The sequence below is a fragment of the Megascapheus bottae genome, chromosome Y (assembly GCF_031878675.1).
Source record: "Megascapheus bottae isolate mThoBot1 chromosome Y, mThoBot2.hap1, whole genome shotgun sequence".
In the NCBI taxonomy this organism is placed as follows: Eukaryota; Metazoa; Chordata; class Mammalia; order Rodentia; family Geomyidae; genus Megascapheus; species Megascapheus bottae.
The window spans coordinates 9,651,600-9,723,688 of record NC_143548.1 but is presented as its reverse complement, the minus strand read 5'-3'; the positions used below and the strand labels follow the sequence as shown (position 1 = coordinate 9,723,688).

The 72,089-nt window shown below is 36.9% G+C and overlaps 1 pseudogene; it reads left to right on the top strand.

Annotated features, from left to right (window-relative positions):
- The first annotated feature begins 22,564 nt into the window (after positions 1–22,564).
- Positions 22,565–63,764, top strand: LOC150040315 (anion exchange transporter-like; annotated as a pseudogene).
- The last annotated feature ends 8,325 nt before the right edge of the window (positions 63,765–72,089 follow it).

Below are 72,089 nucleotides of genomic sequence, written 5' to 3'. Positions count from 1 at the left end.
CAGTGAGTTCCATTCTCTGGAGGTAACCCCTAGGGAATATTTCTGATGTCTATACTGGGTCTCCTTCCCCAGAAACACAAGGACTTTAGAACATCTGATAATAAGGGGACAAACAAGAATAGCACTTGCTCTTATATAGATCTGATATTAGTTACTAAAAAACCTGGAGAGCAGATTCATATTTGGTCTCATTTGCTTAAGTTTTCATTTAAAACACTAAGCTGTACAGAAGTTCATTTTTGCTTAGAAAGTCACAGTTAACTAATTCTCACGTGATGTCCTCACTTTAGACTTGGCTCATTTCTCTGATAAACCATTAAAGCTGCCTCCATAATAGTATCCATATGAGGGCCTCTGGCCCTTCAGGTTGTTACTATTGTGACAAAGGAAAATGGATGATGATGTATTTATAGAACTATTGCAGCACCACTGCTTCTGCTCCCCCTGCTGGCTAATGATCTCTATTTCCTTATTTGTGCCCCTTCTCATCTGAAATAATATGTCTCTGGAATTTAGCTACTTTAAGTTATTTTTACTTTGCCCTTTCCCATAATACTCATGTCCATTAGAACAAGTAATTTATTTGTAATGCAGGTGTTGATGTTACTTGTGGATATTGAGATCATTATACAGGACCAAGTCCTTTGATATTTGAATGAATCTTTAAAAAAAACTTCTCTAATAAATCTCCTGCTGGCCAGTAATATTCTCTTCTGTTAATTTTTATCACATCTATTGTGTTTTATTGTGATCTGATGGTTATAAGAAGCAAGATAGTTTAGTGCAATAAGGCAAGAAGCAAGCATAAAGGGGATCCAAGTAGGGAAAGAGGAAATAAAACTATCCCTCTTTGCAGATGACATGATCTGTATTTACAGAATCCTATAGACTCTACTCCCAAGCTCCTTGAGCTGATTCAAAACTTTGGAAGGGTAGCAGGCTATAAAATTAACCCTCAAAAATCAACTGCCTTCCTCTACGCCAACAGTGAGAGGAACGAGGCAATAATCAGGAAAGCAACTCCTTTCACAATAGCCTCAAAGAAAATAAAGTACCTAGGAAATAGCTTAACTAAGAATGTAATGGACCTTTTTGATGAAAACTTTAAAACCCTAAAAAAGGAAATTAAAGCAGAACTAAGGAAATGGAAAAACCTCCCATGCTCCTGGATTAGAAGAATCAACATTGTGAAAATGACAATCTTGCCAAGGGCTATCTACAAACTCAACACAATACCCATCAGCATCCCAATGGCATTCTTTAAAGAAATAGAAGAGGCAATCCAAAATTTCATATGGAATAATAAAGGCCCCATGTAGCAAAAACACTTCTTAGCAGAAAGAACTGCGCTGGAGGAATTTCAATTCCAACCTTTAGTCTATATTACAGAGCTATAATTCTTAAAACAGCTTGGTACTGGCACAGAAACAGGCCTGAAGACCAATGGAATAGAACTGAGGAACCAGGTATTAAACCACAGACTTATGGCCACCTAATCTTTGACAAGGGAGCCAAAAAAGTAGAATGGAAGAAAGACAGCCTCTTCAACAAGTTGTGCTGGCAGAACTGGTTAAGCACCTGCAGAAAACTAAAGTTGGATCCTTCTTTGTCACCCTGCACTAGAATTAACTCCAAATGGATCAAAGACCTGGAGGTAAAGCTGACACACTGAAAACTTTACAGGAAGGAATAGGAGATACACTAGGCCTCCTTGGCACAGGTCGAAACTTTCTTAATAAGGACCAAGAATCACAACAAATCAGAGAAAGGCTGGATAAGTGGGACTGCCTTAACCTGCAGAGCTTTTGTATGGCTAGTAAATGAATTAGGAAGCCTACAGAGTGGGAGAAGATCATCACCAACCATACAATGCACAAAGGCCTCATATCTAAAATATATCAACAACTCAAAAAATTGAATCACTCCAAAATTAACCTCCAAAGTAACAACCATCACATTAAAAATGGGCTAAAGATTTAAAGAGTCTTCTCTGAAGAAGAAACAAAAATGGCCTACAGACACATGAATAAATGCTCCACATCTCTGGTCATAAAAGAAATGCAAATCAAAACAACTCTAAGATTCCACCTCACTCCAGTTAGAATGGCCAGGATCAAGAAATCTACTAAAAACAGATGCTGGAGGGTATGTGGCCAGGAGGTATGTTGGTGGGAGTGCAAACTCGTCCAACCACTATGGAAAGCAGTATGGCAGTGCCTCAAAAGGCTAAACATAGAGCTCCCCTATGACCCAGCAATTCCACTACTTGGCATTTACCCAACCATCCAGAAACAAGGGCATACTAAATCCACTAGCACAACAGTGTTCATTGCAGCACTATTCACCATATCAAAGATATGGAACCAACCTAGATGTCCCTCAGTTGATGAGTGGATCAACAAGTTGTGGTATTTGTACACAATGGAATTCTATGCTGCTGTCAGAAAGAATGACATCGCCCATTTGTTAGGAAATGGAAAGACTTAGAAAAAATCATATTAAGTGAAGTAAGCCAGACTCAAAGGAACTTATGCTCAATGGTTTCCCTCATTTGTCATAATCAGTAGAAACCTTGGGCTCTACTAGCAGAGATCTGCAATAGAGCAAAATCTTGATACATGATGTAGTATGAAGCTAATTGAAAGGACCTCCAGGATATTGAAACAAAAGCCATATAATGAATGATTGTTGTCCTTAACGTACTATGTTATATCTCATCTCCTTTGCTGTCCCTTGGGTATCTCATATTGTTACAGTATCTCACTTTGTTATCTGATATATTGAATTTATTTGTATTTGGATATTTGAAATTTGATAGGGAAGGGGGGGAAAACCAAGAAGGATGGGGGAGTACGGGGAAGGGTAATGGAGACCAAGACATTTGAAAGTGTATCAATGTATGTGAATTAATGCACCTTCTACTGGCAAATATCATGTAATCCTTTTATTAATTATAATAAAAATATAAAAAAATAAAAAGATTCATAGAGAGGAGATTAGTAGTTTGTATGTCTTAATCAGTTTGCTGACATTTAGTAAAGCATTTTACATTTTGTATCTTGTTGCTTCTTTTGTGAGATTCAAACCCGTACGACAGATCTTAGTACTAAAAAAGTAGTACTAAGCAGGCATAGATAAGGGTGCTCACATCTGTAATCTAAGCTTCCTAGGAGTCTGAGGTCAAATGACCATGGTTTGAAGCCATTCAGGCAGGACAGGTATATCTTATAGGCTTTAATATCCAAATAACTAGAACAAAGCTAGAAATGGATGATGGCATTTTCTAGTAATTGAGTATTGAGCCAAAATTTATTAAGTTTCTAATACCTGTTAATCTTTTCTAAGCCTCTGATATCTCTTCCTTTGTGGTATGAAGTTTATCAGAGTGAGACACTTTAAAATTTTCTTTCTGCCCAGGTTTTTCTAAATAAAATACCTTAGGTAAAACTCGAGGATAGTTGTGCAGGGAAACATAACTGAGTGGGTGTGATTTATTTTTGTTTGTTTATGGCAGTATTTGAGTTTGAACTCAGGGCTTTGTGCTTGCCAAGCAGGCATTCCAATGCTTGATCCACAGACACACAGCCCTTTTTCTGGTTATTTTCAAAATAGGATTTCACTTTTTGCTTAGGTCAGTTCAGATCTCACTCATCCTATTTGACTTCTTCAGTAGCTGGAAATGGAGGCATATGTCACCATGCCATATTTTCTGCTGAGATGGGGTCTCATGAATTTATTTCCCTCCTTGCCCAGGGACTGGTCATCAACCATAATCCTCCATATCTCTAAAAGTTACAAGTGGGAGCCACCAGTGAAGTGTGTGTCTGGTATTTAGGTTTTCTTAACTAAATACTATGAGCTATCCAGTCTGAAACTTACCAGATTTAAGTTAAGTTATGAAATAGCCAATTATTTAGAATAGACTAATTGTATTAAAAATGGTTTATTCAAAATTACTGCAATCATAGCTTTAATATTGAGTTCAAATATCAACAAACGTGTCTAGTGAACATCTCATAACTACAAATTCACCTGAAATAGCCAATATAGCCCAAATATTAATAGTGAGAAGAATCCTAGTTTTTCTCTTCTACTCATTCCTTTTCAAAATATAACCTCCTGTATTTGAGAATTTATAGTAACAGATTTATGGTAACATTTTGGAGCAAGGTGCTTTTTCAGTCACCAGTATTGACTGAATGACTGTTTTCTTCCAGATACCATTCTAAGAGAGCATCCAAAATAAACAAATCAAATAAAAATCCATTATATAAACATGATATGTTTAATATATATGTATGTGGAAATATTTATTGACTTCAAAAAAGCCTTATCCCTAAAGAAATTATAGGAAGTAAAAAGAGTATGGTGGATAGGTGATTTTCATTCTTGTCTAGGAAGACATTTTGTGTCATTACAATAAATGATCCATTTAAAGAACTAGTGCTATAGTAGCAAAATGTGCTAGACATCTCTTTTATTAAGTGGCTCTGTCAGATTTTTTATATAGTAGCTTATTTATTCATGATGATATGAATATCACTTTCCTCATCTGGAATCTAGGAAGTAAATAATGAACCTTATTCTGTTGCATGAGGATATACTCAAACAGCTGGATATGCATTAGAACAAGAAGTGTAATATATACTTAGAATGCTTAGAACTGCATTAACTGAAACTGTGTGTGTGTGTGTGTGTGTGTTTGTGTGTGAGAGAGAGAGAGAGAGAGACAGAGACAGAGAGAGAGACAGAGAGAGAGACAGAGAGACAGAGAGACAGAGATGAGAGAGAGACAGAGAGAGACAGAGACAGAGACAGAGAGACAGAGACAGAGACAGAGACAAGAGAGAGACAGAGACAGAGACAGAGAGAGAATCCTAGCATGGCTCTCTCTATCTCCATGTGCTCTCCATGTTCGATGAGCTTGTTTAGCACATGATGTCTCTCTGTAGGCCCACATGGTAGACATTTTTAGAATGATACTCTTCACTAGCCTGCCTCTCCATTGTGTTCTTCACGCTGGTTGTAATGAGGCCCCAACCCCATGTCTGGAGCATCTTGTAAGACATGCTCTGTTTGATGAGCTATAGTTTAATACAAACAGACAATTAGGACCCTGGGGGTATTTCTCATTCCCTTCATTCCAGGGTGGTCATTTTTATTACTGCAAACACATGTTTGCAAAATGTGTATTCTAGCAAATCTGCTATGGCTCAAGGGCTTTGCATATGTCCTTGCTTTCTTAGGCAGATATAGGCATGGTACACTTTTAGTACCATGAAAATGTAAAGAATGGGTATCAATGTTTGTGAAGTTATGCACCTTCTATCTGGTAAATATAATGTAACTCTTCTATTAATCACAATAAAAATAAATAAAAAAGAATAATCTTCTAAGTACTTTAAACTGTTTGGGTTTGTGCTTTTTCTTGAAAAAAATCATCTCAATGCTCTGAATTATCTTCAGATGATGATAAACCATCAGAATGCTATGCTTTTGACAAGACTGCCTTGACAGTCCTTTGATGCTCATTTCAAATGAGTAAGACTTTGGATTTTTATCCTAGATTCTGAGTTATAGGCAAATATTAGAATTGACCCTATCTGTTGCTTGTAGGAATGACATAAAAAATTATCCATAATGGAGAGTAGTGGAAGAGAAAATTCTCTTCAGTACACATAACTATATTATCTTAGTCCCTAATTTCCTTTCCAAGTAGTATGAAATAAATATGATCCTGTGGGAGGGTGGCAAATAGAACTACCTGATCCCTATTTTAATTGTCAGTGTATCTGACTACATAGTCCTACACCCTTTCACAGGGAGACTCCACCATCAATACAGTAATTTACCTTGTTTGAAGTTGTTATAAAGTTAATGAATATGCTTAATGCATGAAATTTAGGCAAGTACCTTCCTAATCACAAATCAGATTGACTGACTCTTTTAATTAGGGAACCTACTAAATAGAATTTAAGAAGATACATGTGGTTATACTGTATGTGTAAGTTCCTTACGCCCCAAATTTATATAATATTTGATCCAATGATTTTGGTATGGTTAAATTATTTAAGATATTAAGTAGAAAGGACAAAGAACACTGATAGGTTGGGTTACTAGAAGAGTAAAAGTCTTATAATAAGACTAAACTCTAAAATGAAACTAGTTTTTCTTATCTGAAATGAAATTTCTTGAGAAATACCCTGGACAAATAAATGTGAAATTATATAAACTATCCTATGTGTGTTCCAAAGTGGAAAGAGGAAAAAATCACGTGGAAGGTAAGAATTTAGATTTTTTTGCCAGTCCTGGGGCTTGAACTCAGGGCCTGGGCATTGTCCTTGAGCTTTCTCAAGACTAGTGCTCTACCACTTGAGGCACAGACCCACTTTTGGCTTTTCCTGTATATGTGTTACCGAGGAATAGAACACAGGGCTTTGTGCATTCTAGGCAAGCAACACTGGCCATGCTCCCAGTCCCTTGATTTATTTAAAAACCTGAAAAAGTCATATAAATTATGTATCATCCTAAGAATATAGAAGATGAAGATGAACACATTTTATTCAGAGCCATTAATATTGCACATACAGTCACAGATATTTAAAGCTTGAATAATAGTTCATAAAATATATCATTAATTTCCTAGGACTTCTATGACAAATGCCATAGGTTGAGTGGCTCAAACAAGAAAAGAGTATCTCTACAAGCTCAGAAATGGGAAGTGTACAATTATGGTATTGGGAACTTGTCTTTCTTCTGAGATGACTGGAAGGTTTCAATCTTGCTGTCTCTATCATGTTCTCATATAACATTCTTTTTCTTTGCTAATGCATATCTGTGCTCTCATGTAATAATCTCTTTTTATATATCTTACTGGATAAGGCTCACCTATGTCATCTCATTTTTCACCTTTCCTCTTTAAAGGTAAGCTAAAGCAGTAATTCAACCTAGGAATTTAATGTATAAATTTGGAAAGAAACACAATTCAGCTTATAACAGTATCCCTCCTACCTACTTAATCACAAACTGCCTTTTCCACATTAAGATCTTTCCATGATAATAAGTTTGCTTTACAATAATGCGTTCAATAGTTGTAAACCATGCAACCAAGCAAGTTGAAACACTTCTATTTTACTTTTCTCTTTAAGTACTAATGAACAAACAATATCATTTAACAACTCTACACACACACACACACACACACACACACACACACACACACACACACACACACACACATATATATGTTGCCAGTCCTGGGAACTGAACTCAGGGCCTGGGCACTGTCCTTGAGCTTTCTCAAGGCAGGCGCTCTACCCTTGAGCCATTACCACTTCCAGCTCTTTCTGTGTATGTGGTACTAAGAAATCAAACCCAGGGCTTTGTGAATGCTAGACAAGCACTCTACCACTAGGCCACACTCCTGGTCTAACAAAGAGACTTTTTAAAAAGATGCTTCAATGAGTATTTTTGTAATGTTTTTCCCTGAGCCTAGTTATTTTCATAGTTAAATCTTCAAGAAATGGAAATATTAAGATAAATAAGCTACTATTTCAACAGGTTTTAATTTGATTTTTCTAATGACCAAAAGATTGTAATAATTACATGCATATGGATAGCATGCAACAGTTCTCATTTCTTGTCTGAATTTTCATCCACATTTTCATCTAATCATTCATCATTGGGTTTTATTTATTTTAATTTAAATTTCTTTAGTTACTAGTATGTTCCATTCTTTGTTCATAAGGTTATTGTCCTTCCTGATCCTTTGTTAATTGTCTTTCACTTATTCTAATATCTCCATTTTCTATGATTTCCATTTTCATTTAATTCTTTTCTGTAATTTATTTTATTTTATTTAAATTTGATTGAAATAATGTATACTGTATAATCTATTTTTATAATGAAGCTATTATATATTTGAGGCTTTCACTTGTCTTGTATTTTCCATATATGTAAATATATATATAAGCATATTCATTATAAGCATATTCTTGCCATTCTTCAAGTACTGTGTTTATATATTTTCTTTTTTTTTGATTCTTTATTTTTTTTTATTTTTTTATTTTTTTTATTGTAATTAGTAAAAGGGGTACATGATATTTGACAGATAGAAGGTGCATTAATTCACATACATTGATACCCTTTCACATGTCTTGGTACCCATTTCCCTCCCCCCCCACACCCCCCACCCATCTTGGTTTTCCCCCCTTCCCTATCAAATTTCAAATATCCAAATACAAATCAATTCAATATATCAGATAACAAAGTGAGATACTATACTAATATGAGATAACCAAGGGACAGCAAAGGAGATGAGAGACAACATAGTACATTAAGGACAACAATCATTCAATATATGGATTTTGTTTCACTATCCTGGAGGTCCTTTCAATTAGCTTCACATTATATGTCCTTATGTATCAAGATTTTGCTCTATTGCAAATCTCTGCTAGTAGAGCCCAAGGTTTCTACTGATTATGACAAATGAGGGAAACCATTGAGCCTAAGTTCCTTTGAGTCTGGCTTACTTCACTTAATATGATTTTTTTTCTAAGTCTTTCCATTTCCTAACAAATGAGGCAATGTCATTCTTTCTGACAGCAGCATAGAATTCCATTGTGTACAAATACCACAACTTGTTGATCCACTCATCAACTGAGGGACATCTAGGTTGGTTCCATATCTTTGCTATGGTGAATAGTGCTGCAATGAACATTGTTGTGCTAGTGGGTTTAGTATGTCCTTGTTTCTGGATGGTTGGGTAAATGCCAAGTAGTGGAATTGCTGGGTCATAGAGGAGTTCTCTGTTTAGCCTTTTGAGGCACTGCCACACTGCTTTCCATAGTGGTTGAACGAGTTTGCACTCCCACCAACAGTGTAGTAGTGATCCCTCCTGGCCACATCCCCTCCAGCATCTGTTGTCATTCGTTTTCCTGATCCTGGCCATTCTAGCTGGAGTGAGGTGGAATCTTAGAGTTGTTTTGATTTGCATTTCTTTTATGACCAGAGATGTTGAGCATTTCTTCATGTGTCTAGAGGCCATTTTGGTTTCTTCTTCAGAGAAGACTCTCTTTAAGTCTTTGGCCCATTTTTTAATGGGATGGTTGTTACTTTGGAGGTTAGTTTTGGCGTGATTCAATTTTTTGAGTTGTTGATATATTTTAGATATGAGGCCTTTGTCCGTTGTTTGGTTGGTGAAGATCTTCTCCCACTCTGTAGGCTTCCTGATTAGTTTAGTAGCTATGTCCTTTGCCATGCAAAAGCTCTGCAGTTTAATGCAGTCCCACTTATCCAGCCTTTCTCTGATTTGTTGTGATTCTTGGTCCTTATTAAGAAAGTTTCGACCTGTGCCAAGGAGGCCTAGTGTATCTCCTATTCCTTCCCGTAGAGTTTTCAGTGTGTCAGCTTTTACCTCCAGGTCTTTGATCCATTTGGAGTTAATTCTAGTGCAGGGTGACAAAGAAGGATCCAACTTTAGTTTTCTGCAGGTGCTTAACCAGTTCTGCCAGCACAACTTGTTGAAGAGGCTGTCTTTCTTCCATTCTATTTTTTTGGCTCCCTTGTCAAAGATTAGGTGGCCATAGGTCTGTGGTTTAATATCTGGTTCCTCAGTTCTATTCCATTGGTCTTCAGGCCTGTTCCTGTGCCAGTACAAAGCTGTTTTGAGAATTATAGCTCTGTAATAGAGTATAAAGTTTGGAATTGAAATTCCTCCAGCGCAGTTCTTTCTGCTAAGAATTGTTTTTGCTATGGGGTCTTTTATTATTCCATATGAAATTTTGGATTGCCTCTTCTATTTCTTTAAATAATGACATTGGGATGTTGATGGGTATTGCATTGAATTTGTAGATAGCTTTGGCAAGATTGTCATTTTCACAATGTTGATTCTTCCAATCCAGGAGCATGGGAGGTTTTTCCATTTCCTTAGTTCTGCTTTAATTTCCTTTTTTAGGGTTTTAAAGTTTTCGTCAAAAAGGTCCTTTACATTCTTAGTTAAGCTAATTCCTAGGTACTTTATTTTCTTTGAGGCTATTGTGAAAGGAGTTTCTTTCCTGATTATTGCCTGGTTCCTCTCACTGTTGGCATAAAGGAAGGCAGTTGATTTTTGAGGGTTGATTTTATAGCCTGCTACTCTTCCAAAGCTTTGGATCAGCTCAAGGAGCTTGGGAGTAGAGTCTATAGGATTCTGTAAATACAGATCATGTCATCTGCAAAGAGGGATAGTTTTATTTCCTCTTTCCCTACTTGGATCCCCTTTATGCTTGCTTCTTGCCTTATTGCACTTGCTAGGAATTCTAGTACTATGTTAAAGAGGAGTGGAGAGAGTGGGCATCCTTGTCTTGTTCCTGATTTTAGAGGGAATGGCTTTAGATTTTCACCATTAAGTGTAATAGTAGCAGTAGGTTTCTCATACACAGCCTTTATTACGTTGAGGAATGTTCCATGGATTCCTAGTTTCTCCAGAGCTTTTAACATAAAGGGGTGTTGGATCTTGTCAAATGCCTTTTCCGCGTCTACTGAGACAATCATGTGATTTTTGTCCTTGCTCCTGTTGATGTGTTGAATTATATTAATTGATTTGCGTATGTTGAACCAGGTTTGCCTCCCTGTGATGAATCCAGTTTGATCATAGTGTATAATTTTTTTGATGAGTTGTTGTAGACGGTTGGCCAGTATTTTGTTGAGAAGTTTTGCATCGATGTTCATCAAAGATATAGGTCTATAGTTCTCTTTCTTTGATGAATCTCTGTCTGGTTTGGGGATGAGGGTTATACTGGCTTCATAGTATGAGTTTGGTAAGGAACCTTCATTTTCAATTTCGTTGAAGAGCTTGAGGAGTATTGGTGTGAGCTCTGCTTTGAAGACCTTATAGAATTCAGCTGTGAATCCATCTGGCCCTGGGCTTTTCTTAGGTGGAAGTTCTCTAATTGCCATTTCTATTTCAGAGCTTGAAATAGGCCTGTTGAGTTGGCTTAGTTCCTCTTGGTTCAGTGTGGGTGTGTTAATATTGGCTAGACATTCATCCATTTCATCTAGATTCTCAAATTTGTTGGCATAAAGGTTTGAGAAGTATTCCCTCATGATATTCTGGATCTTGGTAATTTCTGTCGTGATATTACCATTTTCATCTGCGATTTTGTTTATTTCGATATGCTCTCTTCTTTTTTTGGTAAGATTTGCTAAGGGCTTGTCGATTTTGTTAATTCTTTCAAAGAACCAACTCCTTGTTTTGTTGATTCTTTCTATAGTTTTTTTGGATTCCAAATCATTTAATTCTGCTTTGATTTTAATTATTTGCTTTCTTCTACTGGGTTTAGGGTTGGTTTGTTGCTCTTTTTCCAGGAGCTTAAGGTGGGACATTAACTTGTTGGTTTGCAATTTTTCCAACTTGTTGTAGGCACTCAGCGCTATAAATTTTCCTCTGAGTACTGCCTTTGCTGTGTCCCAAAGAAGTTGGTATTTTGTGCTCCTTACTGTTAAATTTCATAAACTGTTGGATTTCTGTTCTGATCTCTTCGATGACCCATTGGTGATTCAACAATGTGTTGTTCAGTCTCCATGAGTTACAGGGTTTTCGTTGGTGGAGATGTGTGTTCAGTTCCAGTTTGATGCCTTTGTGGTCTGAGAGTGTGCATGGAATAATTTCTGTGTTTCTGAATCTGTCCAGGGTTGTTTTATGGCCTAAGATGTGATCTATTTTGGAAAATGTTCCATGTGCTGCTGAGAAAAACGTGTATTGTGTTGTTGCTGGGTGGAATATTCTGCAGATGTCTGTTAGACCTAGTTGGTCTATATAGTTGTTCACTTCTAAGGTTTCTCTGTTGAATTTTTGCCTTGTTGATCTGTCCATAGGTGAACATGGTGTGTTAAAGTCACCGACAATCACTGTATTTCGATCTATGTATGGTTTCAGTGTAAGTAAAGTTTGCTTGATGAAGTTTGGAGCTCCGGGATTGGGTGTGTAAATATTTAGGCTCGTTTTGTCTTCCTGGAGGAAAGATCCCTTTAGTAGTATGTAGTAACCTTCTTTGTCTTTTCTTACTAATTTTGGTTTGAAGTCTATTTTATCTGATATGAGGATGGCAACTCCAGCCTGTTTATGGGGGCTGCTAGCTTGATAGAGTTTATTCCAACCTCTCACTTTCAAAAGATGCTTGTTTTTTTGGGTAAGATGTGTCTCTTGAAGACAGCAGAACGATGGCTCTTGCTTTTTGATCCAACTAGACAGCCTATGCCGTTTAATTGGAGAGTTGAGTCCATTGATATTGAGAGTTAGGATTGAGAGATATTTATTAGGTCCTACCATTTTTAAAAGCTTTTATTTGGGCCTGTGTCTTGACAGTTCTTGTGGTCCTTAGATGGTGTGCTGTTTAGGTGCCATTTCTTTCCCTATATTGCCTTTATTTTGGTTTTCTATGTATAGAACATCTTTCAGAATTCTCTGTAGTGTTGGTTTTGTTGCGACATATTGTGTAGCTTTTCCCTGGAAAGGAATGTTTTTATTGTTCCCTCAGTTATGAATGAGAGCGTGGCTGGGTACAGGATTCTTGGTTGGTAGTTATTTGACTTAAGGGCATGACATATATGCTTCCAGTCACTTCTTGCTTGCATGGTCTCTGCTGAGAAATCTGGGGTTATTCGGATTGGTTTTCCTTTATAGGTTACTGAACCCTTTTCCCTGGCTGCCTTTAGGATCCTTTGTTTGGTTTCTACTGATCCAGTTCGGATTACAATGTGGCGGTGAGATGTTCTTTTCTGGTCAGGTCTGTTTGGGGTTCTAAAAGCTTCTTGTATCTGGATGGGTCTGCCCTTCTGGATATTTGGGAAATTCTCTGAGATGATTCCCTGAAGTATATTTCCAGTACCATTGACCTCTTTCTCCAGACCCTCCTCAATACCAATTAGCCTTAAATTAGGCTTCCTAATTGTATCTTGGACCTCCTGAAGCGCTCTCTCATTTTTCCTAGATTTGGATTGACTCATTTTCTGTTCTTTCTCTATAATAACTAAATTATCTTCAGCCCCAGAAATTCTCTCCTCTGCATTGTCTAACCTGCTATCAAAGCTATCTACTTTATTTTTCATCTCCCTTGCTACTAATTGCTCATTTTTGATGCCTTGCCTCTCTTCTTTTAGATCATGTATGGATTTCTTTAGCTCCTTGATTTCCATTTGATTGGTTAGCTCAGTAGCTTTATTTTATTTGAACATTTGCTGGAGTTCGGTCACCTTTTTATTTGTGGATTCTGTGAATTCATCCATCTTTCTTTGAACAGCCTTTATTATGGCTTCCTTTATGGCTCCTTCTTTTTCACTTATCACCTTGTTTATGGTTTCCTCTTGTTCAGATATGGCTTCCTCCCTTATCTCTTTCTTTATATTTTCAAATTTTTCATTAATGATGTTTATCAATTGCATTTGTACAGCACTTGGAAGACTCTCCTCTAGGCTTGCCAGTGACTGTTCCATTGGCTGTTTACATTGGGTGGGGGAGGTGGGAGATGTTGTTTCTTGATTTGACATTTTTCTTGAGTTTCTGTTCTGCCCATTTGAAAATGGGAGCAAGATTAATACTAAACACGATTATAGTTTTTCAGATATAACCAACCTTGACCTCTGTAGCTGGCAGACTCTAGATGTTCACAAGTTTTGATTGGTGTTATCACTCTTTCTTTTCGTGCAGTTATGGACTAGTCTAATTATTCACTGATAAGCGATTTATATCCAAAACAATAAGCCTCTCAATCCAATCTCTATTGTCGTTAAGTCCCTCTGAGCCTAGAGGATAATTAAACACCTAGATATACAATGTTGCTCAACAGCCATCAAGTGTAGATCCATGCAATATAAGGTTTGAAAGAGGAGCAGAGGTCCAGACATAGAAAAATAGAATGAGAGAGGTCAGGGGGTAAGTAGGTAGAGTATTTGAGTACAAAGTTTGGAAAGTATTAGAATAAAACTTATGTGTTGCTGCGCGACTAGCTCTTAGCCCAACCAGTGGCTTCACAGTGGACCATGGGATGGATCTGTGAGCTTCCGTCTGAGCGCGGTTTGTGGACGTTTTCCTGTGCTGCTTCCAGGGGCAGCCCCAAGCCTAGGGTCTGGGGATTGAGAGTTTCAGGAGCTCTCAGCAGGACCAGCAGGAGGCCCCTCTGTTCCCAGGGACGGGGACGGGGCCCAGCTGGGGACGTGGGCTCCAAGGGCTGAGCCACGCCTTTTTGGTTCTCAGAAGGGGAGCTTGGCTGCTGGTTGGCCCTTCAGATCTCTGCTGTGTTTCCACTGCTTTGTCAGAGTCTGTGACTGTGGGGGGGGGCCCTCGGTGGTGTCTTGCTCAGGATTCCCAGCTGGAGGATGCCCCGCTCGAGAATTGAGGGGGGGCAGATGCTGGCTCCTATTTATCCGCACCCCCTACCCACTGTTGTAAGGCAGGGTCTCAAAGCCCTCCACTCCCAGATCCAGTGGCCTGGGTGAGGAGCCTGGTGGGCGGGTGGGAGGTGGGACAGCTCCGCCTCCCCTGTTGGGGTACTGAGTCTTAGGGCCCGCCCGCTTCGGTTGTCTCCAGTCAGAGGCCTGGGGGTTGAGCCCGTTGGGTGGGTGGGAGTTGGGACAGCCCCGCCTCCCTTGGTGGGGTGCTGGGTCTTATGGGTAGCCCGCCTGCCAATCTCCAGTCAATGGCCTGAGGGAGGGGGCTGGTGAGGGGAGGGACAGCATTCTAAATTCCTTGCCCCCCTGCTCCCGCCAGTCTTTCTCGGGTGGGTTGTTGGGGTCTGAGTTAAGTTCTATTGCTTGGCACCCGCTCCGCTTTCCCGATGTGTTTGGGGATGCGCTGAATTACTCACACCTCTGCATCCGTCTGCAGGTGCTCCACGGTGGTGGGGAGTCTTTCACTCCCCTTGGGTCTCCGCCGCCGCCTGTGTTCTGCGTCTGGGTTCTGCTGCTTGCTGTTCTGGTTCTGCATCTGGGTTCAGCTGCTTCCGCCGTTCGCTGGCCCGGTTCTGTGCTGGTTTCTGCCGCCGTTGGGCTCCCAGCCTGGTGCCCTCCACTGCCGCCGCTTTTTGTGGATTAGAGCCGGTGCCCACCCCCGCTTTCCCTGGGTGGAGCCGGCGCCTGCTCAAGCCGCTTTTCGTGGCTTGGTCTGGCGCGGCTTTTCGTGGCTTTGGGCGAGAGGTGGGGGAGGGGTCCTCGCGTTCCGAATTCTTTGAGAAAGTTGGATGTGAGCTTTTTCTGGATTTCTTTTCCAGTTTGAGTCCTTCTCCGTTGCTTTTTGAGTTTGTTGTTGTGCATTTCTTTAGGTAGTTGGCTCGTGGGACACCCTGGTTCTCTCTTTTTGTCAGAGAAAGCTAGGCAGCGTCCCTATTGTCTCGGCGCTATCTTCCTTCTATATATTTTCATAGAATTTATTCTTACACATTTAATATTAGATAAGGATTTTCTAACTACCAGGTTGATTTTCCTTACAAAATTCATGTTCCTTTTCTTTATGCCATTCAACAAATCAGTTTGTGAATACAGTGCATCTTGATCAATCTCAACCTCTTCATAGGAAATTCATAAAATTGCTCATGGGCTATATCTATGTTTTATAAATATAATCTTTAAGTAAAGCTTTCCCTCAGACTCTTTGCTCTACTTCCTTCCCACCTACAGTTTGGCCAATTTCTCTTGTTTGGAAAGGACTCCTCTAATCACTCAGCTACAAGCTAGAACACATCAAGTATCCTTCCATAGCCATAGTGTAGTGCTTCACCAATTTATTGCTTTAATTAGCGATCCCTACTTTCACCACAAGGTCTGTGACTTTGAAGGCTGCATCTAATTTGTTTCCCATCATAGATCTAGTACTGCAGAATATTTGGCATAAACATGTGTTGATAAACAAATAAACCAATGCTGAGTGACTGAGAACAGGGTAATATTTTACAGCAAGCCAAAATCTGACATCAATTAGATACCAGCTGTTAACTCCATTATGAGGGAGGGGCTTATGGATGTGTTTAGGTCTAGTTTCTGAGGAGTAGTGGGGTCAAACATTGGGATTCTATATAGACTGCTCTCCTTCATGATGCCATCGGTGAGATGTAGAATCTCTGCCTCTTTCAGTGCCAGGAAGGAGCCAGAGCCAGGAAGGAGCCAGAGAAATCATTCTCTTTAGTAGTGTCTCTATCTAGAAAGCAATAAACTGTGAGTTTAATGACAGTCAAGTTCAAATCAATTCTGTACCTGCAGTTGAGTATACAGCTTTGGTATCTTTCAGCATTGATCATTCTTTGCTCTCCTTTCTGTCAATATCAGACAGAAATACACTTAAAAAAAAGAATGTCATTGAGTTTATTGTGGCCAGATTTCCATTCTGATTGTTATGAGTAACCCTAGATTTTGCTTCCCCCAACCCCACCATTTGCTCTGTAGATTTATGCCTATGTCTTTGAGAACATCAAGTCGGTCCGCCTGGAAGCTCTGCTCTTATCCTTGGTGAGCATCATTGTTCTGGTGGTTGTCAAAGAGCTGAATGAGCAGTTTAAAAGGAAATTAAAGTTGTCCTCCCCATCGACTAATTTTGGTAAGTATGAGATCAACATTTTAACTTTCTGCTATTCAGTCTTTGCCAGTTGTTGAGTTGAACTGCAGATTCTTACCAGATTGTCTCCATGAACCCACAACCCCTCCTGAGACTCATTAAAGAAGGGCTAATTTGTGTGGCTATACATTAATGTAAGAACAGGAAACATTGTGAGTTAACAATTTAAAAAGGGAGGCAACGTATGTTTTCAATTGATATGGAATTTTTCATGTGCTTTTGATTTTTGTTGTTGTTAGTATAAAATGACAAAGCCTACAATCTTGTAAGGAGACATTTCAAAAGGTAAAACTCATGAGATCTCTAGCATGAGAAAGAAATAATGTGTGACAGTACAACCCATTGATATGACACTTAGACAATGTACATAGAATATTATCAGTTAAAAATGATCAGTATGGATACTGATTTGATTTTACTTTAGTGAAAGGGTGCTCCTGGTTTTCATTAAAAGGATTGGCTCTTTAAAATAGTTTTTTGCATGTTTGTGCATGGAGGAGCTATACACTATATTGTACTCCTTAGGCTTATGGCATCATTTATATGTATATGTTGTATATGTATATGTATACATATGTATTAAAAGCTTTAATAACATGGGAACTTAACTAAACAAAGTACTACATTGCAAAATAAGAAGTTAATACAATCATAATCTATTAATACACCACTTTATTGGCTTTACTTATTTTCTTAATGCTTTTTGGATTACGCACACATGTTACAAAAGGTATCTGAATTATTTTGTCTGTTAAAATATCCCTTCATGGGCTGGGAGTATAGCCTAGTGGTAGAGTGCTTGCCTAGCATGCACAAAGACCTGGGTTCGATTCCTTGATATCACATACATAGAAAAGACAGAACAGGTGCTGTGGCTCAAGTGGTAGAGCTCTAGCCTTGAGGAAAGCCCAAGGACAGTGCTCAGGCCCTGAGTTCAAGGGCCAGGACTGGCAAAAAATATCCCTTCATACTGCTGCATTTTGTGCCTTACTCAGGCTTGCACACTGAAAACTGCCTCTAAAGGACATGATTCTTTTTCTACAGGTCTAAGGAGGAAGGCTTAGCAAGGCTGTGTAATGCTATACTGTTGATACTTCACTAAGATAAACATGATATGTGTGACTTACTTACATCTACGTGTGTATACTTCAAATAAACTATAAAATTGCAGAGTACACTTTTCAGCAACACTTATAAAGTGTACCACTTTATCTGAAAGTTCTATAGTCACTAAAAATGCCTGTTGTTTCTTGGGAAGCCATATTATGTTAGTTTCATAACCTAATATTGCAAATACCTTAGAGCTGATGGCCCTGGAGCTAGTAAGAAGCATTCTTAAACGGGCACTAAGAACCATCTTTAAAATAAAAGACAAAAGCAAAGGCAAAAGTCCCAATGCAAGTATAGATCACAATGTTAAACAAAGCAAGGTCTGTTTTTCTACCTTGATTTAATATACCATGTATCTAAATGGTGATCTTGACAGCTGGGTTAGAATAGAGAATTATTCTGCTTCATTGATTTGCTGGGATATTGAAACCTACGGAGACCCAGCTCATAAGCTAGTTTGTCTTCCCACTCCAGCTCTGCTTCCCTCACAAGTAGATTCATGGCTCAACATATGGATACCCTGTCTCCTGGGTCCAAATGTGAAATATCCCAGTGCCATGACAACCATCATATACCTATTCTTGGGATGCACTGGAAGTTGCTCAACAAGCATACTGAGAGATTTAAGTAGGAAGAGATAATGCTGGATAGATATATGGATTTGGATCAGAAAGACAGTAGAGATTTGACTTGGGCCTTTCTCCTGACCCTTTAAAACTTACATCCTATGGGACAGGTTGCAGTTGTGGATGGGCTAGATCCACTGCAGCACTGGCTCCCTGAGCTATCTGATCTAACTCAGGTTCAAAGGCAGAGCTGACCTTAAACACATGTGTGATATTGACATAATGTTGAAGATGGTCAATGACTCAATGGATAAAGGAAATTTAGTTATGCTAAAGAAATACAGCAAGGAAATAAGACAGTATCTGAAGGATTAATTCAGTCACTTGTAGAAAAATCACTGTTCTATCATAATATTTATATAATTTTTACAGTATAATCTGGATGGTTTTTGTTATTTTTCTCTCTCATTCTTCTACAAAATGACCTTTTTAAGGTCATGTAATCTTTTAGAAATGTCTGAAAATTTAGAAATGTGCAGATAGGAGAGAGCCAAAATGCCATTGTTGGCTATTGTTGGTTAGATATTCTTTATGTTGCTACTGTAGTTTCCTTTGCGGGTTTGCATATGGTTTTTTTTTCTTTAAGTAGATAATTAGTTTATCTGCTTGAACAAGATAAGCTTTGGTAAATCAATATTCTGACTATATTCAAATTATCATAATGCAAAAATAGGAAATGGGTTAAAAACAATTAAGGGTGATATGGATGATAAAACACAGGCTGTACTGCCTTTGATTTATGTTTTTTTGTTGTTGTTCTTGTTGTTTTTGCCAGTTCTGGGCTTGAACTCAAGGCCTGAGCACTGTCCTTGGACTTTCTCAAGGCTAGAGCTCTACCACTTGAGCCTCAGCATCATTTCCGGTTTTTTTTTTTTATGTATGTGGTACCAAGGAATGGGATTCAGGTCTTCGTGCATGCTAGGCAAGCACGCTACCACTAGGCCAAACACCCGGCTCTGATTTATGTTTTAAAGATGACTAAAGTTATGGACAGAGAATCTGTGACCTTACTTATAAACCTCACTAATGGCTAAGATTTCAGACACTACACAAGAAGGGGAATCAATATTCAGGAAGTAATGTGTCCACTACCTGATGAATGTAACTGTAACCCCTCTACATCACTGCGGCAATGAGATACAATAAAAACAGATTTCAGAGACTTCACAGAGGTCATTAAACATTATAAAGACAGGTGGGGAGAAGAGAGGGTGGTAAGAAAGAATAGAAGAGTTGAACATGACTTCACAGAGGTCATTAAAAACTATAAAGAGAAGTAGAGGATAAGAGAGGGTAGTAAGAAAGAATAGAAGAGTTGAACATGACCAAAATAACGCAATGAAACCCTTTACTTTTTCCAATAATATATGCTCGCTTAAAACATTGTATCCAAACTTAAAGGAATAGTCAAAGTTCAAAGTTCAAAAATCTTCAAATAGACTAAATCATTGATGGCAAATATAAATTAGAAATAAGGATCCATTATCTCAACTTCTTGAGGTACTGTTATCATAGAGGGAATATGTGTTGCTTTATAAAGTATCTCTTTGGGTCATGAGACACAAGAAATTAGGTTGGGCTGTGGGATCTGAACATACACATAAAGACACATACACATAATACACAATTATATAATCTGGTTTACTGAATTTTGTTTCCCTCCAAAATAGGTCACAGTTATGTTGATATGAGGTAGAACCGTAGAAATGAATTATTACTAGGCTGCCATCCAATTTTGAGACCATAAAATTTATGCTTTCATGTTTTATAAATATATTTTTAATTTTACATAGTAATGGCACATATGTGTCTGATATACTATAACATGTAAATGCTGTGTGATCTGTAGTAATCAGATCAGCTAAATAATGAATATATCTGTCACATCAGATATTTAGAATTTCTTTGTATGGGAAACAGTGCAAATCCTTTCTACTTTTGAAGTGTAATATTTAATCTGTGCAAACCATGATTATCTCTGCTACAGAACACCAGAAATTATTCTTCCTATCCATGTGTACCTTTGTATGTGTTACCATCCCTACAACTCTTCTTTTACTTTTCAAGGCTTTTTTTTACTTACTGGAGACAGAGCTTTTGTGTTGCATGTACCCCCATGCTTGGCTTGCTTTTTGTAATTTTTTATGTGTGTCATGGGGCTTGAAATCTGGCCTAGGTGCTGTCCTTGAGTTCTTCAGCTCAAGGCTACCACCCTACCCCTTTAGCCCCAAGCCCACTTCCCAATTTCTAGTGATTAATTGGAGAGAAGAGTCTCACATTTGTCAGTGCCTGGGCTGACTTTGAACTGTTATCCTCAGATCTTAGTCTCCTGAGCAGCGAGGAGACACCATGCCTAATTAATAAAATACACATAATGTCTACATTCCTCCTGAAATCATAATGTAGACAGTGTTTATTTTGCAGTGGTTTTAGGGTGCTTGAAAGATTAGTAATAAGTTTCTTTTACTTTTTTTCCTTAAATGGAACAACACAGATTATTGCCTGTTATTGTACCAATATGGTCATATTCCCAAAAGGTAATTCAGTCTTTCTTTTCCTATTTTATTTATTTGTTTGTGTTATGATGGGGAAGAAACTTGGGGTTGGTGGTTGAGTATGAATTTTGTTTTTGTGCCTATATGCGAAAATTCTAAGGAATTTCTTTTATAAATGATAGAATCAAATGCCTGGTACATCAGACATTGATACATACATAGTTGAGAGAATTATCATTGTTAGGACCCCTATTTTTTTAAAAAAAATTTAACTTCATTTAGTTTCCGATGACACTAAAAGAGAGGAACAGAAGAATATTTCTCATAAATTAAAAAAATAAAAATCCCCTCCATTTTGATGGAGCTACAGATTATGACCTGAATCAACTGGAACCTTCTAAAGTCTGCTCTTGCTTCTCTGCCTTTCAAAGCCAACTTATCATTTTCTTTTCAGGCCAGTTCCTGTTGATATTAGATACATTCAATTTTCATGAAACAAAAGTTGTTTGGACTTAGAAATTGTAGCAGTTTAATGTCTTAGGACCTATAATCACACAAATCAATAGATCATGGGGTATACACATAAATAAAGGGGTAAAAAGTCATGTCATTCTTCCAATATGTTTTAATTTCCTTTATTTGGAGGGACCTTTCTGGAAACATCCTTTTAAAGCATCATACAAATGAGCAAACTTTTGAAAAGAGATGAAGCGGAGATCGAGTCTCAGCTGCTCCATTTTCTTTATGACTTTAACCAATAATGTTTGCTTCTTCTGTAAAGAGGTTATAGGGGTGTTTTGTTTGAGGGTTTTGAGGAGAATGAAATGAAATAGCAAATACAAAAAGGCCAGCATTCCATTTACATAAAATTATTAAATCAATATGAACTCACTTCCCTTTTTCTTTGACTTTGCCAGAGAGAATTTTGTTTTGATTTGTTTCTTTTGGAAAATCTCCCAAAGAATCACAGGAATTTATAAATGAGGATACTCTGACTTAAGTGATTTTCAAAGGCTTATAAGACAATGGCTGGGTATTATTTGAAAAAAATATTTTAGTCACTTCTTTGAAATGGATCTAAATGTTGTCATATATTTTATAGCACTGAGTAGCTGAAATCTTCCTACATAATTTTTTCTTAACAAGCATAAGCCTTAGTTAAGTGAACTGTGAAAGAGTTGAGTTAAAAATGTAGTTAAGATAATGAAGTCAGTCAATGGCATATTTAGGGATTAGTTCAAGAATTGTAGCCCACATTAAACAAGGGTGCTTGCAGCTCTTTGGAATGCAAGAAAGAAAATACATTCTCCAATGGCAGCCAATAAATATTTAGAAGGATTCAAATGAAAGAACGTTTCCACATTTCCTTTTGTTTCTGATACCAGGCAACAATGTGTGTGTGTGTGTGTGTGTGTGTGTGTGTGTGTGTGTGTGTGTGTACGTGGAGTCAGAACTTCTGTGATGTAAACTGAATTCCCAGTGCACAATTATCAGTTAGATACAGGAGGCCTGTCCCTATGGTAGTGTTTCTTACAATTTTACTTTCCTGCTAAATATTTCCAGCTAAATAAAAGGAAAGGGTTTCTGAGGACAAGACTGCTTGATTTTCTCATGGAGGTTTTACTTAAGTGTCAACCTCAGAGCCATTACCATGGCTGAATGCATTGCAAGTTGTTTCAGACGCTCCACGAAGGCTAAGGACTTCAGCATGCTTCTCTTTCCACAGAATTCCTCCACCTCGAACTCTCCCAATGGGCGTCCTCTCCGGCATAGTCACTGAAGCTTTCAAAGTGGCACTTGTAGGCTATGTGGCCTCTCTGGCTCTTGCTCAAGTATCTGCCAAGAAATTCAAATATTCCGTTGATGACAACCAGGTAGGGTATGCCTCTGTTGTAGCACTCTCTGAGTGCAGTTAGATCTCACATAGGCCTTCTTTGGCAATCTAAGTGATTTTGTATTTGATTAGGCTGGGGTTTGAACAAGGAGAAGCGCTTGCTAGGTTAGCCTTCTACTATTTGAGTAACATTCCAATCCCTTTTACCCTTAGTTATATTTCGATTCATATCGCATGCCTTTTCCTGGGCTACAATCCTTCAATTTATGCCGCCTTTTTAGTTAGAGTGTCAACCATGCACCAACATGCCAAGCTGTGACTTGAAATGAGACTCTTTCTCAGGCTGGCTTAGGACTGCCATCTTCTGATCTTTGCCTCTTCCATCATGGGGAATACAGGTATGAGCTAGCACAACAGGCTAACCTCTTCAGCTCTAGATTTTCCATACCTTCCTCGGGTTTATTATTCATATTTATTTTGTTTATAGTCTTCATTGATGGAGCAGAACCACATGCCCTCTGTATATAATGATGATTTATTTTGGGATTTATGATGACAAGGAGAAATGGATGGATTCTGATTGGCTGTAGATGTCATCTGAGAAAGGGAGTCTTGACAGAATCAAGATTAATTCTGAGGTTTTGGCTAATGAGGAAGAATTAGGGAAGAACTGACTGGATTGGTACATGTCTAGAACTCAAGTTAGGAGGGTGATAAATCTATTAGACATCAAATCCAGATGTGAAGTTAAAAAAAAGTTGAATATAATGATCCAAGTTGTAGGTATAAATTTGGGAGATGTCAACATGTTTTTAAGTAGCTAAGATACGCATAAAAGACAAAAAAGAAACGTTTTGATGATTATAATTGAGTGAGTGATCAGAGAAGTAGTGGGAAACCAGAGAAATTTGAGGTCATAGAAATTAAGGAAAAGCCAGATGCCATGGCTCATGCTGTAATCCTAGCTACTCATGAGGATGAGATCTGAGGATTTGAGGTTCAAAGCCAGCCCAGATAACACAAAGTCAAGAAACTCTTATCTCCAGTTAATCACTGGGAAATGGGAAGTAGGACTGTGGCTCAAGGATATAGTGGTAGCCTTGAGCTGAAGAGCTCAGGGACAGCCCCCAGGCCAGAGTTCAAGCTTCATCTCCCCTCTCAAAAAAAAAAATAAGAAAAAGAATTCTTATAATGGAAGAAATGTGCCAGGCACATCTGTTACTCCAGGACGATTAAGAGTTGAAGGTCAGCTTGGGAAGTTGTTTAATCGGTAGAACACTGGTTTATCATACAAAAGATCCTGAATTCCATTCCCAGTACTGGAAAAGAAATAAAAAAGGAAAAAATGAGCACCCAGTTTAGAGGGAGTTATGTGTGTGTGGAAGGGGTAATATTAACCAAGATGCATTCATTGTATATATTAACATATTAAATTGTTCATGCATTTTCTTAATACAAATTCTTAAAGGTTGAAAATAAAGACAGAAGAAAAGTTGATATCAGAGAGCTAAGTAAATATCATTTCTTTATAGGGTTATTACAAGGGTTGAGTTGCCTTAGTGCTTTAGGATAATCTCTGGCTCATTGTAAATACTCAATAGATGTGGGATATTTTTCATTAAAAATGTTAAATCATTACTGGTGGGAGAACAGAAATTAAACGACAGCCTTACAGTTTATCATTGTTTTGTGTAAGTAGAAAAGCTATAGTTGATTTGTAAATGTTGGTGACTTAGAAATGACCCATCTTGCTGTTATCAATCTTGTAGGAACTTTTGGCTCATGGTCTGAGCAACATGATCTCTTCATTCTGCTTCTGCATATCCAGAGCTCCTGCCGTGGGGAGGATGGCTGGTACAGCACAGGATCCACGACTCAGGTGACACATGTTCCCTGTGTGAGAAGTGGAAGTGTGAGCTCACAAAATCAGGAAAACATGTCCACCACTTCCGGTAGTGCTGAGCTGCTTCTAGAAAGTCATTCTGTCTCTCTTTGTCTCTTTCCTTCATTCCTTTCTCCTTTTTCTGCTGCATTCCCTCTCTCCTTTCTTTGCTTCTTCCCTCTCTCTCCCTCCTGCCCTCTTTTGCTTCTCTTTCTCTCTCTCCTTCCCTTCATCTCCATCTTCATCTCCATCTCCATCTTCCCTTTTCTGAATTGTTCTGCTGGAGTCTGACTCCATGAACAAACTAACATGGTCTGGACAAATGGCAGCTTCATTGTTCAGCAACCTTTGAAACGAATGCGCCCTCTAGTGATCATTCATATTTTTCCCATTTATCTAAATCATCAAGGTGAGATTTTTCTAGTTCATTTACTTTCTTTACATAAAATTAATTCTATTACACAGGAAACAAATCCCTGGGAAGAAAATTTCCATGTTTCACGATGAATCCATGTATAAATGTGGAATAATATGCCTGTGAATATTTTTGGTTAAAAAATTGTTATATAATTTGAGGAAATAAAAATAATTTATTAGGAACCTGCCATACAGTAGTATGTGGCAAGACCATTTTCTAGTCTCATTTAGCTTTTTCAGCTTGCTTAGGGCTCTTGATAAATGTGTTACTTGACATATGATTTAGTCTCAAATCCCGGAGATGTTTCTACCCTCAATGGATTCCATCTCTGAGTTTCCTTAGGCATTTACCACATTTTTTTAATTACTTGTTTACCAACAAGGAAACCCCCTGATTAATCTTTGTAACTTTCAATATCAAATGTCTAAAAGAAATCTTGGAGAAAGTTTGTAATTATTTTAAAATAATTTGAATTGTTCATAAATTTATTTAGTTAAGAGGGCAGGGAGAAAAGGATGCTCTTTTTTCTCTATCCTGTAGGCCACATATTTGAATGATTATTGCAGCAAAATTCCCCTAAGAATATTTTAATTAATAGAGATTTTTACACATTTGTCTTTTTGGACTCTGTTCCTCTGAGTAAATCAAATTTCCAGCTGGTAAGCATTTTTTTCATAGTTTTTAAATATCTGCCTTTAACTCAGATGTGGTGCTCTCATACTTGTAATCTCAGCGCTTGAAAGACATAGGAAGGAAGACTGAGAGTGTTTGAAGTCTATCTAAAAACAACATAAACAACAAAATATTCCTTTTATATTTCTTATAGTATAGAATTTATGGCACTAAATATTCCTAATGATCATTTGCTTGAAATACCTTTTTGACTTTTACTTCATAGAGATTTTTTTTCTGCATAGTATTCTATTTATCACATTTCCAACGAAATGAAAGAAATCTAGTGAAACACAAGTTTGGGAATATAAAACTTAGGTAGTAGGATATTGTCAAGAGAGAACTATGTTGACTACGATGGTCATTAATCTACCAATTCCTATGAAAATGCTCAAGAAGAACCGATTTAATGAATAGTTTCAAATAAACAGTGCTTTCCCATAGTTAGTTGTCTAGACTCTTCACATTCCAGTATTATGTTCATGTGGACGTCACAGACAGCTGACATGGTTTGAAGAAAACTCTAGTCAAATCAAAATGGAAAGCTGTGTTCTAAATAGACTTCCTTGTAAACACAATATATGTTTCCTTTAAAATGTATTTATTGTTATTGTAATGGTGATGTGCAGAGGGGCAGGCATTCCATAAATCAGATAAAGAGAATGTTTCTTTTGGAACAAGGTCACCCTCCCCTGTTCTCACCCAGCTTCTCCCCATCCACAAGTTGTACCGTTTATTTTTAATGTAGTGTCCAGAAGTATCATTGCTGTATTTGTTCACCTTTTATTGTACCATTTCTAGGCCTGTCTTTGCCTTCCCAAAACAAGACAAAGGGAAATGAAAAGGAAAAACATCAACAAAAGCATTTTTTTTAAATGTGAAGTCATTTTTATAAAACTGTTTCCACAATGATTTTGTGTTTCTTAGGAAGTGGGATTAAACATTGAAGAGTGATCTAGAAAATACATACACAAAAAGGCCAATGACAACCATTACAACATGTTAGCTACAGTACACTTATCAATGCATTCATCAATGTCTGTCTTTGCAGCATTCCCATAGAAATACTGTAACATAAATTTCTTTTTTTTCTTTTTTTTTTGCCAGTCCAAGGGCTTGAGCTCAGGTTTGGAGCATTGTCCTTGAGCTTTTTCTTGGCTAATATTCTACCATTTGAACCACAGAACCACTTCCAACTTTTTCTTCAGACGTGGTACTAAGGAATTGAACCCTGGGCTTCAGGCATGCTAGGCAAACACTCTACCACTAGACCACTCCACTCCTGGCTCTATAATATAGAATTTCTCTGGAGTTATGTTTCACGGGGTTAGGTGGTGTTTATTGCTCAGTGATAGTGCATTTGGTTAGCATGGGTTTGATCTCTAGCACTATAAGCCAAACCAAACTGAAACAACAACAACAGAATATTTTTATTTACTTACTTTGTTTTTCATAGTCTTGGGACTTGAACTCAGGTCCTGAGCACTGTCCTTGGGTACATTTTGCTAAAGGTAGCACTCTTCCACTTGAGCCACAGCACCACTTCTGGCTTTTTCTATGTATGTGGTTCCAGGGACTCAAACCCAGGGCTTCGTGAATGCCATGCAAGCCCTCTGCCACTAGGCATGCTCCAGGCTCTAGAATACATGTTGAACATAAAACTATGATCATTCTAATTCTTGCTTAAAACTTCGCACAGGGCTCAGAATTCAGATCTCAACATTGCCACAGGAATGAACACTGTCCAATGTGCTCATTCCTGTGGTCATCTGACTCATGTCTTCCTTTTAAAGCCAGTAGAGCCCCAATTCATATTACCTATCGTGTTTAGCCCTGCAAAGGAACATGGGGGTCAATGCACAATTATGGAAAGAATAAGTGAGAAAATAGTCAGTTATTTCCACAGCAGAGCACACATTTTTGCTGTCATTTAAAGGGACAAATGAAGCTAGGTGTTTGTTTTTTTTTTCTCCCAGTCCTGGGGTTGAGCTCAGGGCCTGAGCATTGTTCTTGGGCTTTCTCAAGGCCAGAGATCTCCCACTTGAGTCTCAGTACCACTTCCAGTTTTTTTCTACGTATGTGGTACCCAGGAATTGAACTTGGGTCTTTGTGCATGCCAGGCAAGCACTCTACCACTAGGCCAGACTCCTGGCTCCCACCCAGGGGTTTTTTAATTGTCATTTAGCTCAGCAGATTTAGAGTTGGAAAAATGTCATTTTTCCCTGAAACTATTTTTAAATGTTAATATATGCACATAACATAAAATTTGCCATGTAGTGATTTTAAGTGTAGAATTCCATGGCATTAAATATAATATAATTGTGCTTAAATGTATTTAATAGTATCTATTAGTAGTGCAGGAGAGTTTTATTTTGACATGTCCACATAGCCCTAGAATGCACCTTGGCCAAATTCAGCTCTTCTGTTACCCTATCCTCTCCTTCTTCTTCCCCATCATCTAAACCAACCTTCATATTGGTTCTATTTTCACATGTGCACAGTTTAGAACCAGGCTTAGGATCAAATACATTAGAGCACCACTTGAATTAGAGACATGACATGACTACCCACATCATTTGTTTAAAAACTAGTCACTTGTTTTAAAAGTAGAAGAAACTAAGGATATTAACATGAATACTGTCATTTAATTTATCCAAAGAAATTAAAAACACTACAATTTCAACATGGAATCTAACTTCAAAATGATTTTGAATGTTCTTTTTATAATTTTCCCCTTTGTATTTCTTGGGTATAGCTCTTACATCTGTGACTTACTTTCACAGGGCTGATCCATAATTCAAGGGCTCAAGAGGCACATAAAGTGATATCACATAGTAAATTTAGGCCCATTTTTTACACGAGTCAGTGCAATGGCTTTCCAAGCTTTCAGAAATTGAAACATTTGAGGAGCAGTATGGGAAGCTATTGATTGATTCATAGCAAGGGCTGTGATCAAAGACCCAGCCAGGCATATGTCTGTCTGCCACATGCAGAAAGCCATCTGACTACTGTCTCCTTCTGATTTGACAGGCCACGCCTGTATATTGAAAGGCCTTCAGGAGGACAAGCTAGATTTGGTCCAAAGAGCACAACTGAACACTTGCCTTCTCTCTCTCCTTCCCTCCTCTTCCCCTCCCTCCCAGTGTGGGGAATGTGAACTGTGAGAGGGAGCTTCTCACCCTCCCATACCCCATGCTCCTCTTCCCTTCCAACAGAGAAGACTCCCCAGTGCTCCAAGGGGACTTCCTGAGGCACCCCAGCCTTGAGGGATGCCAGGCAACATCTGCCACAGAGGCAGGAAGCCACAACTGAGAACAGCAGTTGGCATGCAGTTCTGCCACTCTGAGCTTGCTTGCCTGTGGGCTCTGATTTGCCAAACTGGATTTCTTTATTCTTTCAAAATTGCCTTGTTGCTTGTATCTTCCCTTCTTAATCGAATCCTAGTTACCTAAGCCTTTTCTTGTTTTTTTTTCTTTTCTGTCCCTTCTCCTTTATTAGTGCAGGACCGTCCATAAACTTGTGTGTGTGTGTGTGTGTGTGTGTGTGTGTGTGTGTGTGTGTAACTTACACTGTGTCCCTTGACAACTAGATAAAAAAGTAGTAACTGGAATCTCACATTTCCTCCTAACAATATGTGCATGTGTGTATACACCTATATATGTGTATACTTTTGAGGAACATTAATGTCTTTACAGTCATCTTTATCAAATGATGTGCTACATGCTCTACACATGCATATGCATACACAATCTGACACTGTATACAAGAAGAAAATATAGATGATTTCATTAACTGTTTGTATTTGGGTGCATACTGGTCCTGCCACTTGAACTCAGGACCTTCAGCTTTCATTGGAGGGTGGAGTTCTATCACGGAGTCACAGCTACAGTTCTGGCGCTTTGCTTGGTCATTGAAGATAAGAGTCTCACAGACTTCCTGCCAAAAGCTGGCTTGGAACCATGATGCTCAAATCTTAGTTTCCTGACTAGGTAGAATTGCAGGCATGAGCTTCCAGTGCCTGGCTTTCACTAACTTTTATGAGAAATTATTCTTCAATGTGACTATTTACAATTCCAAAACCAAAGTTTATCTTTGGACATTTATGTGGCATGACATGGAAAGAGATGAAGATTCAGATCCCAAAGCAGTGGTTGTTGTATAGATAATTGAGGCTGTGGACAGTGAGCCTTACTGATGATGATGGAATTCTAGTTGAAACTGATTAGGAAGATATGACTTAGTAGTTTTCTTTGTTTACTGAGATTTAAAAGGACCATGCTAAATATTATTTAGAATAAAGCTTAAAACCTTATTTTGCTATTTTTAAATAGAAAAACTTAGTTCAGTTATTATTTCAGGAATTGTTTTAGTGTACAATAATGTATGCAGAATACTTAAAATATATTTGGTTTTACTTAAGAGCATAGAATTGGGAAATCTCTAGCTTGTGAGAAACAAAAAAGCCAATGATTTGATTTGCTTTGCCCAGCTTTGGACTACAGTATACTCAGATTATCCTCATTACCAGTGCAACAAATCACAGCCACCACTTAAAAGTCAGAGTCAACTTTTCTTTTTTTTGCCAGTTCTGGGCCTTGAACTTAGGGCCTGAGCAATGTCCTTGGGCTTTCTCAAGGCTAGAGCTCTACCACTTATGGCACAGCACCATTTCTGGCTTCTTTTTTTCTATGTATGTAGTACCAAGGAATTGAACCGGGGTCTTTGTGCATGCTAGTATTCAGTGTGTGTTTTGATGTAATTAAGACTTCAGAACACTGAAAAATATTTAAAAGTCTCTTTTTTGTTTTCATATCTTAGAGTTCATTTTGATTCACATCATTTTATATGGTTATATGTATAAAGCTATTGAGCTAATGTGATCCTCTTCTAGGACTATCTTAGATATACAGTAATTACTACTATACCTTTTTAAAGGAGGAAATTGGAGACTAGAGATAGAGAAAGAGACAGAGTCAAAGACAGAGAAAGAAACAGAGATTGACCAGGTTTAACAAAACAAGCTCTGAAGCCCATTTTCTGCTGGCCAATAAACTCCCTTTTGCTAAACACCCAGCATTCCATCATCAGCTCTCTTTGGCAGTAGATAAAACAAATCCAAATCAATAAAATTATTCCAGATGAAGTTTTCATTTTAAAATCCATATGATGGCTCGCATATTCATGTTGGAGTCAATAAAGTGATCAATTTAAGGAAACTGAAAAAAAACTTTGCATTTCAGAGATCCCAGTATGCATTTCATATCGCCTTCATGACTTTTAACTCCCTAGCTTTGTGACTTTAGATAAGTCAGAATTCCTCTGTGGGCCTCCGATCCTTTCAAAAATCTGATTCCCATTTAAGTCCATCACTGGCCCTAAGATTCCTTTCTGGTTTTTGTTTCCCTGTACAGTGTAAGTATGAGTAAAAATTAGCATAAGGATTTATACCCATGCCTTTTGCTTTGAAATAAACCTTAATAGAGAGTATCATTTTCTTTCTGTTATTAATGTGGATTTCCCAAGCCCCTTACTGAGCTGTCTGAGGGTGTCCTGTGATTTGACCACTCAGAAAACCACATATGCTGTGTATTTAGTCATCCACAAAACACTATAAAATAAAGGAGGTGCTGGGCACAGGTGCTCACGCCTGTAACCCTGGCTACTCAGGAATCTGAGATCTGATGCTCATAACTCATGGAAGACAGTCCATCTTCAACGAACCACCAGAGAAATCAGAAATGGTGCTATGGCTCAAGTGGTAGTGGGTTAGCGTTCAGCTGAAGAGCTCAGGGACAACAACTAGGTCCAGAGTTCAAGCCCCACACTCGACCAAAGGAAAAGAAAAAAAGAAAAGAAAAAGATAAAAAGAAGGGAGTCTGGCAAAAAGAAAGCTAAAGAACATTCCATTGGCATTTTATTTGCTCAGTTCACAAGCACAGTCATGGCTATGGTATGTGACAAATATTGCCATTATCTTACTTCTCTAATCACTTATTTAATCTGATTGTATTAGTGTGTCAGCTGTCACCTATGGCTTCTCTCAGCTTCCCATCAAAATATAGATAATGACAGTCTACATAGTTTCACCAATGATGTGCCACCATTTAGTGTCTGCTCATCAAAGTGAACTAAGAATCACTCCCTGCCCTTCCCCCATCACCATCGCTTTGAAATAACCAAAAGTTCAAAGCCTTCTTTTTATGTCTGTATTTTGCCAGTGGCTTGTCTAATCTCTTGCATTTTTGTACTTATAGTCATCTATGCAATTGGACCTTTGCTACACTGGCTGCCCATGGTACAGTAATGCTTTTTCACCATCTACTTTTTCACTTTATTTTTTGTTAGAGTCCTTGTGTATAATCTGTCTTGGGAGGATTAATACAATAATGTGATATTATCGTCCATAAATGATGGCTGACTGGGGGTGTGAGTTGCAGAGAAATAACATTTGATAGGGGGAATGAGAGGCTGATTAATTCTTCAGCTCACAGATGAACACAACCCTGTGGAATCAGTGTTATTGTGTGAGCAAATAGAGGGTAGAGGTGAAAAATGAGGATAATGAGGCTTAGATTGTAGGTGACTAAGGAGAATTTCTCTACCATTACATGAAGTCTTGGTACAATTCCTAACCCTTCATAAAGAAACATGAAGTTGGGCATAAGTGGCTCACACCTGTAATCACAGCTGCTCAGGAGGCTGAAATCTAAGGATCTTAGTTGGAAGCCAGCTGGGGCAAGAAGGTCTGTAAGACTCCACTAATCTACTGATAAAACTGGAAGTGGCACCATGCCTAGCTATGTGTATTTTAGCAAATAATAATCCTCAAAGTTAAGGGGACCCTCAGTCTTATAAAATTTACCCCTGTAATTCCTACATTGTCATTTGACTTCATTTTTTTACAGAATTGTTTTACAGAATAAGTTTTGTCCTGTAATTACCTATAACGGTACTGTCTCCATAAAGTGACATTTACTTCCAAATAAATGATATACTTAGTCTTCTTATTGGTGATTGCTTTTCAGTATTTAAGAGCAAAAAGAAAAAAATTGTTTTAAATTCAGATGAAAGCTTTTACTTACTTTGTTATTATTATATTTTATAGTGTGTTCTTGCAAGCATTAATGTTTTGGGACTAAAAGGAATGTTAATACAGTTCTGGGATTTGAAAAAATATTGGAATGTGGATAAAATAGATGGGGTAAGTAAGAAATTTGGCCTGACATTTTTCTGACATATCAACAAGTACATTTCAATATTTCTTTAAAATAGAAATTTGACCTATTTTTTTCTGTTTGGCCTATGCCCATGTTGAACATTTTAATTTGTTAAAAAAAGATTCCATTGGGCCAGGAGTTTGGCCTAGTGGTAGAGAGTTTGCCTAGCATGCATGAAGACCTGGGTTGGATTCCTTAGTACTACATACAGAGCAAAAAGCTGGAAGTGGTGCTGGGGCTCAAGTGGTAGAGCTCTAGCCTTGAGAAAGTCCAAGGACAGTGCTCAGGCCCTGAGCTCAAGCCCAGGACTGGCAAAAAAAAAGATTCCATTGAGACTAGTGAACTATGAGTTACTATTTTCCAAAATCTTAATACGATTATTAAAATGCAAATTGTTTTAATGAGAAGCAGAATTTTGTCAAATGCTGATGGACAAGCAGTTTAGAAACTTCTCACTGAATTTCCAACTAGTTTGAGTGAAATGGGGATGCCTGATTTATGATATGAATTGATTCTGGAAGCATAGTTGTCAAGAAAGTCCACAGTGACAGAAATATCTTGATTTCTAGCATTCTGAATACCAAGGCTTCAGCATTCATTGCGATGAAGGGATGTTGCATGAATGGAAGCTGAGTATTACATGGTGGGCCATATTTACCTGACACACAGGAAGTCTTGGGAATTATCTTTCAATTGGGTTACACTGAGGGAAGGGTTAGGTGCCCTAATAGGATAGTGTTGGTTCAGATTAAATTTTACTGAACAGCACAATATGCTTTTGACTAACCCAAATGTTTAGTGCACTTATATAAACTTGTCTAAATAGAGTATCCACAATTCTCTCTATTTTGTATGTGTGATATATTTCATGTACATGTCTGACTGGCTCAATTAAGGAATCCATTGCATTGAAACATAATGATCTATGTATTTTCTGTTTTATTTCCTATGTATTTTGAAACTTTGGAGGGTTACATTTGCTCTTGGTTAATTTCATCACACTCCTTCTAACTATTGTATTCATGTGCTTCAGCTAGAGTCTAATGCAGAGTGAGGAATTAGAGATTAATAAAAAATAACCTCTCCTTTCTAGAAACATTAACTTATATATGCATACATGATAAAATCCAAGAATACACTTAGTGCTAGGAAAAGCAAGTAGGAGCATAAATATGTACAGGTCAATATGAAAGAGTCACCAACAGACCTAACACCTGAAGGAATACTATTTGGTAAGTAGGTCAAGAGACTATAATTAGCTAGGCTGATGTAACTGTAATCCCCCTATATATCACCCTGAAAGTAAAATACAGTTATTCAAAATTAAAAAATAAGAATGCCAACTATCCCACTTAGTTAAAATACTGTGCTTCTGCATGCAAACTTGAGATACTTTGGACTTTAAAACAATAGAAAATATAATTAGCTAGGCTGATGTTGGAACATGGCTTTTATTAAGGTAGCATGTATGAGGTAGCTCACAGAAAGAACTGGAAGAGAAGATTCAAACTTACCCTTAACCTTGTACAAAAGTACTTCTAAGGAAGGTATTGATCGTGAAGGAGGAAGCGTGTCTCTCTACCAAAAAAGGAGAGATGTTTGGTAAGGCTTATTTGAGGAAGTAGCTTCTAAATTGAAGGACAAAGATACCACTCATGAATAGAAGAGAGCCATGTATGCAAAAATGTAGAGATAGTATAAGGGTGGTTGGCTATAAAACAATCAAGGCACAGATATTGTGAGGATGGTAATAGTGACAGATGGAATTGGGAAAGTGAAGTATAGGTTGAATTGAAAAAGACTACTTAATCTTTGCAAGATTAAATGTCATTCTGAGACAGCAACATGCTACTGAAATGAAAAATAAGAATGCACTCTGTATTAGAAAAGTTAGGAAGATGACTGAAAGGCATAGATCAGAACCTTTATACCATATAGAAATCACAGCATTGCTTCAGTCAGTGATCAAAGCTAAGACCATGACATTCAAGAGGCAACAACAGATTTGATAAGTAGGAAAGATTTTTACTTAGGCACCATTACTATTTTATAATATGAAGAGGAGAAGTAGAATGAGGTTTGAGTTTCTAATTAGGATCATCATGGGAAGATGAGTTCAGTTATTAAATTAGAGAAAATAGAGAATTTTATTGTTTAAATGGCTTTTGATTGCTATTGGGCAATCAAAAACTATAAAGTCTTATTACTGAGGTATTCATCCCAAATCTTTATTTTTTGTACATTATCACAAAGTAGTTTTCCAAGAAACTACGCATGTTTCATATTCTTGAGCTCTTTCATTTTTTGAAAACGTTGGCTTTTTATACTAAATGCAAACTTTTTTGCTATCTCTCAAATGTTTTCCCTTAGGGCCTTTTAGACTTGGCATTGTCTTTCAGACATTAAAAATTTTCAAATATATCTTTGAATATGCTTCAAAGACTATATATTCTGCTGTATATTGAGTCTAACTTTATGTTCATATTTTTTTCCTGCCAGTTATGGGACTTGAACTCGTGACCTAGGTACTATCCCTAAGTTTATTTACTCAAGGCTAGCACTCTACCACAGCTCCACTTCTGGTTTTCTGGTAGCTACTTGGCAAGAAGAGTCTGATGGTACATCTCTAGTTTGTTATTATCCCACCCACTTTCTTAACTTCTAGATATTGTCTTTATCTCAGTTGATTTAATTTACACTAAATTTCTTTCACAAATTCTTCCAGCTTGATTTTTTTCTTTGCCAGTCCTAGGGCTTGAACTCAGAACCAAGGCACTGTCCTTGAGCTACCTCAAGGCTAGCTCTCTACCACTTGAGGCACAGCACCACTTTTGGCCTTTTCTGTGTATGTGGTACAGGGGAATTGAGTTAGGGTTTCAGGCATGCTAGGTAAGCACTGTTCACTAGAGTATGCTCCTATTCCTTCCAGCTTGTTTTTTAAACACTTGTAGTTATTCATGTTTCTGAGACTATTTTTCCCAAGCTGTCTATTACATATCCAAATATTTTCTCTTTAATTTCTCCATGAGGATATCTCTTGATAATACTTTTAGCATTACAATGCCTTGGGTGTTTTGTTTTATTTATTTATTTGTTCATTTATTTTTAAAATTTTTATTCTATTGTCAGGGTGATGTATAGAGGGGTTACAGTTATGTTCATAAGGTAGAGAGTACATTACTTCTTGAACAATTGTTGCTTTTTCCTTGTTTTTCTCCCTCCCTACCCCCTCTGCATTGGTTTTTGTTTTTATTTTTATTTTTAAAGGAAAAAGCTATTTAAAGATAATGTGAAGGTGGAAGCATAGAGGAAATGAATTAGAGTGAGTCCCGATTTAGGAATGTTATTGGATGATGTGTTCTTAGTTGAGTAAAGCCTCGGGAATCACAGGTTCTCTGCCGACAAGACACCTATCTCCTTCATCTTGCTTTAGCTTGCTTCATCTCTAAGTCTTCACTGGATAGGCTGCATTTAATACTAATGGAATTTCAGGTACTACACTCAGAGACATGCGTGTGTTTGGTATAATGTCCAAGAGCATCTTAATTAAATAAACTTGACAACTGTTAACCATCACAGTTGGAGTGGATAGATATGTTTATCTGCTAAGGAATTCAACAGTGAAAATCCAAAGATACTTAGAATATGATTTGGACATAATATTTGTAGAATATACATCTGTATATATGCAACTCTAGACTATAATAAATATAATATATATTTTATTATCTAGATTACTACCTACAGTAGTATGCAAACAAAATTACCAAAGAAATGTGTGTGTAGGTGTATATGAATAATATAATTTTGAAGGCTGGATTTTAAAAATTATGTAAGTAGGGACTGGGAGTTTTGCCTAGTGGTAGAGTGCTTTCCCAGTATGCACACAGCCTTGGGTTCAATTCCTTGGTGCCACATACATAGAGAAAGCCAGAAGTTGTGCTGTGGCTCAAGTGTTATAGAGTGCTAGCTTTGATAAAGCCCAAGGACAGTGCCCAGGCCCTAAGTTCAAGCCCCAGGACTGGCAAAAAATACAATAAAAAATTTAAAATTAAAATTATGTAAGTAGAATCATGAGAAAAATCAGAAGCCTTTCATTTTTTTGTCATTTGATATTGATTTTATTATAAGTCATAGTCAATTTTTTTCAAAGTAATGAAGTTATAAGGGCTAAATGAAGGTGTTTATTCCTGGGCTCATACAAAAATCTTAATAGCTGAATCTATCTATAGAAAAAATTTTTTTTGCTAGTCCTGGGCTTTAGCTCAGTGCCTGAGCACTGTCCTTTGGACTTTCTCAAGGCTAGAGCTCTACCACTTGAGCCTCAGCACCACTTCCAGCTTTTTTTTTCTATGTATGTGGTACCGAGGAATAGAACGAAGGTGGTCGTGCATGCTAGGCAAGCACTCTACCACTAGGCCAAACTCACGCCCCATCTATAGAAATTTTAATGCTGTAATTCATCATCCAAATAGCATAATAACAGATAAATTACAGAAAGGTACAGTAATTCAGTAACTACTAAACTGTGATTCCCATTGGTGCATTTTTCCATAAGGAGCAAGAATTTCTATGTATACTACTTCAAGTTATCTTTAAGGTTTGTTTATGTTTGGTAGTTGTGAGTTCAAAATTATAATTTTTAGCTAAAAATAAGTAATAGCTTAAGAGCTATCCAATTTCAGTGTGTGTTCACCAACAGTTTTTTTCATCTAAATTGCCACCAAATATTATTATGCAGTATTCTAACTAATGGAACAATTTGCTGATCTTTGTTATTAATTTCCAGTTGACATATCTTTCAAGGCTATAAAGTAGCCTCAATAAAGAACTGAGCATTTGGAGAGACTGACTTATAACTGATGATGTTGTAGGAGAATAAACATACTTTAAAAATAGAACCAGATGCTCTGATGAATTCTGGTCCCCAGGCTAGGTGGTTTTATAAATAGTAGGGATCAGGATCCTGAGCTCCATTTTGAAACATGAAGGTTAGCCAGGAAGAATGGAACTCATAAGGCCTTATTGAGGTTTGATTCAACTACCTCAGGCAGATTCAGATAGCATTCAAGGAGGAGTGGGACACAGTCATCATAAGAAGTTAAAGTAATGCCCAAAACTTGCAGTATATTTAAGGTATTATTGTATACAGTATGATATGTTAGAAAGGAAAACTCATATCACATACAATCCAAAGACTCCAATATTGGCTGGCTGATATGAATAAAGTAGAATGTAGAAAGAAGATATCATGTCCTAACCTGACAAAATGATAAAAGTAAAATAATATGAATATGAAATAGCAGTGTTACATTTATAGGAGGGAGAGAGTTCTTTTTTGGTTCTGGTTGGGGCTATTTTCTTTTCAGCTGTGGGCTTGAATTCAGAGCCTTTGGCACACTGTCCATCAGCACTTTGGCTCAAGACTAGCACTATACTGCTTGGAGCCACAGTACCACTTCAGGTTTTCTGGTGGTTAGAGATAAGAGTCTCATGGACTTTTCCTGCCCATGCTGACTTTGAACTGTGATTCTCATATATCAGCCTCCTGAATATATAGAATTACACATGTGAGCCCCAGGCACCTGGCTGCTTTTAAATTTATTTGTTTTTGTTTTTTAAGAATGATTTAAATGGCATTTTCTCTTTTACTCCAGTATGTTTATATTCTATATGAAAAGGACCTCTACAGATAAAAATGCCTCAGTTTAATCCAGGGCAACTCTGATTGTATATCAGAGCAGAATGGGCCGTAGTTTACTGGAATCAGAAAGCTGCAAAACACTGTAGAGTGCTCCCGTGTAAATAAAAAGAGGAAAAACAAAAAAATTACTCAAGTCGCTGATGCAGGACATGGGGCCAGCACCTGGGCCGGGAGTCTGCACTCTGGGAGCGGCCGCAAGCTGGACTTTATTGTGCTGCAACCAGCCCTCGTCCCGATTGTGTGTGTTTTTTTCAAAACATGGCAAAGGTTCAGGTGAACAATGTAGGGGTGCTGGATAACCCTTCTCCTTTCCACAACCCGTTCCAGATCGAGATGACTTTTGAGTGCATCGAGGACCTGTCTGAAGATTTGGAATGGAAAATTATCTAAGTGGGATCTGCAGAAAGTGAAGAATATAATCAAGTTTTAGACTCTGTTTTAGTGGGCCTTGTTCCTGCAGACGAAAATGGTAAAATCACGACAGAAATTACCAAGATCCAGAATATCATGAGGGAATACTTCTCAAACATCTATGCCAACAAATTTGAGAATCTAGAAGAAATGGATGAATTCCTAGCCAATATTAACATACCCACACTGAACCAAGAAGAACTAACCCAACTCAAAGGCCTATTTCAAGCTCTGAAATAGAAATGGCAATAAGAGAACTTCCACCTAAGAAAAGCCCAGGGCCAGATGGATTCACAGCTGAATTCTATAAGGTCTTCAAAGCAGAGCTCACACCACTACTCCTCAAGCTCTTCAATGAAATTGAAAATGAAGGTTCTTTACCAAACTTATTCTATGAAGCCAGTATAACCCTCATCCCCAAACCAGACAGAGATTCATTAAAGAAAGAGAACTATAGACCTATTTCTTTGATGAACATCGATGCAAAACTTCTCAACAAAATACTGGCCAACCATCTACAACAACTCATCAAAAAAATTATACACTATGATCAAACTGGATTCATCACAGGGAGGCAAACCTGGTTCAACATACACACATCAATTAATATAATTCAACACATCAACAGGAGCAAGGACAAAAATCATATGATTGTCTCAATAGATGCGGAAAAGGCATTTGACAAGTTCCAACACCCTTTTATGTTAAAAGCTCTGGAGAAACTAGGAATCCATGGAATATTCCTCAATATAATAAAGGCTGTGTCTGAGAAACCCACTGCTACTATTACACTTAATGGTGAAAATCTAAAGCCATTCCCTCTAATATCAGGAATGAGACAAGGATGTCCACTCTCTCCACTCCTCTTTAACATAATATTAGAATTCCTAGCCAGTGCAATAAGGCAAGAAGCAAGCATAAAGGGGTTCCAAGTAGGGAAAGAGGAAGTAAAATTATCCCTCTTTGCAGATGACATGATTCTGTATTTAAAGAATCCTATAGACTCTACTCCCAAGCTCCTTGAGCTGATTCAAAACTTTGGAAGGGTAGCAGGGTATAAAATTAACCCTCAAAAATCAACTGCCTTACTCTACACCAACAGTGAGAGGAATGAGGCAATAATCAGGAAAGCAACTCCTTTCACAATAGCCTCAAAGAAAATAAAGTACCTAGGAATTAGCTTAATTAAGAATGTAAAGGACCTTTTTGATGAAAACTTTAAAACCCTAAAAAAGGAAATTAAAGCAGAACTAAGGAAATGGAAAAACCTCCCATGCTCCTGGATTGGAAGAATCAACATTGTGAAAATGACAATTTTTTTTATTTTTTATTGTAATTAATAAAAGGGTTACTTGATATTTGCCAGATAGAAGGTGCATTAATTCACATACATTGATACCCTTTCACATGTCTTGGTACCCATTACCCTCCCCCTCCCTCGAAAATGACAATCTTGCCAAGGGCTATCTACAAATTCAGCGCAATACCCATCAACATCCCAATGGCATTCTTTAAAGAAATAGAAGAGGCAATTCAAAATTTCATATGGAATAATAAAAGACCCCGTATAGCAAAAACACTTCTTAGTAGAAAGAACAGCGCCGGAGGAATTTCAATCCCAAACTTTAGATTCTATTACAGAGCTATAATTATCAAAACAGCTTGGTACTGGCACAAGAACAGGCCTGAAGACCAATGGAATAGAACTGAGGACCCAGATATTAAACCACAGACCTACAGCCACCTAATCTTTGACAAGGGAGCCAAAAAAATAGAATGGAAGAAAGACAGCCTCTTCAACAAGTTGTGCTGGCAGAACTGGTTAAGCACCTGCAGAAAACTAAAGTTGGGTCCTTCTTTGTTACCCTGCAGTCCAAATGGATCAAAGACCTCGAGGTAAAATCCGACACATTGAAAACTTTACAAGAAGGAATAGGAGATACACTAGGCCTCCTTGGCACAGGTAGAAACTTTCTTAATAAGGACCAAGAATCACAACAAATCAGAAAAAGGCTGGATAAGTGGGACTGCATTAAACGGCGGAGCTTTTTTATGGCAAAGGACATAGCTAGTAAATTAATTAGGAAGCCTACAGAGTGGGAGAAGATCTTCACCAACCAAACAACAGACAAAGGCCTCATATCTAAAATATATCAACAACTCAAAAAATTGAATCACTCCAAAACTAATCTCCAAAGTAACAACCATCCCATTAAAAATGGGCCAAAGACTTAAAGAGAGCCTTCTCTGAAGAAGAAACAAAAATGGCCTATAGACACATGAAGAAATGCTCAACATCTCTGGTCATAAAAGAAATGCAAATCAAAACAACTCTAAGATTCCACCTCACTCCAGCTAGAATGGCCAGGATCAGGAAAACGAATAATAACAGATGCTGGAGGGGATGTGGCCAGGAGGGATCACTACTACACTGTTGGTGGGAGTGCAAACGCATTCAACCACTATGGAAAGCAGTGTGGCAGTGCCTCAAAAGGCTAAACAGAGAACTCCCCTATGACCCAGCAATTCCACTACTTGGCATTTACCCAACCATCCAGAAACAAGGGCATACTCAATCCACTAGCACAACAATGTTCATTGCAGCACTATTCACCATAGCAAAGATATGGAACCAACCTAGATGTCCCTCAGTTGATGAGTGGATCAACAAGTTGTGGTATTTGTACACAATGGAATTCTATGCTGCTGTCAGAAAGAATGACATCGCCCCATTTGTTAGGAAATGGAAAGACTTAGAAAAAAAATCATATTAAGTGAAGTAAGCCAGACTCAAAGGAACTTAGGCTCAATGGTTTCCCTCATTCGTCATAATCAGTAGAAACCTTGGGTTCTACTAGCAGAGATCTGCAATAGAGCAAAATCTTGGTACATAAGGCCATATAGTATGAAGCTAATTGAAAGGACCTCCAGGATATTGAAACAAAAGCCATATAACGAATGATTGTTGTCCTTAATGTACTATGTTATATCTCATCTCCTTTGCTGTCCCTTGGGTATCTCATATTGTTACAGTATCTCACTTTGTTATCTGATATATTGAATTTATTTGTATTTGGTTATTTGAAATTTGATAGGGAAGTGGGGAAAATCAAGATGGGTAAGGGGTGAAGGGGGGAGGGTAATGGCTACCAAGACATGTGAAAGGGTATCAATGTATGTGAATTAATGCACCTTCTATCTGACAAATATCATATAACCTTAATTACAATAAAAAATTTTAAAAAGTGATAACACTTTAAATCAATGTACAGAAAGAAATCAATTTTGTATGTATGAATAAAATGATGCAGTTTATTTAGGGGAAAAAAGAATCTAGACATTTTGGTAATCTACAATTTGATGAATGCAAGATTTTGTATTTAGAAATATAATTTTTCTGCATGTCACAGAGTATTTTGCTTTTAAAGGTAGTTTTGCATCATTAAGCTTATAAATGCCTGCTATACTGCAATATTTTGTTTTGTTATAACTTTGAGTGGTAGATAAAACTAAAATAATTTTGGAATTCCAACTAAAAGGGAAATGAGAGTTTCTTACTGTTCTGAAATCTCCCTATGAACTAAATTGTCTGCCTTTTTCCTTTCTTTTGGTTTCACAATAAGTGGACCCTTGTAAATAAAATTATAATGTTCTTATACTTGTTGATCTAAAAGTAGCTTTGGTAGTGTTGTTTGATTCAGTCATTTTAATACTAGGCTTTGAGAATTTTACACAGTAATAAATGGCATTTGTTATTTTTATAGCAATCCTAGAAAATTCAGAATATTGTTGAGACTGACAAAAAAATTTGCAATTACTTATAATCCTGGTACACCAAATGACAAACAGTGGGAAATTATAGCATGCCTCTGACCACATACATATTGATCAGCTATTTACAATCTTAAATATAGTGTTCGTTGCGGATGGAACTGAGGGAACTGGAAATGAAAAATGGAGCCTTTCTCTGTTGTGATTGTGGAGCATCTGAGGGACTACATACTTGTTTCTGTCTTTAGAGCTTCTGTTTACCACTTTTCAAATAAGACATTGTGGCTAAGAGATTCGCCATGGGAAATCTGGTAGCAGAGTTCAGTGAGGAGCCAATACTCTCTGTCACCTCTTCTTTTTCAGGGAATCTGGATCCTCACTTACGTATTTACCAACATAGGACTATTGTTCGGTGTGGTCAGTACCATCTCTATAGTGATAGGACGTTTCCCAAGGTATGCTTTCCTTTAAAGACTTGGTTTACCCTTAGGCGAAAGATACATGTAGGATGGTACCAGTGACTTTCATTCTGCAAAAACTGTGTATTCCTAGAATGTCGTGGTTTATGTCTGATCAGTGCCATAGAGACAGACAGATGCACTCTCGATAGAGGTCTTGATGGAGAGAATTCTCAGCATCATCAAATTAAAATATTCAATCAGCTTCCTATCACTATGTCAAATAGCTGTGATAAAGTAACTTGAAAGGAAGAAGTTGATTTCACCTTATGATTTTAAAGGTTTTGAGGAAACGGTCACTCGGCCCTGTGGCTTTGGGCCTAGGGCAGCTGCTTGTACGTTATAGTGGGAGCTCATGGTAGAGAACATATGCTCATTTGCTCATGGTTTGGAGAGAGGAGAGAGAGAGAGAGATACACAGAGAGAGGGGCCACTCTCTCATACCTTTTGCAATTCCTATTAGCAAAAAAGCCTTTAGTGAACAGGCTTTAGGGTACATTTCTAATCTGAATTACAGCAACTGTATAAAAATCTAGACAAATAAAAAATGCCCTTAGCCATATACTATCTAATAGATGGGTTTTTAAAAAAGTGAAGGATATAATGTCCAATAAGACACAAGTCATAAAGCAAGAGTAATCATTTTCAAAAATTAACAAGAAAATCTTAATTTCCAAACGCCCATATATTTATGCAGGAACACACTATCTTTGTCTTGGTACTGAACATCTATAATTAATTGTCTTATTTGGTCCTATTCCTGGTCTGCTTTCAGAATATAGATCTGGAATAATTCTCATGGTCATCCCTTAATGTTTTCTAAAAATTGTTTATGAAATACTGTGTTCTTATCTATACTGATTCTATTTTATATATCCTGTAGAAACAAATTCATTATTATCTTATTCTTTCTTTTTTTCATATATTTGTATTGTAATTAATAGAAAGGTTACACTATATTCACCAGATAGAAGGTGCATTACTTCACAAACATTGATATCCTTTCTCATGTCTTGGTCCCCATTTCCCTCCCACCACCCTCATCCCTCATCTTGTTTTCCCCCTTTCCTATCTGATTTCAAATAACCAAATAAGCATATATACAATATATCAGATAACAAAGTGAAATATTGTAACAATATGAGATAACCAAGGAAGAGCAAAAAACTTGTCCCTGATTCAAATGTAATATATTCTGCAATGTTTTCTCTTTCATGATTATCAGTCCAGCCCTTACATCTTGATAATCTGGGCCTCTGGCAATCTAAATGAGAAAATTGTTTCACTGATTTTTGATTAGATATCTTTGTTGTTCTCCATTGCTGATTTTCCAGAAATATGTATCTACCCATATCTCTCTTTATCTGCATATATTTACTAGTATTTTATGAATAATTATGTTATAAAACTGAAGCTATTTTAGGCACTTTCTAATTGTTAAGATAAAACCAGTTATCTCTTTTTCCTCAATTATTAATATAATAATCAGGAAATTATTGTGTTTTCTATCTGCCTTTAATTGAGAGAAAAGACTTTAAACATAATAAATATGAAAGAAATGGACTTTAAAGTGAAGACTGAAACAGATGATGTAAGTTTAATTTCCTTTTTCCCTTTTTATAGTTATTAAGAATGTCCTGGATAAAATAAGTTTAATATATCAAGAGAGAAGATACATTATCTCATTTAATAATGTAATTCTAATTTTAATTAGTATGAAGTTACATTGCTAAGTATGTGAACATCACACTAGTAGATTTGTAGCAAATCAACAGAGCAAAAGAAAATCTTTTTGGATTTAACACTCAAATAAAAATCATACCAGTAGTCCAAGAACTAGAGTTTACAGTAGACTCATGGGTAGGGTCAGCTAAAACATCTGAAATCTTTCATTGCTAATTTACAAAATTAAGGAAAAGAATAAAAAATACGAGTCAAGAGCCACTGGCTCATACCTGTAATCCTAGCTACTGATTAGACAGAGATCTGAGGATTGAGGATCAAAACAGACAAGTCTGTGGAACTCTTATCTCCAATTACCCACCAAGACACTGGAAATGGAAGTATAGCTTGTGTGATAGAATGCCAGACTTGAGAAAAAAAAAAGCCGAAGCAAGAGTGGGAGGCTCTGAGTTCAGGCCCTATGACTGCATATCCTGACCAATCTGGACTGCAAGCCTCCTTTTTGTGCTTCTGTTTGTCAATGGAATATGAGGGCTTGCCATTCTGTACAGCAATCATGCTTCCTCCAAAGTTTGGGAAGACAGACATCATGTGCACACTTTAACCATCTGTCAATTAAGGTACAGTCTTGTGCATTGTTTTGCCCTGGCTGCCCTTGAACTGTAATCCTCCAATAGCTGCCTCCTATGTAGTTAAGATACAGGCTTGAGTTCTCCCCCTTTTTTTTTTTAGAAAAAACAAAACTATATTGCTTAATTAAGTCAAGCAGTTCTAGAATGTTGATCAGGTTGGAACTTTTAGAGGAAAACATAATAAATTGTCTTGCTATGTTGAGAACACCAATTGATAACACCTGAGTTTTGGTTTCCTGTTTCAAGGGATGACCAAAACAATTCAAAGTGTGAAGAAAAACATTGACTCAAATTACTTTTGAAAGTTGCCCTCATTTTGAACCTGCTTGGTAAAGGCTAGGCTAATCTTTTCTCCTTCATTCCTAACATTCACTTGTCTTAGTACTACAAGCTTTCCCTTAGAACAGAGAGAACTGGCCTTCCATCCTAAGGACCAGTATTTGGATATTTCTAAGTAGACTGGAAGAAAGAAGTGATATGAGAAATCCTTCTGTAATACCCAGGGGAATGGCTTGTATTTTTAAATAAGCATGGAAAGCTTTGTTTCACAGAGAGAAATTTGAGTTCAGAGTCTTTGATGGTTTTCCAAGGTCAAGTTTTCCACCATTTCTGTCTATTTTTCACCTTAACAGTTTTTTTTTTGGAAATTGGGGCTGGTGCAAAGTCCCAGACTGACTAGACACCCTAAAATTCTCTGTGGATCCATTACCTATGGCCACTTACATTAGTCTTGACAGCCTTAATCTGAGATAGTATTCAGCTTTGGAAAGATTATTTTTCAGCTAAAAAAACCAGTGGGTGCCAATGGCTGATGTCTATAATCTTAGCTACTCAAGAGGCTAAGATCTGAGGATTGGAGTTCAACGCCAAGCCAAGCAGGAAAGTTAACCACAAAAAGCAGGAAGTAATGGCTCAAGTGGTTGAGTTGTTAGTGTTTAGTGAATAGAAAAATTCAGGGACAGAATCTGAACCTTGATTTCAAGTCCCACTACCAGCACACAAATACGTACATACATGCTTGTACATGCACACACACACACACACACACACACACACACACACACACACACACACATGCTCACACACAACTAAATAGACTCTGTTTCATTCTTTTCTTCTTCTTGGAGTAAACACATAGTAAAGGTGATGGAAACACTGGAAATTTTTCCATACTCTTGAACCTTGCTATTTGATCCTATCTTAGGAAAACTGTATCAAATGGGAAACTTGATTAAAACATTAATTTGTTTTGTAACAAATTAAGAGTTGAAAGAAAACTAAATTTGATAAATATTTAGATATAAGTTTGGGGTGGGTTTTTAAAAAATTGAACAAAATGTCATTCCCCTTTTCCATTCATAGATCCATTTTTCCACCCCTTCTAAAAAGAGACCTATTTAAGCTTTGAGAGATCTGTTTTCTACTCCACTGGGAATTGTTTATTTCTTGAAGAATATTAACAATGTTTTCATTATCATTTGTAATGATTAGGTATGATAGATCTATGAATTAAATCTTAATTTTTTGTTTCTCAAATGTTTACTCTTGCTTAAAAATGATTTTGACAACTTAAGGTTATTTTTCTTGAATTATTTCTTCAAATTCTTCACTTTTAAAAACTGAATCACTTTAATAGCTTTAGAAACATCTGGGGATTATTTAGTTAAGAAAAAAAAACAAGTAAACTGAGAGACATTAAATGAACTGTCCAGAGTAATGTATCTAATACTTTCTCCTTTCTTTTCTCTGCATATTCTCTTCTATGCAAGTACTAATGCCTGAAGGAGTATTGCTTTACTTAGTTGGTAAGGAGTTGCCATTTCATATCACTGACCATCATTTCCACCAGACACATGTCTCAAAATCTGAGAAAAGACAGTTTGATTACATGATGTGAAATATGGTCTGCAAGGTCTATATAAGTGGCTAAGTAGATGTCATTTGTGTCAATATTTTCTTCTCTTTTGCTATATGTTTTACCTATATCCTGGCAGTGTAGTGTCACTTATTCCTATGTAACATGAAATTATAGCCCCTGTCCTGTTTTCCTTCATATCTTTCTTCTAATTAAGACTGTTATTCATTTGTAAAATATTATTTGAATACTGATTTGAGTGCTAGGTCTATAGTACCATTTGCTTGGTTCCAGGTTCCAGGTTCAATCCCCTGCAAACAAAAGGACTGATGGTTTAGTAAATTAATTGGTAACATATAGATTGAATGGAAGAGACAATCTTGGAAGAAATATTCTTCCTGGCACTGTTTGGATATGCTAGGCTATTGGCTCCTTTAAAGCCAGTCAGTAGGAATCAGGATCAGGGTTATTAATGTTTCTTAGTATAAAGGATATGTTAGTATTTTCAAAAAATAAATACATTTTACTAATTAAAACATTTGGTATTTGAAATTTTAAGATTCAACACATCAAGTATAGCCATTAGTTTTTCTTTAATTTGGAATTGTGAATCTCTTCTTTGTTCTCTTATAAAAGGAAACCCTACAACAGGTTAAAATAATTTCCATAAGCAATCCACTTGTTTTCCTGAATGTAAAGAAGTTTGGTGCTGATGTAATGAACTTAATCCAAAAGGAAAGCCAGCTGCTTAATGATATCAACAAGGTAAGATCACTGACTGTGTGATTAGAAGGTCATACAAGAGGTTACTGTATATCATGACACTAAACATGGTGTTGTAAAAAATACACTATAAAAATATTTGCTGGTCTCTTTCCTCAGTCAAACCTAATATTGCAATATATATGTATATATATATATTTGGTGCTTGTAGTTGGCTTACATAATCATTTCCTTGTTCATTCATTCATTCATTCATACCAGGTACCCTCCCTTAGAAGAGTAAATAATGCATTTATTTTATAGGATCTGTTTGTTAAAGTCCTAACAAATCTGGATTAGACCTAAGACTTACAGATACAGAATATAAGTAACTTCAAAGAAGCATATATTAGTATCATCACAATCAAAATATTATTACAACATTTTGCTTGAACTCCATAAGCATAAACAGAATCAAGTATTAGGAATATTATTTCAAATGTGCTTTTTTTTTGCCAGTCCTGTATTTGAGCTCAGGACTTGAGCATGGTCCTTGGTCTTTCTCAAGGCCATAGCTCTACCACTTGATCCTCAGCACCACTTCTGGCATATTTCTATGTATATGGTTTCCAGGAATTGAACCCTGGTCTTTGCTTATGCTAGACAGAGACTCTACTGCTAGGCCAAACTCCTGGCCCTATTTTAGAGCCAAATTACCTGGGTTTGCCACTGTGAGTAAAATCTTTCATATCAAAGTGGATTGCTTCAAAGTTTCTGCTTGTGCCAGGTAGTATCTCTCTTGTCTATTATTTTGCTAAGATAATATCATCAGCTAAAGAAAGGAAAAGAGGTAGTGTTTTGGGGTGAGAAGGGATTTTTAATTAGAAGGTTTTGTCTTAACTGGTGGTTCCAAGATGGAATTAAGACACACTTCAGTAGACACATCCCAGATAGTTCTAGAAATAGTGGAGGGCATGTTTGAGATTGCTTACCTTACTTTCATGGTGATCTTACAATGCATCTTACCTTTTTCCAACTAGCCAATTTTAAGTAGATTGGGAAACTTCAACCAGTCCGAACAGTGTCAAAGCCTGCTGTGTTTGGGGTAAATGAGGGAGCAGCTTACCGGCTGCTTTAGTGCCAGATTTGGCGGATAATGCATACTTCTGTACAAAAGTAAATTTTGCTTTGCTGGGATCATTCTTTGTTTCTGTGTCTATAACTGGTACTCACTTTGGGGTGGTTCTTGGAGATTATATTTATAACAAGCACCATTCTCTTGCTGTGGGATTTCGACTTTCTGAAACTTTTTGCTTTAGGTTTCTCATCTATCATCCGGATGGTTAAGGGAGTTGATGTAGGAAATGCACGTAGAATAGAGTGTTCATTTGGAATTTCACTTCCAAAGGAATGAAACTGGAAAAGATAAATTCATAATTGTTCAAGTTTGACACCAGGAATTTCTTTCACAAAACCTTGTATTATATAGCAGTGTGCAACTGTATTTTGAGGGGAATCAAGTTTTTCTTTTTTGAATCAATGTAAGCTCACACTATTAAATGAATGTTTGATATTTTTAATCCAAAATCAAAGCAGACTTTCATAAATATTTGAAAGAAGATACTCTAACTTTATAATGAAAAGTATCTTCTGAACTAAAATATACTTAGCAGAAGCCTCCATTGAGATTCTTTTCTGAATAAAGTTTTCATACTAAAAAAAAGTATATTTAGAACTCATTGTCATTTTATTATTTCCACCTCTCTTGTTTACAGCATTCTGAAAACAAAGCTAATGAGGAATATTTTCTAGAGACTAGTTTTGGTTATTCTTATGGAGAAAGGAATGAGGTGCTTTGCTTTATCATGGACCTGAAATAAATGTATTTAACTTGTCTCTATGTGTTTTTATTTCAGTGTGAACAAAAAATGTTGCTCCATTCTCTGACCAATGGCCACTGCAATGGTAAGTTTTCCTTAAGGAAAAGCTAAGTATTCTGATTTGAAGTTGAACCAGATATGGAATCTCCTTTCCCACTGCTTCTCTTTCTTTACCTCTCCCCAATACTTTCCTTCTCCTATTTCCTGGTTTTTATTTTCCTTGGTCTTGTGTTTCCTTTTTCTTCTCCTCTTACTTCCTTTGTTCTCCTTCCTTTCCTTTTCTCCTATCTTTGGTCTTCTTCTCAGTCTTCTCTCCTTCATTTAGTCTTTTTCTTCTTTCTCTTTACTTCCTCTTAGTATTTCTTGTACCTCATCTCCTCCTTCTTTATGCCTTCTTTTTTCTTTGATTTAGTATACTTCTACCCTTCAGTTTTCCTTCTCTCTTTCTTTTCCATTTATCCCAAATCAAAGTTAAATACAGGTAATAAGTAAATAAATTAAATGTTTAAAGTACAAACTGAAATTCATATTGTGGTTTTAATATAAATCAGCATTTTCCTCCAATTATTATCTCTGAATATTCTGCGTTTTCATATTACACAAATGAGCAACTTAAACCAACTACATATTCAATTTACTTGGGAAGAAAAAAAACCAGGAAACAGCAAGAAATTTTTTCTTCATGGGTGTTTGTTATATCATTCTGGTTGATATTTATTTATAGTTAATAGCTTCTTGCTAAATGCAAAGTTATTTTATTGGAAATATTTTGGAAGTATATATTTTAGTATCTACTTTGATTTTTAGTTAAAATTCTGAGTTGACCATTATATTAAGCCTATAGTTCAATCTCTCTCTCTCTCTCTCTCTCTCTCTCTCTCTCTCTCTCTATATATATATATATATATATACACATGTGTGTGTATACATATATATATATATAAAATTTCATCATGGAATATGAAGCTGAAAAGATGAATGAAATAGCCCCATAATTGTTCATCTTATAATAACTCAACTGATAATAAATCAATTTTATGCATTACCAATTGTGTTTTATATTTAAACATTTCATGTATAAACTGCATAACTGCATTTATTTTCCTCTTAAAATGTTAGTTTTTAAAGCATGGTCAGTTATAAATATTACTTTTTAAAAATGTCTTGGTTATTGCTTCATTACTCAAGTTAACTTGCATTTTTTCTGTACACTATATGTTTATTCACTATCATTTCCAGAGAAATTGAGAATTGTTTCTAGTATAGCCTCTTCAAGTTTCAGGGCATTTCAAATAATAGAAGGAAAATGTATAGGAATAAGATCACCCCATGACTTCATCTACTTGAACATTATGTATTGAAAGTATGTATTGTTCAAAAAAGAAATCATAGTGAAAAATAGAGAATAAGAAAGTGCTTAGAATAATCATTCAACACATCTGTGTTAACTGACTGCTGCAATGAAAAGTGAATAAATGAATGAGAGAAATGTTTAGTAATATGTATGTTTTCTTGCTTGTCCTGAATGTTTCTTATCTCCTTATTTCTTGAGAAATTAAATATTTAAGTCTGCTTCTTAAAAGTTAATTGATACCAACAGAAAAGACCCACTTAATTTAAAAACAAAGTTATGAGTGACTCAGACTGTCAAGACTCTTTTGAAGTATATGAAAAGCACTCCTGAATTATGTAACTATGAATACTTTTTAAAGGAGTTAAAGAATATTCCACAGGAAAGATCTGGTTTCTACAGTCTGGAGTTAATTGTCCACCTACACCTGATGGTTAATTTCTTTTTGAAATGTTTTTTTTATAGATATAGCCCATCATTTACCACATTCCACATGGGTATAGCTTAGTTGTTTCCCTTGCATAAGCTCCAAGCTTACTTTTTTTTGCTTAAGGCACGATATTAGCTGTGCATTCACTTTACTCTTTTCTGGCATGATGTGATTTTTATCACAGTAGTTGATTTACTTAGAAGCTTAGAACACAAGGTTATATCCATAAAACCAGTAACAATGGCAGAAGTGAAAGGATATTATGTAAAAGGAAAATTATAATGTTTCTGAAATGTCCCTTGAATTTAAATTTTCATTTGAGTTAACTTCAATTGTTAACTTTTTTTTTGTCTGTCCTGGGGCTTGAACTCAAGGCCTTGACACTGTCCTTGGACACATTTTGCTCAAGGTTAGCGCTCTGCCATTTGAGCCATAGCACCAGTCCTGGCCTTTTCTGTGTATGTAGTACTGAGGAATAGAACCCAGGGCTCTGTGCATGCTAGACAAATGCTACACTCTTAGCCCCCATGAAACTTTTATTTTCAATTAACTACCTAAAAAAATAGCCCGCCGTGGAGCTGTGTGTCTCAAGTGGTAGAGCACATCAGCCTTGAGCATACAAGCTCAGGGACAGCATCATGATATACAGTTCAAACTCCAGGACTGGCACACATATGCAAAAAAAAAGAATAGCACTAACAAAACTAAAATATAAAGCATATACTGTGAGAAAAATAGGAAAAATTTTTGTATTGCTATTAATAAAGCCTAACCATTTACCTGTGCATGGTTATTAAGCTGCTGTGATATAAATTATAAGATTATTACAAGCAAAGCAAATTGTCAATACAGTTTAGCAATGAAAATCATGTAGGGGAGGGAAGAAAGTGTTTCTGAAAATTCCAATACATTTGTATCCATAGTTTTCTAGTAATTTAGACAGTTACCATCAATCTCTTTAATACTTAATCTATTCACATATTTTTTTTGGTTTTGTTTTTTAGTTTTGGCAGTGATATAGTAGTCAGGACCTCATGGTCTATGGACTTGTTCGGTTTTCTGGAATTCTGCCACTTAAGCCACTTCCAGCCCAACATTTTTTTGCTACTTATTTTGGAGATGAAGTCTTATGGACTTTTCTAGCTCCTTTGCTATCAGAATAAAGCTTCCCATTCTCAGTATCCTGAGTAGTTAGGATTGCAGGAACCAGACCACTGGAACCCAGTACTATAGTTGGATTTTAACTCTCATGACTTTCAATTCAGAACGACAAAATTGTGATCAAGCAGTAATAGTTTCCTAAAACCTTGAGATGATTAAACAAAAATTATGGTTTCACTTGGTCTCAGTAGAAAGATGAACTAGAATTTACAGATTAGCCTTGTCTACCTTTACCATAGAATGGGATGAGAGCATTCAAACTATAGAATGTATAAAATAATTGATAATATTTTTTCAGATTTTCATCAACAATGTCTTGCAGATATTATTATCATGTTTTTAGTAAATGGAGAATAAGATTTCTAAAAAACATGAATTATTCCTATTCATTAAATTTTAAATTTTAGGGTGAAATATGAATAGTTAGAGAACTTTGTTGAGCAAAGACTCATAGTGTAGCTTATTTCTGTAATACTCTTTCATGAATGATATGTCAGTCCTCACCCAGCTGGATGTGGTGGTGCACATCTGTCTTTGCAGCCCGCTAGACACTGACATAAGAGTAATGAGAGTTCAAGGCCAGCTTGAGCTTCAAGACAGGAAGAAGAAATAAGCCAAAAAGGAGGGAAGGAAGAAAGGAAGAAAGGAAAGAAAAAAGAAGAAAAGAGGAAAAAAACAAAAATCCTGGAAAATGCGACGAAATAAAATATTCCCAAAATAAACAACAACAAACTTTGGCATAAAGTGGATGAAGAAATAGAGTGATTTTGGGGCTAATTGTGTTTTCATAGTCATCATAAAACCTACTGCCAAATATGTTATGTACACTGTGAAAATGACTAATCTTAATGTATCTTTTGTATCTATCTAACTTTGTAAGAAAAAATTGAATTCTACTAACTATAAACTAATACATGGCAAATGAACTTCTGGTATTTTCTACTCATAAATTTGTTAGCTTTGTCGGTTTTGAAAGTTTACGAAAGATCCCTACGGAGCATGTGCATGTGATTGAGACTCAGTAAACCACTTGCACTTGAGGAGAGTGAGTATGTTTCTTTTGCCTGTCTCTTAATCCTTTTCTGTTGCTGATAATGAGCAGTTGTGTAGAATAGCTCAGAATGTAAATAGGAGGCCTGCATTAATAAAGGTAAGTTATGTGATTAATTAGGCAGATGGTGAATGATAATGATTACTGGAGTGTTTACTGGATAAACTGAATTGAGATTGCTCTGAACTTTTTTATTTTTTTATCAGTTGTGGGGCTTGCACTCTATCCCCGAGCTCTTCAGTTCAAGGCCACTGCCCTACCCCTGGGTCTGGGTGTTGTCTTTGAGCCAAAAACCACTTCCAGTTTTCTAGTGGTTAACTGGAAATGATTTTCACAATCTTTAGTGGCTGGCCTGCTTTGAACTGCGATCCTCAGATCTCAGCTTCCTGTGGAGCTAGGATTACAGGTGTGAGCCATAGAGCCTTGGCTTGCCTTGAACTTTGAGGGTTTGATTTTTAATTTTTATTTATTCATTTTTTTTAGTCAATGAATGCACAGTCCTAATTCCTGCTAACTACTTTGCTCCTCCTTGTAGCAGAAACATGCAGAAGGGAAGCTCCACTACATTACCTGGCACACTCTTGACCTTCAGCACTCTTTGGTTAAATGTTAGCTGGGGAAGTCTAGGAATTTAAGCAGTCATTAGTGTTTACTTAAAGCTCACCTTCGGTTGGGTGAATGGTGCATTTTTGTTTTTGCTCTTTATTTTCTTTTTTTAATAAAGCATTACTTGGTTACACCAATGAAATACCCACTCATAAATTTCCATTTTTCAACTACTCAAATATCATTGAATGTTCCAGATCCTATCTTTGGCTCAGAGTACTATAATCTTGAAAACAAGAATAAAATTATGTTCATATATGTTATTGCCCACTACATTTTAAAAACTTCTTAAGCATTGCACATTTTCTGTAGTTACTAACCAATTGATAGATATGAATCTAGATTTAAATTTGAATATAAATCTCACATATGAATACTAACATATTCAAAGCTACTTTGTAACATTTTTCACTTTCCTAACAGTTAATGCCAAATAAAATTGTCAATGCTATCCAACATGGTGGCTCATACCTTTAATCCTTGCATTTTTGAAGTTGACTGGAAGATTATGAGTTCAAAGGTAAAATGAACTATATTATGATCCCCAGGTCAGCCTAAGATTTGGGTGAGATCTATCTCAAAAACAAAAACAAAACTAAACAAAGTACTTAAAAACCAAAAGGTTGTTTTTTTTTTTTTTCTGATTGTGGGGCTTGAATTCTAGGCCTGGCATTGTCCCTGACCTCTCCAGCTCAAAGCTACTGCCCTACCCCTCAGCCACAGTACAACTTCCACTTCCAGTGGGTAATTAAAGATGAGTCTCATGGTGTTTAGTGCCCTCAGATCTCAGCCTCCTGAGTAGCTGTATTGCCCAGAAACTTGAAGCCCTCTCCCCACCAGAGACAAAAGATCAATGCAAACTACAATGAATCGTTTATTGACAAGCTCAAGCACGGGTCTCTGCACACTGATAGTAGAGTGCAGACCAGAGGCCCCGAGCCCAAAATTACAGCACCTTTTATACAGTCTTTGGTAGGGGGAACGGGCAGAGGCTAAGCATTGGTGGTCTAGGGCTCTATCGTGCTTTGAATTAATTGGATGGAGCCCTACGAGGATCTCCATGGTACTTTGTCACGTTCTCCCTACCGGGAGGGCCATTAACTCATGCTCCATATCCGGGAGTGTCTGACTTTGTAGGAGCCAGATGGCCATTATCTCTAGTTCCAGATTTAGGTGGAGGGTCTCCATATCCGGGAGTGTCTGGGGCCTGAGGGCGAATGGGTAGTTGTAGATTAGCCAGGAGAACAATTGCTACATTCCTCAAGGTTTAGCAAGCAAGTATACAGAAGCAGAGAGGAGAGTTAAAGGAGAATACAAGTATAAAAACACAAATGGCTAGCCTAGTGTTGTGCAAAGATTGTCCCATGTTTGGGGAATGACCCCCTTCCCCCTTGCTCAGGGCCCATGTACTTGAACTCCAGGTGGCAACAGCTTGATGCTCAGTGGTTAGACACCTGAGTTCTGATTTGACCAGTGGTTTGAGTTACCAAATATCCAATCAGGTGATTGTAGCTATGGAATTCCCCTATAAAAGCTGTGTAAAATTCTTGTTCAGGGCCTCTTAGCGTTGCCGGCTATGGGTACGCAGAGGTCCAAGTCTAGACTTGTAAATAAATGACCCTTGCTTTTTAGCTTTGACTGTGGCCTCTAGTGGTCTTTTCAGGGTTCTAGGAATTCGGGTACAACACCTAGGTTTATAAAAATATAGATATATATTTTCCTATGCTTCCCATAGCTAGGATTATAAATATGAGCCATGGTGCCAGCCAAAATGATTGTTTTCTGTTTCTATTTTGTATTCTTGCTCATTTGATCTTTTCTTTTTTTTTTTTTTTGCTAGTCCTGGGCTTGAGGTCAAGGCCTGGGCACATTCCTTGGGCTTTCTCAAGGCAAGAGCTCTACCGCTTGATCTATAGCAGTACTTCTGGCTTTTTCTATATATGTGGTACCAAGGAATCAAACCCAGGTCTTCGTGCATGCTAGGCAAGCACTCTACAACTAGGTCAAACTACTGGCCCTTTATTTTATCTCTTAATTGCAGTTTTTTGATTGTTGTTGTTAAGTTCTTTCATATTTTCTTTAGAAACACCCACTCTAACCTTAGAGAGCAACTACAGTGAAAAACATTGAGCGTTTCCAATGGCAAAACTAACCAAATTAGAAATATATTTCCCCCAGAGAATTTTACAATGACCAATGAAATGAAGTTTGTTTAATAGATTTTGCCTAGAAGGTGTGCATGACTTAGTACAACATGTCACTTTTTAGAAGACCTAAAATATGTCCTGTCATTGTTTCACAATGTTAACCCACATGAAGAAACAATGGCTTTGAGATTATCATTCAAAAAGAGGTCATGAACTCTTCAGTAAAAGCATTTTCTTGTTAAGTAGGCTCAGAGGCAGAGATTTCCCTGGACACCAAAGGAAACTCCATTTACAGGGTTCCTTACACAGTTGTCTAGTTATTGTCAATAAGCCCTACCAATAGATTTGCTTTAGAGTGAATCCAAAAGTGCCTAAGCTTCAGGCATTACAAAAGCAGACTCCTTCTCTGTGCCTGACCATGAGGCCAGAGTGTGGAATTGTGTTAAGCATTTTGTTTACAACATCATGGATTTCCAGTCTCTTCAAAGTCTAGTAAGGTAACCCTGTTGAATTCATTCTGACTTCTCATATCTTAGTTTATTTATCTGAGAAATAATCCCATCAAGTGGTTCTGAGGCTTAAGTGGTAGAGCTCTAACCTTGAGAAAGTTCAAGGACAGTGCTCAGGCCCTGAGATTAAGCCCAGGACTGGCAAAAAGAAAAGAGCTCAGGTGCAATGAATGCTCAGTCCTTGAGTTCAATCCTGAGAAGAAGGAGAAGGAGGAAGAAGTGGGGGGAGGAGGTAAATATAGTAGAATCTCTCTAATTAAACACAAAGCATTACTTTTCTTGTCTTTTCTAATAAAACATGCAATGAAAGCAAATGAATAGAATCTATGAATATGCAAACATAAATTTATAAATACATTGTATAACAGTTTAAATCCCAAGCTAAGTGTAATTCCTCCTGCTGCATTATCAAAACTTTCACACTCTCTCTCTCTCTATATATATATATGTATATATATATGTGTGTTTATATATATATATATACATATATATATATATAGTGGTTAAGACAGTAATGAGGCTTAATTTGCTCTGACTTATCCTTTTACATCCTAGCTGAAGTTTATACTGCAGTGGGATCTGGTGAAGGTTTAAAACCCCTTTCAGGTAATTTGGTACATTCATTGCATCAAAATGCAACAGTGTTATGTAAGAAATATTGCCTTCACTTAAATAATACTGCCTTCACATAAAATAATAAAATTCACTACACTTCCAAAAAAAAAAAGAAATAATCCCATCAGTCATTAAGTTATCCTCCTCTCTCTGATTTGTATGAAAGATACCTGAGGGAATAGTCTAATCATCAAAAATCTGAATTCCAAAATAACCAATACTTAATCGACAATTAGATGTCAAAAAGCATTCTGATTTCGTGTTGTTAAATATGTGATTTCCCTACCGTTCCAGTTAGGGAATCTCCCTAACCGAAGGCTTTGTTTTTCCTACAGATGATGCAGCACAGCCCTGTTCCAGTGAGAAGTGTTCTTTAGTCTTGGATTGCAGTGGCCTGACCTTCTTTGACTATTCTGGAGTGTCCATGATTGTTGAGGTATTTATATGGACAGACGGACTCCACCTCTTTTGTTTAGTAGCAGAAGTTTCTGTCAGCCACTCTCTATTTCAGAATCTAAAGCCCCTCCTTTCCCCTAGAGACATAGACAAGACTTGGGCCTCTGACTACTGTAGGTTTCTTTAAAGCAGATATCACCTACCTAATGCTTCCTTAATCTACTTCTGTCTGTTCAGTTCAATGAAGTTGCTGCAGCAACTTCCTTTCCTGGATTCCCCTCATCTCACAGTGGTCTGTGGCAAAAAACTAGCTCCTGGGAGAGATCTACTCAGGTTTGTTCTCTCTCTGTCTCTCTATCTCTCTCTGTCTCTCTCTCTCTGTCTCTCTCTCTGTCTCTCTCTGTCTCTTTGTCTCTCTGTCTCTCTCTCTCTCTCCCTCTCTCTCTCCTTCCTTCTTTTCATCCCTTCCTCTCTTTCCCTTCCTCCCTCCTTCCCACCCCCCCTTTTATTTTCCCCTTTTGGTGAATACACTTTACTTCCTGTCTGCATTTTACTTAGCTTCCTAGAATTCTAGCACTAATTTATCCCAGCTTATCTTGAATTACAAATAAAAATTGCTACTGTTCATCACTATTACCCAGATACTCCTTCAGTTATTGATATAAAAATTCATCTTTATGTATTGTATGTGCAAAAACATAAACCAATCACTTCTGTACATTAGTCTCATAAACACTAGAAAAATTAAGTTATAAACCAGTTATGATAATAGTTAGCAAGATATTACCCTTTGCTAGAGTATCTTTATTTTGTACAGATGGCTTCTATTATTATCTAGTATTTATATTTAAAAGACTGTATAGTAGCATATATTGGTTGTACAAGGGGAATTTCCTTTATGGTAATTTTATATTTGCATTCATTGTATTGCAGTCAAATTCAAAAGGGAGTTTGGCCTTAGCAATACTTAGAAAATAATACTTAGAAAACAAACAGAAAAAAAATCAAAATCAAAGTTTAAATACTTCAGATCTTAAATCTAGTAGCCCTTTCTGGAAAGTTATACATTTTTACTTCCTTGTTGTTTATTATAAAACTTTTGTTCAATTGAGCACAAGCCTCAGTATGAATATTTAATATTTTTTTGCAACTAAACCTCCCCCTCCTCCTCTCCTCCTCCTCCTCTGTTCTTCTTGTTCTTCTTCTCCTCCCCCTCCACTCCTCTCCCTCCCATATCCCCTCCCCCTCCTTTCCCTCCTCTCCCTCTCCCTCTCCCTCTTTTTCTTCCTCTTCTTCCTCCTCCTCCTCCTCCTCCTTTTTCTCTTCTTCTTCTTCCTCCTCCTCCTTTTCCTCCTCCTCCTCCTCCTCCTCCTCCTCCTCCTCCTCCTCCTCCTCCTCCTCCTCCTTCTTCTTCTTCTTCATCTGTGCTTGGCATTTATGGTAAAGGTAGTATTGCTAAGGTCTTGAAAAGTCATTTATCTGCTCATTTACAATGCTCATTTAAAACACACTCTTCTGAGATCTGGTTCTGGCCCAGTATTTTCAGTTTAAATAGTCATAGACGTTTCTATACCAGGTACTTAAGGACCATTTTTGGAGACAGAGTACACTGGTATTGCAAATCGTCAGGAGGTTTATTTTTTTCTCAGTTATATTTTAAGTTTGTTGTGAAATTATTAGCTACCCTACCTGGATTTCTTTTACAAAACAGGATGCAAGGTAAGTAAAAAGAAGGAAATTTCTACTCTTTCCCCTTGAGTAAAGGGTCTAAAATGGATAATGCTGAGAAATTTGAAGAATCTAGGTACTGGGACTGTGGAGAAAGGGCCTTTCCCTTTCCTCAAACATAATAATGGTTTTAAATTCCATATAGTGCTATGAGGGGATGAATCAATTGATGAGATTTATTTTTACATGCTCCCAGTTAGGTGATTTTAGTTTTATTAATGGATATACAAAACTAGCAGTTTTTTTTGTTTTTTGTTTTTTCAGGGGAGGAGGAGGGAGCAATCCTTGGCTTGGGCTTTGGGCCTGAGTACTTGGGCTTTCTTAAGAATAGACCTCTACCACTTGAGCCACAGCACCACTTATGGCTTTTTTTCTATGTATGTACTGAGGAATCTAACCTGGGTCTTTGTGCATGCTAGGCAAGCACTCTACCACTACCAGCCCCCAAACTAGCAGTTTTATATCAGTCTTTTTTTCCCTTTCTCTATTTTAATTTCCCACTGCTATTTGATTTATTTCATCATGGTTCAGCACTAGTATGACATATGCTAAGAGCACAGGCTTTAAAGATTTAATAGCTGCCTATTTCTGAAGTTTAGGTTCAAGTATTGTTTTGCTTTTTGATGGACTAAATGTGGAAATGCCCACTTTATAATGTTGTTATGAGGCTCAGAGATGATACACTGCACATAAAGGACCAACAAACATAACTGGCAGTGAGTACTCAGTTGTGCTACCTTCTGTTACAGTTTGTGATTTTAAAAAGCCATTAAAAAACAAGTAAAGTAATTGTACTAATGTAGGTTCTTAGTCCAGCCATCCTTAGAGAACGAATAGAGCAAAGAGGCACAGGGAATTTCAGTTATCCACATATTCATATTCACAACATACCTAAATTGTATGTTCTGTCTCTTTATAAAGAATATTCTTCCTAGAGTTGTAGTTGTTTAAATGACTGCTATTTATTATTTTACTTAGAAAACTGGAGAGGCCAATGAAGTAGAGAGATAAATAAACTGGAGACTATGTTTATTTACATCAACAAATCATCCTGAGCAATATGTGTGTATTTCATTGAGCTGGCGAAAAGTCAAGCACTGAGAGGTCACCTTGAATTAAGTGAAGTAAGCCAGACTCAAAGGAAGATAGGCTCAATGGTTTCCCTCATTTGTCATAATCAGTAGAAACCTTGGGCTCTACTAGCAGAGATTTGCAATAGAGCAAAATCTAGATACGTAAGGCCACACAGTATGATGCTAATTGAAAAGACCTCCAGGATATAGAAACAAAATCCATATAATGAGTGATTGTTGTCCTTAGTGTACTATGTTATCTCTCATCTCTTTTGCTGTCCCATATTGTTACATTGTCTTACCTTGTTATCTGATATATTGGATATATTTGTATTTGGTTATTTGAAATTTGATAGGGAAGGGGGGAAAACAAGATGAAGGGTGGGGATGGGGGGGAGGGAAATGGGGACCAAGATATGAGAAAGAGTATCAATGTATGTGAATTAATGCACCTTCTATCTGGAAAATATCATGTAACCCTTCTATTAATTACAATAAAAATATATGAAAAAAGAATTATTACAGATGTGGCTTCTACATTTTATATGCACAATGTTTTGTAATTATACCATAGAATTCTCCCTACCATAATTATAACTTTTAGATTTACTGTCACTGAACTTCACAGGCTGATGATGATGATCTGGATGAATTGGCTTCCCCTTAATATTTTCTAGAACTTAAAGAGGCAAAAAAAGTCAGTTCTTATCTTTCATTGATAGATTTCCATGGATCTCTAACAGTGGAGCTTGGGTGATAAAAACTAGCTTGGACCATTTAAGATCTCAATATCCTATCCGTGCAAGAGATCAATAAAGGCTTTGAATATTCTTGAATTTCTTGTAAAACATTAAATCTAGCAATAGGTCAAGAGACAACACTTTCCTCAGTAGGTCATTGACTCCCAATAAAAACTTGAGAGCTGTTTTAGTGTATGTCTATTGGGAAAGGAAAAATGATAGATTGAGTTTTGTTATATGGACTAAAAAATATAAGCAGCCACACTTAGTTTCAGTAAAGGTGGACTCCTTATTGCCTCAACCTTAATCTATTAGATTATGTCCAATGGTGTAACAATACCTCCTTCTGGTGGTTTGAATTCAAAGCATGAAATCTGTGGAAACTCCTTCCTTCCCCAGCTTTATTTGTTCCTCTGAATTAATCATGGGTGTACTATTTTAATTCTTCCAGGTTTATATGGATTGCAAAGGCAGGAATGTGGATGTATCACTAGCCAGTTGCACAGATAAGAGAGTCTCTTCGGTTGACCTTGCATGTGATCCTCCGATGCTGCTTCTCATCTCTGTATTGCTTGCACTCTCTTGTAGTCATCTTGATCAAAGCTCTGATGTACTTGGAAACCTGGACTCAGAGAAATGATTTTTTTTGACTCAGTATCTGCAACTATTTGTAATATTTACTCAAATAAGGTGAGTTGAGCAGATTAGCTTGAAAGAGTTATATGGAAAACTAGAATATGAAATCAAGGGATTTGCAATTTTTAATATTCTATTTTTATCTCTCTAGCATTTAAAACCTTTAATCCCCTCTTTTTTCCACTTCTGTTCTCTAATATGAATGAAGAAACTTTCTATTCTTCTGTTAGGCCAGTTATGAGTAAATGCTTAGTACATTTGGCTCTTCTAACAATGTCACTGCTTAGAGGATTCAACAATCACTATTAAGTTAAGAACTGCTTAGTTTGTTGCTATTCCCGGGACACAATCCATCGCTCATAAATGTAAAAGAAAAAAAAGCTATAAATGTAGCTTTTATCTCAGCTCAGATATCTTCCTTTCTAGGTTTATTTTGACTTTTGTCTTTGGAAACATTATTTGCAAGGTAGAGCTCACCTACCATACTTTGTGATTGAATATGACAATGCAACCAGACTGTGATTTCCAGAACATTTTCTTTGACTTGAATCATTTTGCCTTTCCCCATTCTTAGAACAACAGTGAAAGCCTCACAAGTTCATATTTATTATATTCAGTCAGAATAAGATATATTTGCCAAGTAATAATATCACTATTATTATTATTACATATCTAGCATTTATTGACTGACCACTGTGTTCTGAGGATATTCTGATAGCATTATCTACATTAACTAGACAAAGGTGCTAGAGCTTTAAGTGGAAGACATTACTATTCAGGCCAATTTTAGAAATGAAAAATAGAAAGTAGAAGGTAGTGTGTTATTTGGGCTAGTTTAAAAATCTGTAATGTGATCTAGACCTGTAGCTTTACATCATTCTCTCTATTCTGATGCCTCATGGATTATCTTTTTAATTTTATTTATTTATTTTTGCCAATTCTGGAGCTTAAACTGAAGGCCTAGACACTATCCCTTGATCTTTCTTTCTTTCTTTTTTCTTTCTTTCTTTCTTTCTTTCTTTCTTTCTTTCTTTCTTTCTTTCTTTCTCTTTGTCTTGTTTACTCTTTCTTTTTCATTTTTTCACTGTATCCCTTAAGTCACAACTCCACTTCTGGTTCTTTGGTGGTTTATTGGAAATAAGTGTCTAATGGACTTGCCTGCCTATGCTGGCTTTGAAATGTCATCCTCAGATCTCAGTTTCCTGTGCAGCTAGGATTGCAAGTGAGAGCTACTAGTGCCCAGCTGCATCATCTGTTTTCTTACAATGGGGATGGGGGGCAGTTCTGTTGCTTTTACTTTGACACATTTAAGAGTTGAGTAAACAGCACGTGCTATTTCATCTTCTGTTTCAGAATTTGAACAAATTCAGTGACCACAGTAAAGTGTGAGGCCTACTTACAACTGTCTAGGTCTTGAGTCTAGAACCTGCCCTGAAGAAGGACATTTTGCACCATGTTTTTTTTTTTGCAGATCCTGCATATCACCTCTGTGACAATAAGAATAATGTGACTTAGTAACTGCATCACCACTCATCAAGATTTGTCAACAAATTTTTTATAATCCTTTTTAGTAAGCAGATTCATTCATCCTTTAGTAAGCAATTATTTTATAAAGAAATGTACATGCATTTAGCTATAGTAAACTGGGAATAGACATGATTTTTTTCTTTGTATGGCATTGTATATTGTTTTATAACTCTTTGGCTGTAGACTGATTTTTAAAACCAATAAACACCTTTATTATAAATGTTTTGAAATAATTACAACCCATTTGTAAATTCAAGAATATGATATTCACATAGATAAAATGCCAGAATAAATGGTAAACTGTAATTCATCTATCTTCATATTTTCAACACATTCACCCTAGAAGCACTGGAAAATGTCTTTATATTAGGAAGAAAATAGTAGTAGCTCAATAAAATCAAGGTTTTTAACTTACTCTCCTTTGTGTAAATAATATGAAATGTTTGGGATCTACACACCAGCTTGCTCTAATTTACACATTCCCCACCTCCATAAGAAGTTCTGTTTTGTGCTTTAATTTTATTGGGGCCAGAAAATGTGGAAATTTTCCACCTTGCAATTTTTTCTCACAAATATGATTTCTAAGATGAGAAATACCACTAAATAGTGGTATTTGTATACTTCTTTATTGTAGTAATTTTGGACCTCATGTCAGTGACAGAGTTAAGAAAACTTTTGTTTTTCTATCTATGCCTAATTAGGCAGATAAGCAAAGCAGAGAGCTTAAAAGGAATATTAGAAAACTCACCCATCCAACAAGATAAGCTGAAAACTCTAATGGCCTCAGCAAAAGTGATTTATTTGCATGCTTGGACATATATTTCCAATTGCATACAAATACATAGCCTTGTATTTTTAATTTAATGAATTGTTTTATCCAGGAAAGAAAAATATTTTCACAAATAGACTCATAAGTATGCTGTAGCCTTAACAATGTTTTTAACTGCTCTAGAAATTGCCAGTATAACCAACAGTCAATACTTTAAGCTGAGATGGATAAACAAATTGAAAATAACATTAATAGGCTAACTGTTTAATGGCTTTCAAGACATCTATTAAGAGGAAATCTCAGGGCTTGTATGGATGGAACAATGCAGGAAAAATGTGTGCTAATCACTGATATCATTCTTAATTTTGACACCGAATACTTGGTATGATAAGGTAAAAACAAATCAAGGAACAGTAGATGTTTTTATTTCTTCCAGAAATTATCCAATCTTTTTAATTATTATTTAAATGAGTACAAACGATAATCTTAGATGCTTCATCACAGATTGAAATTAACATGAGATGAAAAATAAAGTAGATAGTTTTGATAGCAGGTTAGACAATGCAGAGGAGAGAATTCCCGGGGCTAAAGATAATTTAGTTATTATAGAGAAAGAACAGAAAATGAGTCAATCCAAATCTAGGAAAAATGAGAGAGTGCTTCAAGAGGTCCAAGATACAATTAGGAAGCCTAATTTAAGGTTAATTGGTATTGAGGAGGGCATGGAGAAAGAGGTCAATGGTATTGGAAATATACTTCAGGGAATCATCTCAGAGAATTTCCCAAATATCCAGAAGGGCAGACCCATCCAGATACAAGAAGCTTTTAGAACCCCAAACAGACCTGACCAGAAAAGAACATCCCACTGCCACATCATAATCTGAACTGGATCAATAGAAACCAAACAAAGGATCCTAAAGGCAGCCAGGGAAAAGGGTTCAGTAACCTATAAAGGAAAACCAATCCGAATAATTTCTCAGCAGAGACCTTGCAAGCAAGAAGTGACTGGAAGCATATATGTCATGCCCTTAAGTCAAATAACTACCAACCAAGAATCCTGTACCCAGCTAAGCTCTCATTCATAACTGAGGGAACAATAAAAACATTCCATTCCAGGGAAAAGCTGCAACAATATGTTGCAACAAAACCAACACTACAGAGAATTCTGAAAGATGTTCTATACATAGAAAACCAAAATAAATGCAATATAGGGAAAGAAATGGCACCTAAACAGCACACCATCTAAGGACCACAAGAACTGTCAAGACACAGGCCCTAATAAAAGCTTTTAAAAATGGTAGGACCTAATAAATATCTCTCAATTCTAACTCTCAATATCAATGGACTTAACTCTCCTATTAAACGGCATAGGCTGTCTAGTTGGATCAAAAAGCAAGAGCCATCGTTCTGCTGTCTTCAAGAGACACATCTTACCCAAAAAAACAAGCATCTTTTGAAAGTGAGAGGTTGGAATAAACTCTATCAAGCTAGCAGCCCCCATAAACAGGCTGGAGTTGCCATCCTCATATCAGATAAAATAGACTTCAAACTAAAATTAGTAAAAAAAAGACAAAGAAGGTTACTACATACTACTAAAGGGATCTTTCCTCCAGAAAGACATAACAATCCTAAATATTTACACACCCAATCCCGGAGCTCCATACTTCATCAAGCAAACTTTACTTACACTGAAACCATACATAGATCGAAATACAGTGATTGTCGGTGACTTTAACACATCACTTTCACCTATGGACAGATCAACAAGGCAAAAACTCAACAGAGAAACCTTAGAACTGAACAACTATATAGACCAACTAGATCTAACAGACATCTGCAGAATATTCCACCCAGCAACAACACAATATACGTTTTTCTCAGCAGCACATGGAACATTTTCCAAAATAGATCACATCTTAGGCCATAAAACAAACCTGGACAGATTCAGAAACACTGAAATTATTCCATGCACACTCTCAGACCACAAAGGCATCAAACTGGAACTGAACACACATCTCCACCAACGAAAACCCTGTAACTCATGGAGACTGAACAACACATTGTTGAATCACCAATGGGTCATCAAAGAGATCACAACAGAAATCCAACAGTTTATGAAATTTAACAGTAAGGAGCACACAAAATACCAACTCCTTTGGGACACAGCAAAGGCAGTACTCAGAGGAAAATTTATAGCGCTGAGTGCCTACAACAACAAGTTGGAAAAATTGCAAACCAACAAGATAATGTCTCACCTTAAGATCCTGGGAAAAGAGCAACAAACCAACCCTAATCCCAGTAGAAGAAAGCAAATTACTAAAATCAAAGCAGAATTAAATGATTTGGAATCCAAAAAAACTATAGAAAGAATCAACAAAACAAGGAGTTGGTTCTTTGAAAGAAATAACAAAATTGACAAGCCCTTAGCAAATCTTACCAAAAAAAGAAGAGAGCATATCGAAATAAACAAAATCGCAGATGAAAATGGTAATATCACGACAGAAATTACCAAGATCCAGAATATCATGAGGGAATACTTCTCAAACCTTTATGCCAACAAATTTGAGAATCTAGAAGAAATGGATGAATTCCTAGCCAATATTAACATACCCACACTGAACCAAGAAGAACTAAGCCAACTCAACAGGCCTGTTTCAAGCTCTGAAATAGAAATGGCAATTAGAGAACTTCCACCTAAGAAAAGCCCAGGGCCAGATGGATTCACAGCTGAATTCTATAAGGTCTTCAAAGCAGAGCTCACACCAATACTCCTCAAGCTCTTCAATGAAATTGAAAATGAAGGTTCCTTATCAAACTCATTCTATGAAGCCAGTATAACCCTCATCCCCAAACCAGACAGAGATTCATCAAAGAAAGAGAACTATAGACCTATTTCTTTGATGAACATCGATACAAAACTTCTCAACAAAATACTGGCCAACCATCTACAACAACTCATCAAAAAAATTATACACTATGATCAAACTGGATTCATCACAGGGAGGCAAACCTGGTTCAACATACACACATCAATTAATATAATTCAACACATCAACAGGAGCAAGGACAAAAATCACATGATTGTCTCAGTAGACGCGGAAAAGGCATTTGACAAGATCCAACACCCCTTTATGTTAAAAGCTCTGGAGAAACTAGGAATCCATGGAACATTCGTCAATATAATAAAGGCTGTGTATGAGAAACCTACTGCTAGTATTACACTTAATGGTGAAAATCTAAAGCCATTCCCTCTAAAATCAGGAACGAGACAAGGATGTCCACTCTCTCCACTCCTCTTTAACATAGTATTAGAATTCCTACCCAGTGCAATAAGGCAAGAAGCAAGCATAAAGGGGATCCAAGTAGGGAAAGAGGAAATCAAAATATCCCTCTTTGCAGATGACATGATTCTGTAGTTAAAGAATCCTATAGACTCTACTCCCATGCTCCTTGAGCTGAATCAAAACTTTGGAAAGTAGCAGGCTATAAAATCAACTCTCAAAAATCAACTGCCTTCCTTTATGCCAACAGTGAGAGGAATGAGGCAATAATCAGGAAAGAAACTCCTTTCACAATAGCCTCAAAGAAAATAAAGTACCAAGGAATTAGCTTAACTAAGAATGTAAAGGACCTTTTTGATGAAAACTTTAAAACCCCAAAAAAGGAAATTAAAGCAGAACTAAGGAAATGGAAAAACCTCCCATGCTCCTGGATTGGAAGAATCAACATTGTGAAAATGACAATCTTACCAAGAGCTATCTACAAATTCAATGCAATACCCATCAATATCCCAATGTCATTCTTTAAAGAAATAAAAGAGGAAATCCCAAATTTCCTATGGGATAATAAAAGACCCCGTATAGCAAAAACACTTCTTAGCAGAAAGAACAGTGCTGGAGGAATTTCAATTCTAAACTTTAGACTCTATTACAGAGCTATAATTCTCAAAACAGCTTTGTACTGGCACAGGAACAGGCCTGAAGACCAATGGAATAGAACTGAGGACCCAGATATTAAACCACAGACCTATGGCCACCTAATCTTTGGCAAGGGAGCCAAAAAAATAGAATGGAAGAAAGACAGCCTCTTCAACAAGTTGTGCTGGCAGAACTGGTTAAGCACCTGCAGAAAACTAAAGATGGATCCTTCTTTGTCACCTTACACTAGAATTAACTCCAAATGGATCAAAGACCTGGAGGTAAAAGCTGACACACTGAAAACTTTACAGGAAGGAATAGGAGATACACTAGGCCTCCTTGGCACAGGTCAAAACTTTCTTAATAAGGACCAGGAATCACAACAAATCAGAGAAAGGCTGGATAAGTGAGACTGCATTAAACTGCAGAGCTTTTGTATGGCAAAGGACATAGCTAGTAAATGAATTAGGAAACCTACAGAGTGGGAGAAAATCTTCACCAACCAAACAACGGACAAAGGCCTCATATCTAAAATATATCAACAACTCAAAAAATTGAATCACTCCAAAACTAATCTCCAAAGTAACAACCATCCCATTAAAAATGGGCCAAAGACTTAAAGAGAGTCTTCTCTGAAGAAGAAACAAAAATGGCCTCTAGACACATGAAGAAATGCTCAACATCTCTGGTCATAAAAGAAATGCAAATCAAAACAACTCTAAGATTCCACCTCACTCCAGTTAGAATGGCCAGGATCACGAAAATGAATAACAACAGATGCTGGATGGGATGTGGCCAGGAGGGATCACTACTACACTGTTGGTGGGAGTGCAAACTTGTTCAACCACTATGGAAAGCAGTGTGGCAGTGCCTCAAAAGGCTAAACAGAGAACTCCTCTATGACCCAGCAATTCCACTACTTGGCGTTTACCCAACCATCCAGAAACAAGGGCATACTAAATCCACTAGCACAACAATGTTCATTGCAGCACTATTCACCATAGCAAAGATATGGAACCAACCTAGATGTCCCTCAGTTGATGAGTGGATCAACAAGTTGTGGTATTTGTACACAATGGAATTCTATGCTGCTGTCAGAAAGAATGACATCGCCCCATTTGTTAGGAAATGGAAAGACTTAGAAAAAATCATATTAAGTGAAGTAAGCCAGACTCAAAGGAACTTAGGCTCAATGGTTTCCCTCATTCGTCATAATCAGTAGAAACCTTGGGCTCTACTAGCAGAGATCTGCAATAGAGCAAAATCTTGATACATAAGGACATATAATGTGAAGCTAATTGCAAGGACCTCCAGGATATTGAAACAAAAGACATATAATGAATGATTGTTGTCCTTAATGTACTATGTTGTCTCTCATCTCCTTTGCTGTCCCTTGGTTATCTCATATTGGTATAGTATCTCACTTTGTTATCTGATATATTGAATTTATTTGTATTTGGTTATTTGAAATTTGATAAGGAAGAGGGGAAACCAAGACGGGTGGGGAGTGTGGGGGGGGAGGGAAATGGGTACCAAGACATGTGAAAGCGTATCAATGTATGTGAATTAATGCACCTTCTATCTGGCAAATATCATGTAACCCTTTTACTAATTACAATAAAAAAATAAAGTCTTATCTAAATATTATGATGATATATGAATAGGAATAGATGTATGATTCAACCTTAGGCAAAGTTTCTCTCCATCTGTGAGCCTGGGTAAACAGATAAGCTATTTCCTTCTGAAATACAATGGGAGAGCAGGTATAAACATGATATACTCACTCCAAAATGGATTTATAGAGCCAGGAATCCTGGTTCATGGCTTTAATCCAAGCTATTCAGAAGGCTGAGATCTGAGAATCAGAGTTCAAAGGCAGCCAGGGCACCAAAGTTCGTAAAACTCATCTCCAAGTAACCACCAGAAAAATCAGAAAGCGCACTGTGGCTCAATACGATAGAGTCTTGAGTTGAGGAGCTTAGGGACAGCACCCAGGCCTAGAGCTCAAGTCCCACGACCAACACCGTTCTGCCAAAATAAATAAATAAATAAATAAAGATTTATAAGAAGACAGGATAAAGGGATGGGATCCATCAAATCCAAAAATGTAAGTTTTATTGCATGCATTAGGTCCAAAAGCTTAAAATTAAACTTTTCTTAAATGATGTTACAGCAGACTCACTGGTGTGACAATTCTGCTTCTGGTCCTTCATCTCTATGTTTCTGCAGGATGGTTCTACTCCCCAATCTTTGACTGCAACCTTCCTGGCCTGCTGAAACTGAGATAGTATCCCTATTCTTCAAAAATGGTTTAACTAGTCCTCAGCAATGCTGGATTTTCTTTGGTGTCCTGGTCCATTTTCTTAAATGTTATTCTGTCCCTTGGCACACAAGAGGTCTCCATTCTGTCCTTTCTCTGTCTCTTTCTGTGTTAGAGCTGTTGTGAGTCCATCTCTGTGCCTGACTTCTGTGGAGATATCTGATTAACTTCATGGTTCATACCCACACTAATCAAATGTTTGGGTTCTCACCCCTAGGGTTCTCTTTAGAAGCAGATTTCTTATTTTATGCATCAAAGGTAGGCTGAATATTCTACAAACCTTCATATTCATTTCTTTTGACTTAATAATTGTATTTTTACTCATGAAATAGAATCATTTCTGTTTTATTACAGGTAATCATGTTTTACAATAAGCAATCAAGAGGAAAAAAGCCACTTCATTACATTTCCAGAAAAACCCCAAACAAACCTAAGCTAAATATCGCAATTTTATTTCCTGCAAGTTCTTTATTCTCTCTCTCTCTCTCTCTCTCTCTCTCTCTCTCTCTCTCTCTCTCTCTCTCTCTCTCTCTCTCTCTTTCTCTTTCTCTCTCTCTTTCTTTCTCTTTCTCTCTCTCTTTTTCTCTCTCTTTCTCTTTCTCTCTCTCTCTCTCTTTCTCTCTCTCTTTCTTTCTTTCTTTCTTTCTTTCTTTCTTTCTTTCTTTCTTTCTTTCTTTCTTTCTTTCTTTCTTTCTCCTTTCTTCCTTTTCCTTTTCTTTCTTCCTTTTCCTTTTCTTTCTTTTTTTTCTTTTTTGCCAGTCTTGGGGCTTGAACTCAGGGCCTGAACTCCATTCTTGGGCTTTTTTCAGGCAAGTGCTTTATCACTTGAGTCACAGCATCACTTTTGTTTTTTTGTGTGTGTGTATGTGGTTTGGGGGAATTGAACCCCTAGGGCTTCATGCATCTAGACAATACTCTACAACTAAGTCACACTCCCAGCCCCTCCAGCAAGTCCTTTGTCTAGGAAAATGAGAACAGTTAAGCTAGATTCTTTGATTTTGTTTTTTAAAGAAAGGTCACCTTTCTTCTGTTTCTAATAATGTATACCTCTTTTCTGTTTGATTCCTCCTCAGCATGGTTTTTCATGGCTATATTACAATCAATAACCAGTACTTATGTATTCTGTGTGTGTGTGTGTGTGTGTGTGTGTGTGTGTGTGTGTATGTCTGGGCTTTCATGGT